The sequence below is a fragment of the Helianthus annuus genome, chromosome 16, assembly GCF_002127325.2.
Source record: "Helianthus annuus cultivar XRQ/B chromosome 16, HanXRQr2.0-SUNRISE, whole genome shotgun sequence".
Taxonomy (NCBI): domain Eukaryota; kingdom Viridiplantae; phylum Streptophyta; class Magnoliopsida; order Asterales; family Asteraceae; genus Helianthus; species Helianthus annuus.
In genome coordinates this window covers 42,117,137-42,189,225 of record NC_035448.2, presented here as the reverse complement: position 1 = coordinate 42,189,225, position 72,089 = coordinate 42,117,137, and the positions used below count along the sequence as shown (strand labels likewise).

General features: G+C 36.8%; 1 protein-coding gene and 1 non-coding gene across 2 annotated transcripts; one reads left to right on the top strand and one right to left on the bottom strand.

The window, feature by feature from the left end:
• Positions 1-15,157: 15,157 nt before the first annotated feature.
• LOC110916592 (truncated transcription factor CAULIFLOWER A) lies at positions 15,158-38,947 on the bottom strand. The gene is made up of 8 exons (XM_022161296.2): positions 38,604-38,947; positions 17,565-17,643; positions 17,413-17,477; positions 16,610-16,709; positions 16,432-16,473; positions 15,927-15,968; positions 15,748-15,836; positions 15,158-15,441 (listed from the first exon to the last, which is right to left on the bottom strand). The coding sequence occupies exons 1-8, from the start codon at positions 38,786-38,788 to the stop codon at positions 15,333-15,335; spliced, it is 711 nt and encodes a 236-aa protein (XP_022016988.1). The 5' UTR covers positions 38,789-38,947; the 3' UTR covers positions 15,158-15,332.
• A 24,262-nt stretch (positions 38,948-63,209) lies between these two features.
• Positions 63,210-63,316, top strand: LOC118488644. The gene has a single exon (XR_004885188.1). It is a non-coding gene; the product is annotated as a small nucleolar RNA R71 (small nucleolar RNA).
• Positions 63,317-72,089: the final 8,773 nt, after the last annotated feature.

Below are 72,089 nucleotides of genomic sequence, written 5' to 3'. Positions count from 1 at the left end.
TTCGGGCTTCTTTCAACTTCTTGAACACTGCCTTTGTAGTACATTTTTACATCTTGTTGACCACTCGGATTATTCATCCTCGCAATCTTTTGTTGTTCAAGATCTTGACTCTCTATCTTCTCAATGAACTGAGAAATTGTCAACCCATCATATACCCCAGTGTTCTTTAGAATCATCAAGTAAGTACCCCACTATTTTTGTGGTAAAGCATCAGCCAACTTGTCGACCCATTCTTCACGATCTTTGGTTAAGCTTAGCATCGACATGGATCGTACTAAGTGGCAATATCTTTCAATAAGCTTCTTTGTATCTTCCCCGGGAAAACTAGTGAATAGATCAAATTCTTTCTTAAGCAGTGCCTTTTTGCTCTTTATCATATTCTCACTACCCTCAAACTTGGTTCGAAGAGCATCCCAAATTGATTTTGAGGTTTTATCATGTTGAAGCAATACAAAGATGTCTTCTTTAATGGCTTGCTGAAGTAAACTGATCATCATCTTTTCAGCTTTTTACATATCTCGTTCTTGGTCACTGAATTCAGAAATTGTTTTCACAACTTGCAAATCAATATGTTGTAAGACATACTTCTTCAGAATGCACTCCCATGATCTTAGATGGTTAGCCTGAACCCAGTTTTCAAATCTGTCTTTCCATCCGTAATACTCTTCAATGCTCATTAGTTTCGGGGGCTTTTGTAAAGTTCCAGTCTCGTTTTCCAAATTCATGTTCTGAGCAATGGAAGCCGGAGTAGTCGGAGATGTGGCGAACGCGTTATAAAACTCTTCACTCATGATGAAATCAAGTTCAAACGAAATAACCCAAGTCAGATTCAAGCGAATACTAAACTACCTTTTCAAGCGAAATATCCAATCAACAATTTCAAGCGAAATATCAACCCACACTTTCAAGCGGAATACCGATTGAAGCGGAATCCCTGAAGCGAAATCAACTTGGAGCGGAATCACCAACAAACCTTCAAGCGGAATCTGATTGAAACAAATTTACTGATTTCGCTTGAAACTTTTCAAGCGGAATACTGGTTTTGAAGCGGAAACAGGCTAATTCAAGCGGAATCAGCCAAGTTGAATCTCAAACTCAAGCGGAATCACAAAGGTTCATTCAAGCGGAATCAAGTCTAAGGTCCATTTTTGTCATTTTTAATGTGAAATTCGTTCTGATTCTTTCAAGGCTTTGTTAAAATGCACTTTTACACAATCTGTGAGAAATTGAGCTGATTTTAACCGTTAAAACTTGTTTAATTCAAGAAAGAAGGTGTAGAAGTCAGAAAACACAATGAAATTCAGCTGTAATTTGCAGAACTCCTCCTCCTGAGCTCTTATACCACTTGTAGGATCCTGTAGCTGACTCGAACGAGTCGTTCAGAGGAGTTTTGATCAGTTTCAGAGGCGGAAACTAAGAAACTGACTTAGAAACAGCTTGTACTTCACTTTAAACACGTTTTAGATTTATATAACACTGATTACATCCAAGAATCAAACCGGCAGCACCTCGGTATGATTTTTCAGAATTGTTCTAACTGATCTCGCTCGAGAGACAAATGACCTATTTATAGTAACCTGATTCCGCTTGAAATGGTTTCAAGCGAAATAAGGACCATGTTGATTTCGCTTGAAATGTCACAATACACTTTCAAGTGGAATCATCTCCTCAAGCGAAATCACACCTAATTAACCTTAAATCTCCTATTTCTCGTACAACGTGCCCTGATCTAATCTATCTAGAACAAGACTTGATATAAGACGAAGTCGACTGATGTATGCACTAACACTTGTGCGCACGTCAAACATTTGGCTACATAGGTAGCTATAGACTTCTTCAAGCCTATCCACCAATAATTTGCCTTCAGATCTTGGTACATCTTGTCAGCTCCAGGATGAACGGAGTACTTAGAACTATGGGCTTCCTGGAGGATAACATTCCGAAGTCCTCCATAAACTGGAACCCATATTCGTCCATTTAATCCCAGGATTCCGTCCTTGCCATAGGATATCTGTTCAGCAGTTACTCCTAACTTCTCATCAGGATAGTTAGCTTCTAGTACAGCTTCCTTCTGCACAGCTAACAACCTTTCATTCAGACTATTCTTTAATTCATGCTCTTGGTATTGATTCTTATGGGCTTAATCCTTTTCTTTCCTACTTAAGGCATCGGCAACCACATTTGCCTTGCCTGGATGGTATCGTATCTCACAGTCATAATCATTCAAAGTTTCCATCCATCTTCGCTGCCTCATGTTCAAGTCCTTCTGATTGAACAAATGTTGAAGGCTCTTGTGATCCGAATAGATCACACCCTTGGTTCCATACAAGTAACGCCTCCACAGATTTAGTGCAAATACAACGGCACCCAACTCCAAGTCATGGGTGGTGTAATTCTTCTCGTGCACCTTTAACTATCGAGAAGCATAGGCAATGACTTTGCCTTTCTGCATAAGCACACATCCCATACCTGTGTGCGATGCATCACAATATACTACGAGTTCTTCGATTCCTTCAGGGAATGTTAGAACAGGAGTATTGCTCAACTTCTGCTTAAGAATATCAAAAGATTCTTGCTGCTTCGGCCCCCAATCAAACTTGCTATTCTTACGAGTTAATAAGGTCAGGGGTGCTGCAATTCTTGAGAAGTTTTCAATAAATCGCCTGTAGTATCCAGCCAGTCCTAGAAAGCTGCGAATCTACGTGGGCGTCTTTGGCTCTTGCCAATTCATAATAGCTTCAATTTTAGCGGGATCCACTTGGATACCACGCTCACTAACAACATGTCCAAGAAATTGGACTTCACGAAGCCAAAATTCACATTTCGAAAACTTGGCATAGAGCTTTTGTTGTTGAAGCAGTTTCAGAATGCAACGGAGATGCTTCTCATGGTCAGCTTGACTCTTCGAGTAAATGAGAATGTCGTCAATGAAGACGATGACAAATTTATCTAAGTAGGGCTTGCAGACGCGATTCATGAGATCCATGAATGTTGCAGGTGCATTAGTGAGCCCAAAAGGCATCACTAAGAACTCGTAATGACCATAACGAGTCCTAAATGCAGTCCTGTGTACATCTTCATCTTTAACCTTCAGTTGATGATAGCCTGACCTCAAGTCGATCTTAGAGAAGTAGCTCGCCCCTTGCAATTGATCGAACAGATTGTCGATCCTGGGCAATGGATACCTATTCTTGATAGTGACTTTGTTGAGCTCACGATAATCGATGCATAGACGCATCGATCCATCCTTCTTCTTTACAAACAGGATTGGCGCTCCCCAAGGAGACGAACTAGGTCTAATAAAACCTTTGGCTAACAAATCATCTAGTTGGGTCCTCAATTCTTTCATTTCCGTTGGTGCCAACCTGTAAGGCGCTTTTGCGACAGGTGCTGCTCCAGGGATGATGTCAATTCTGAATTCTACTTGCCTATCTTGTGGTAAACCAGGTAGTTCCTCGGGAAAAACTTATGGGTACTCAGAAATGACATGGATATCTTTAACCTTGGGCTTCTGCTCGTCAATAGTTACCTATGCCATATACATGACACAACCCTTCTTCAAGCATCTAGATGCTTTGAGCATAGACACTTGCTCAGGCAGTCCATACTGGGTATCTCCCTGAATGGTAAGTGGCTCACAAGATGGAGTCTTGACTACTACTTGCTTCTTGTTGCAAACGATCTGGGCTTGGTTATTAGATAGCCAGTCCATGCCTAAAACTATGTCAAAACCGGCTAACTTCAAGGGAAGCAAGGTTAATGGAAAAGAGTGGTTCCTAATGGATATAACACATCCATCTAACACGGTTGAGGCTGTTTCTAGGGTACCATCAGCTAATTCTACCTCATATTTCACGCTTAAGGTTTTAACAGGTAAATTCAGCAACTTACAAAACTTATTATCTACAAATGACTTATCAGCTCCTGAATCAAAAAGCACTCTTGCATAGACATCATTTACAAGGAAGGTACCTGTGATCACGTTATCGTCCTGAACAGCTTCTCGTGCATCCATTCGAAAGACCCTTGCGTTGGTCTTCTTGGCTTCCTCAGGCTTTTTGGCATATTTAGGGCAGTTGGACTTGATGTGCCCTTTTCCATTGCAGTTATAGCACGTCGCATCCTTGATCTTCTTGCATTCTAAGGTCTTGTGCTCACTTGACTTACAAATCCCACAAGCTCTCGGCTGTGACTGGGATTTCGACTCATATCTGCACTTTCCGAAATGGTGTTTCTTACAGATTTTACACTTGGGCTTATCACCTTCCTGTTGACCATCTTTCTTAGATCCAGAACCCTTTTTGCGGTCATTGTTTCCCTTATGCTTCTTTTCTGAACGTTGTGAGTTATCATCCTCACGCTCCTCTTCTCTGCATCAGTGTTTCTCAGCGATCTCTGCCTGACCGCGTCCAGAGTGAGAGACAGTGATATATCAGCTGCAGAACGAAAAGTAGCTGGTCGAGAGGCCTTCACACTCGACTTGATCTCTGGGGCTAAACCCCCAATAAAACGAGCTATCCTTTTGGGTTCCGGTGTCACAAGATAAGGAACCAATCTTGACATAGTATTGAAGCTTGTAAGGTAGGCTTGACAATCCAGGTTCTTCATAACCAAAGACAAGAAATCAGACTCAATCTTTTCAACCTCATGCTGAGGGCAGTAGTTTTCCTTGATGAGAGCAATAAACTGATCCCATGTCAGATTGTATAATGGGATCTTCCCGGTAGCTTGGATCAAAGACCTCCACCAAGCTAGTGCCTCCCCTTTGAATGATTGAGATACAAACTTTACAACATCCTTATCAGCACAACCGCTGATATCAACCACTGTGTCCATCTCATCCAACCATGTCATACAGTCGACAGCTCCTTTCTCCGCAGTGAAATCCCTGGGTTTACAGGAGAAAATATTTATAGGTGCAACCCTTAGCACGTGGTTCTTGATTTAACACCATTCTCTTGGATGGAACACTTCTCTGGTTTGATGAGTGATGAGAATCACTCTTGTGAGTGGTATGAGTTCTGGAGGGTGGTTTAGAGTGTGGTACTGACTGAGTCCTGACCTGGGTACCACTGGATTCTTTGAACTGTCTCTCCAGAGCTCGCGTAATAGCATTATCTATCAATGCTTGTAATTCCGCTCCTGCTATGTTGACTCTGGAAGTGTCATGATTATCTCTAGGGTGGATGTTAACTTCGTCTGACCCAGGCATGTAGCTTGATTGCTACATAAAATAATGATTTTTAATTCATTCAGAGGTCTATAACAGTTTTATCATTCTAGATGATTTATTAATCATGGTATTTAAGAACCATTTTGATTAATTTGCTAAGCATATATATTCAGGATCTTTCATTATAATAATCCCTAGTTATAATTAAAAATATATTAATGGCAAAAATGCCAAGTCACATGGACAGTTTTAAATTTTTATTCATGATCTTATAGGATCAAGGTATTGAGGTTTTAATCATAATTCACTACCTCTTCTTAACAGGGGGTCGAAGACCACAACTGTCTTTTGTCTTATATGACAATGAATATAGCCTGTAGGCATTACATCCCTGTTGGATGTTTAATATAATAAAAGAAATTGGAAGAATCCAATATAAGGATGACTTATGCGATTTTATCGTATCACATTTTGCCAGGAGTGTTAACATGTTTACAGACGTTAACAAGGATTTTGAATCTTTTAAATAGGTTTTACCATTTTGGCCATATCTAGAATGACATGTGGCTAGGTTTTACCTTTAAGATTCTTTTTAATATTTAACGCAGAAAATTCTAAATTGAGATGTCAATAAGGACCTGAATCTAATTTTGAGGAACTACCATCTTGGCCCTGTCTTAAAATGACACATGGGCTAGGTTTTGTCCTTTTTAGATTTTATCATTTTATTATAATGGTAGGTCTTATAAAAGGAATGTTATTTTTTTCATTTATTTTATATTTTATGTTTATGCATATAATAAAAATGAAAATTTAAATTTAATCATTCCACTACAAAATAAAAAAAAAGTACAAGTTTGCCCTAAACGGGACTTCTACTGAAATAACATGCCCACGTAGGGGCTAAACAAACCTAACATACCCACGCAGGGGTTTAACAGAAAAACATGCCCACGCAGGGGCAGAATATAGAAAGACATGCCCACGCAGGGGCTGGATACAGAAACAAATGTCCACGCAGGGACTTGATTACAACATAAATAAATAAACAAGGATCTTCAAAAATCTCTTCCCTTGGTCTTCCCCTTGATTAGGCTTGTTAAACCTTTGAAGAATCCACGGTTCTTCCTGCGCTCTTGTTGGACCTCCCGCTCAACCTGGCTCAACCTTTCAAGAACTTCCTGTTGACGCTCCGGCGATATCAATTGCGGCTGTGGCGGCTGCTGATGTAGAGGTTGAGGAGGTGGCGGGTGCTGGTACCCATAAGCTGGGTATCCAACTCCCCAGGGTGCCCCATAAGGCCCCTCAGGGTGGAGACCATTGTAATCCCATGCTGCCTGGTACGGGTCAACATCTGCATAGTTGTAGTTGGTGTGGGCCGGCTGCTCAAAGGGATTATACGCCGCTGAGCCGGCGCATGCAGGAATTGGGTTACCAAAACCCAATTGTGGTGCGACAGGCGCAGAGTCTACTTCCTAGACGGGGTTTGAAGGCCCTCCCATCTGCGGGTCTTCATGGAGTGGCGGGTAGTGGCTGCCACTTGAAGGTTGAGGGGTGCTGATACGCACTCCTCCTTGCACGGACATCCGTGCGTTTGATCTTCTTCGCCTCGATGGCTCCGGAGGCGGCTGCTCAACTGGTGGTGGTGGCGGTGGAGTGACTGCCACAAAGCGAGAATCCTCGGAGGGATCCTGCTGCTGCTGGTGAGGCGAGGAGTGGTACGAAGGGGTAAACACCCAATCGTACTGGGAGAGTCTCGCCTGGTAACTATCGGGACCACGGTAAGGTGATCCATGGAAGGAAGACCCATAAGAGATCTCGATTGGGTGGTTAGGGGTCCCGGTTGGAGGCTCGGCGGGATCCGTATCTTCGTCCATGTCCATCGCATGGTTGCCCGAAAAGTGATCTTCAGGTCCTAGCGGGTTAAAGCCCACTGGTTCTTCAACGAGGTTTGTCGGGTTGAACCGGCTCTGAAGGAAAGGTGTGGGGTCGTTGAAAGAATGGTGAGAGTTGGATCTCTGAAGAGGGATGAAAGAAGGCTGTGGGTTATGGGGCTCATTTTCAGATTGAGGCCCGAAAGAATGGTTATATGATGGTGATGAACTTAGCGAGACGGATCGCCTCGCTGGCTCAATATACGTCCTCCAATGCTCGTGAGGACTGGTACTCATTGTGATGGATGGGGTTCTTCGATGTGACGGCCCGGCCTCATGATCGTGGCCGGTGATTGGAGCTTTTCCTCACCCCCTTCGGAATCTTGGCGGCATGATGATCCTGTAAATAAAAATAAAGATAACAACAAGAATATATATAAAGAACAAAAATAAACAAATCAGGATTTGTCCTAAGTTCTTTGTCTAGACTCGAAAATCGAGGAATGTGCAATCGTGTCATTGAGATTAAACACAAAAGGCTAGTGTTTAATTCACTCAATGTTGGCTCTGATACCAACCTGTCACACCCCGATATTTCCACGTATTACCGGTGGGCCCGGTGGGGAGTATCGTGACGTAGTTGATATCGTCATAGTCAAACAACACAATTTAAATGCACAACGGAAGCAAAAGATGAATCACATTACAAACCGATTATAAAGTAATATCAAAGTATCACAAAACGGACTGTAAGGATCCACAGGCGGATCAAATAAAAAGGAAACATAGTTCATCAGACTCAAAATGCATCCACGCTTGCAAGACTCTTATTGATGCTAAGGAGAGGCCAGCCTATTTCGATTAGTACCTGCACTTAGCCTTTTTGGGAAAATACGTCAGTTTACACTGGTAAATACAATTTAACTGACTCATTTTGAAAACGTTTAAGAAAATTGATTTGAATGCACAAGGCACAAAAGATTTTATAACTTGGGATAATTATTTATATATAAACTTGTAAAAGAATTACATGTTCGTTATACGTTCAGTAGCCCGGGTTGAATACCGGGTTAAAGATTAATAGACACACCATATGATATAGTCCTGCGGCGAGTTATTCTCGAAACCGGCGGTTATACCTTTTTATTTATATATGCACTGGCGGGTGTATGCCTACACCCCGTGCTTAGGTCGTGGCCATTTCTATGAATGATGCCAAGGATATCCGGGACATAGTCATTAACCCCCCAAAGGCTTTAAGCAAACAAAACAATTTAAATGGGTCATCTCAATGAATTAACCTTATTATGATTAACAATTCAATGCCCGACCAAGAGGTATTTTATATACCGTACCCCAAGCCCGTATAAGGGAAAATAAGTTAAAAGTATTTACCTGAGCAAGTATAATTCACAAACAGCAAGTGCAAGTAGCTTTTACCGAGTCTCCTAATCTGGAACGAAGGTTTTTAATAACCTATTAGATTCCTAACGGGTCTTTAATTAAGCCTAAACTTAAACCGGTTAGTTTTAAAGGAAGATACGGTTCAAACGCACGATTAAGCGAAGACCGGAATAGAATGTGATTTAGACCCGACAAGTTTGAAGAGTTGTATAATATGGGTAAACTAAACACATTCTGGATTTTGAGACAAAAATGATAAGGTTTGACCCGTTTCGATCAATTTATGCAAACTAATTACATAAACCGAACCGAACGCGAAAAATGCATAACGGGTAATTATAAGAGTCATATACAGGTTTCCTAAGTTAATATGCCTTAAATATGTTGTGACATCAGTAGGATATCTTCTATTATGCCCAAAACGAATTTAAACTCAAATTACGCCTCGTAGGGGTATTTTGGTCATTTAAAAGGTTATAAAAGAGATTTAATATAAATCTGAGTTTCAGGTCTGATATAATCAGTAAAAATGCTTAATTTATTAAGTTATATCAGTAGCGTTTTACATATATGTGAAATTTACCATTTATAACCAAACTATGCACCGAAAAGGCATTTTGGTAATTTCACATAAGGTTTATAGGTCAAATCTGGAAATCTGAGTTTAAAACTTTTGCTTACTGTTAAAGTATAGTAATTTACTTAAAATATCAGTAGGTATCAAGTCTTATATATTAAAAATAGTTTTAATACATACTATGCGCTTAAAACGCGTAAAAAGGCGATTTTAAGCGATTTCCAGATTTTATAAGAAAAGCTGATATTTTTATTATTCCAGAAGGCTCAAAATATTTTATTTATCATATAGGATCAGTAGAAAAAGGTTTGGTATCAAAAGAATTTGTAAAACTCATTTTATAGCCCAAAAGGGCAAAACCGACAACTACCGAATTAAGCTTAGAACCCTATGTTATGCTCAGCCTAAAAATAAATAAAAATCTCCAAAAATCCCAAAATATTATTTTATATCAGTGGGTAAAAAGTTTGGTTTAAAAATTTGGGTTTAAATAGGCTATATGCTAATTACGCCGTTTAATTAATAAAAAGTTTTTCTAATTACGCTAATGAGCATAACTCCTAATCTAGACCTCAAACTGATGTCAAATTTTAGGAACAAGTTTATAAATCAGTATCTAAGGTTTCTACTCTTTTACATTTTCAAAAATCACATTTTAAGGTCATATGGGCATAATAGTCAACATATAAGCATTTAACGGAAACATGCATATGAATCGGATAACTAATGAACCAAGTTGTATAATCACAGAGGGTTATACTAACATGAAACCTGGTCCTAATAAAGCTCTAAGGCATTTCTAAACTATGCTCTAATGGGTCAGAACTGAAAGTCAAAACAAAAGTCTACTTTTGCGACTTTCGGTTCCGAACCGAGCTTGAACTGAAAATTGCCGGGTTGAACATGTTTAGACATGTTCTTACATTAATTACCAAGTTATATGAGTGATAAAATGGGTTGCATGGCTTCTACATTGTTAATTATATGTTTATTTGAAAATAAGCTTTCTGTTGACTTTTTATAATTAGCTTTGACCCGACAAGTGACCTACTTAGAATGGGAATCAGAGAGTAACCTTTTGAGGGTTTATTACCCACATAATTACCAACTCATAGGTACTTTCAATTCGAGATTTGACAGGACAAATTGTGAATAATCACGAAGTCAAACCTTAATTATGACGGTTTGACTTTAGGCTAATTAACTAAGCAAAACTGAATTAAGAAGGGTTAACGACACTTATAAGGGTCCTATGCACGACTAGGAATCCTAAGGAAACTTGATGAAGACCAGAGAAGCTCCAGAGAAAGCCTTGAATAAGTTTTGAATGAGCAAGTCCCATGTTTGCAACAATACCTTCTTATATAGTGAATTTGATTCACCAAGATCATGACAAATAAGTCTACAAGTGTTACAAGATGGTCCCATCTATCCATATTGCATGAAATACCAGTGGAGGAGTCCCTGGTATATAAAACAAGCCTCTTAAGTCGGTTTACAGACTGAACTGGCAGCTGCCAAACATTTTCTGTCGCTGGCATGCTCACGCGGGCCGCGTAGACTCTTAAGGAGTCTACGCGGACCGCTTGGCTCCTGCTGACCTGAAAACAACTTTCAATAATTGTTGTTTTGGTCCCTGGTCCTTCTAAACGTGGTTTTAACTATTCTTCTTGCATTTTCAACCCCTTAACTTGACTTTTAAGGGCTCCAAGGCATAACTAAACACCGTTAAGTCCTCGATTAACTTTATGATCACTTGTAAAGCCTTTAATTTCAACGTTGACGCTTTTAACCCCTTACATACGAATGTTATCATAACTTTCTCATACGATAATGAAACCTTGTGAAATTTTTATCACGTATTCTAGTGAGCATAATTAATTGTTACAAAGCTTCGGGTTTGCTAAAAGGTCACTCAGAGGTATACTTTAAACATGTTGACACATTTAACCCCTGTAGTTTGTAATCTCTCACTTTCTCCCACAATTTGCTTCGTATGATCCGTAATTCATTCGTTTAAGGGTATAAACATCGTGTACGGTTATTGAAAAGTATATCTATCCATTGTTGACACTTTGAACCCTTTTATTCACATACTTTCTCTGTTTGTCAACTTTAGTCCTTCATAAGTAATCTTTTACACTTTTAAAGCTCATGACACGTATCGATATGGTATTGGACGTAAATTTACGAGGTGTTGCAGTGCCTCATGGCATTTATGTACGTTAGCTAGCAATAACATGACAAAAGTGGGGTTGTCGCAAATAGTACTACTCAATCCTGTCCACCGGCCCCATCCAGGAGTTAAATAGTTATGAAAGTCATGGGGACTTAAAGTGTAATGATATATGCTAGCTCATGTATTCATATCAAGTTAAACAGCTTCATACACACATATAAGCAATAATGTAAAATGGTTGTCAAGTAGCACACTTTCTCCCATTTAAAAGTTTTAAAACAAAAATTAAAAAGGGTCGCGATACTCAAAGGATTTCTTTGCTAAATAGATCCACACAAAAGTTGCTAACGTTGAAAGGGTTGTCCTACGCGAAGGCTACAACGCATATATCACATATAACGACTAGATTTGACTGGTTTGATAAGAACCGTGTTTTATGTTGGTGATTACAATGGCTTAAGTGACAAATTATAAAATCCAAATTAAGTTCTATAACTAATGTTGCAAAAGGATACTTTGTGGTATTAACATTAATTATATGCTAATTAAGATTTTATTGATTAAAGATAATGATTAAACAACAAGATCAACATGTATGTTTTCGATCAATTTTGAAGGGTAAGTTCACGGACTTTTTAATCGACCACACAATCGTATAAAATTTTGAAAATTCTATGACAAGTCTACATGTTTCTAATCTTCAAAAATATTTTCTATATTTTTCTAGTTTGTAAAAAAATTATGAAAAATCGTGAAACACTAAAAGGTAGTAACAACAACTTTTCAGTGGCAATTTATGCCAAAAATTGTTAAAATTGAGTTTTGTTGAAAAAATGAAAGACCAATTGGAAAGTTTCAAGGACTCATAGGACTATGTTCTATATAAATTTTAGGTGGTTTGGACTTATATTGACTGAGTTATGACCTCTATAAGAAAGAAAGAACGCCTGAAGTTTCTGTTATGAACAATGTTTTAAAAACCGGTTTTTAAATCAAACTAGATTAGGCTCAAAAATGGTTCAACCGGTTGAACCAGGTTGTACCGAGCGGTTCAACCGGGTTGACTACCTAACTCTATAATTTCATAAATTACAACATCAACTCAAAAGTTAATCCAAAAATGCATGATTACATATTAAAAGATGATTTAAAAGTAAATCCATAATAAAAAATTATCCAAAAGATAATCGAGAATCATTCAATTTTCCAACAAGCTCTTTTAAATGAAAGTGTACGATATGTTTAAGCCATTTGAGTGTTGAACACATCAAGTTCACAATCGCATAAAAGATGAAATTCACTATTATCGCCATCCTCATCAACTAGAGGATAACTATTTTCGTTTCATACAATATTAAATAACAAATTTAAGTTACGAATAATCATAATATATAAAAATTACATAAGATAATTAACATATATAATAAAAATAAGTAACAACCCAAACTAAAATAACCCTGGGCCAGTACCGGTATTACGTTTCAAACCGGTATACCGGATTTTACCGCCGGTACAAACCTTATGTCGTTTCACTTATTTACCTGGCGTATCGGATTTACATCTGGAAACGGTAATACCGGTATAACCGGCCGGTATTTACCGGTTTTTAAAACATTGGTTATGAAGTCATATTTCACATTCGCTTTTATGAATTGCTTTTGATTTACTTAAGCTTATCCAAAAATTATGAAACTTAGTCTTCTGGAAAAAGTATTTCTTAAACTATAACTTAAACTCAAGAATCGATCTATTTGGTTTAGTTTTTATCAAGTTATGACCCGTTGAAAATCGATTTTAGTTGATGTTTGAATTCTGATGTTCACTGTTTGAGTTTTAAACAAGTTTATGTTATCTTTTTGGTTTAGCTTTTATCAAGTTAAGAACCCGTTGAAAATCGAGTTTTCTTGCTGTTTGGATTTTGATGTTCACTGTTTGAATTTTAAACAAGATTTATGTTATCTTTTTGGTTTTAAATACCATATAAATGAGCAACAAAGGTTAAATTATGTTATATATGATTATTTACAATAGAGTTATTATTTTTATGATTAGGTTTTGATTATATAACCTGGAAACAAAGAAAAAGGATTAACAGCTCATACAAGGCATGAATTGATTTTGACGATGATGGTGTTGCTAGATCTTCTCGATTTAATTTATTTATATATAATTTTTGAGATTAATAATAAATATTATTATTATTTTTTGTTAATTAATTAAATATAAACTTTAATTAATTAGGTTTTAAGGTTGTTAATTGTGCTAGTAGTGTTACATAAGTAACATTTCATTGTTTTTCAACTACAATTTCTATCTTTGGAAGCTCCAATTGTTTTTGAATTTGATTAGCAATTAATGGTATATATTTATGTGTTTGGAATATGATTGGATATAGTTTCAATATTCGGATAGTTACCGTTATTCACCAATGTTTATCAAGTCCCGAAGATTTCTATAAATAGTAAGACGCCTCTAGGGTTTTGGTTTATGTTGCCTACGAAATATAGAAAGTTTGTCAACTACTAGGGTACTTCAACACAATATATGCTCGATTAAAGTATCATGATGGTAACAAAGTCATAGTGATAGTTAATGTTAACCTAATTTGGTGACGGTTGTCTCACACACACATTGGATTGATCACATTCAAAATGGTATTTTTGGTTAGAGTATGTGTAGTGGGGCGTTATATACCTTCATAAAGCCCCTATAAAGCCCCACACACCACTACGAGGGGCTTTATGAGACAAAAAAAAAGTGGGTGGCGTCATATATATGGCGCCTGATGGGGGAGGGGATTTCAAAAATGGACCAATAAAAAAAAGCAAGTGTTTTTTTAATTAATTAATAAAATTAAAATTAATAATTAGGTAATGATAGGTATGGGCTTTATGACTACAGGCTCTAGTGATATAACGCCCCATAAAGCCCCTGTGTGACGTGGCACGACACGTGTCGCATAACGCCCCACAAGGGGCTTTATGACTACGGATGGCCTTAGACCATGTGTAATGGGCATTATAAGGGCATGAAAAGGTTTGATAATGCCCTCAACACCAACCCCTTGGGTATTATAAGGGCATTAAGAGGGTGGGGCGTTTCTATAATAATGCCTAAAGAGAAGAAAAATAATGGAAAGTAATAAATGAAATGGGCATTAACCATTACACCTTTTTAAAAGGGCATTATGATGATGATGTGGTGAAAAATGCCCCTTAATGAACATTAACCATTACCTATGGTCTTAGAAGTGTAAGAAGTCAATCTAGACTCCTCATCTCATCAAAGCAAATCCATGGTTAAGATTGAGACGGTGAAAATTTTGTAATTAATAGGAAAAAATGGACAAAAATATGAAAACCACAATTGTTGACGTTTTCTCATTTCACCTTTTTTTAAAAGCATATAACTTTTTTATTCTATACTATTTTTCAAAATATTATATCCTAAATAGAATATGTTATTACCTTTAATTAGAGATATATTTAGAAACCAGTTAAAAAGATATCACCTTTACTTTGAGATATATTTAGAAACCGGTTAAAAAAAGAAATATAGTGTTTCAGATACATACAACTGGACATCCCTTTATTATAGGGGTAGTTGCGTAATTATATTTATAAATGTACGCTATTACATACATATGTTGCATACTTTGTCCTCCACTTCACATGGAAAATCCATATTTTATATACACCGTCATGGCGGATATAGCTTGTAAATAGGGGTAGCCCCCACTACCCCTTTATCCTTCGGCGGTAGTATAAATTTTGGAAAAAAATGATGTTTTTTCGACTTCGTTACCCCCTTTCTTTTGAAACATTACCCCTATAAGGATTTTCTAGATTACGGGCCTCTTAAGTCATTATGTTATTGCATATATTTTGAACTCGGGATAACATGAAAAGTTTTTTGATGAACACCACTAATTAGTAATTTTAACAAGAAAATCAAACAAAAGTAGACCCAGGCTGTAAATTACATACACATTTATTACAACTTGTATAAACATACTATTGTTTTAACATCTACGTCTGTTATGTTCGGGAAACATATATATAAAGATTTAACCTCTTCATTCCTCATCAACCGTACCTGTCTTTATATATATATATAGAAATTTATCTACCGGCTCATGAGATTAAGCATCCAATAAGGAATGACGGTCAACGGTTGACTTTCTCTCTGTGTATCTTCCAATTCTCCATCACATCCTGCAGCTTGGTATGCCTCACTGCATACAAAACTCATCATATATTGTTTTTATCTCAAACGGGTCAAAATAAAAAATATTATATAATAAAAGGAAAACGGATCAAATGGGTTGAACGGGTCAAGAGTTATGTAAAGTATGTGCTTAATGTATTTACCCTCCTAAATAAAATTACTTTTTTCTTGTTACAGTGATAACCATATTTAACGCGTTAAGTGTTTATACAAATTAAGAATGACCCGTTTCAATTCCCATCTTGCCCCTTACGGATCGGACCTATTGAGAAAACAAATTTTATGCTAGCCAAGGGTGAGGTGAGAGGCTAACCCAAGGTTTAACTGAAATGAGACCATATTCTCTTGAGTTTGCTGGTCCACAAGAGGCGGTTCGGCTAATTCTTTTTCCTTTCCTTTAATCTGTGCGTTTAGTTTAAGATTTTAAATAACTAGACGAGTATATAGGTAACCTGTAAATTGGACGATTCAAGGGCAAGTTTTGTATCTTACCTTCTTCAAGAGCAAGCTATTTTGATCCTGCAAAGACTTGTCCTGTGGTAAAAATCATATAAATTATCACATAATGCATTTACTTTTGACCCAAGTGGCACACTGTGCTCAAATTTTGCGCGAAAGAAGCATAAGACATTTACTAAAAAGCCCTTAGTTCGCACGTAATCGGATTGAATATTTAAGGGTGTAGTTAAAGATACACCAACCCTCATGTCACATCATACGGGCCTTATGATAAGGAGAAGAATGGTCACATAGGCCAAATGGGTTCCTCGGTGGTCATATTAGTCATTTCTTTGTCAGTCAAGACATCATACGAGCCGTACGATTTGTCCCTCATACGACCCATATGGTCACTTTTCGCCATGTCATACGGCCAATATGGCCACATTCTCCATGTCATACGAGCTCATATGACATGTCAGTGGCATTTGTTTATTTTGTCCTCATATTTAAACATGTGTAACCTGGTCTAAATTATGTCACATGAAAATGGGCATACCTTCTTTTGGAGCTCCGAAATTGATTCAAGCATCATCTGGTTCTGCAGATAAAGAGGTTTTGCTTAACATATATCATCTTTTTAAACTCGAAACTAAAGACTTCTTTGGGGGTTGTTCGTTTAAGAAGTCACAAGCAATCTCAATTCCCAGACACCACCTTAAATGACACATGTGTACCTTTTTCAATCTAAGACGTCTAAGAGCCGCTTCAAGCTGCTGTTCCAAATTCAGAAGCTCCTTGATACTCAAGGAATCAAGGTCTTCTCCCATAAAATTCCTATGATGAGCAAACAACATAGTATCATTGCTTTATTGCATCTTTTAGTGAACACCATCCTCAAACAAAAAAACCATCAAGAGGTGGCAAGATTGAGTGGTCACAAACTTACACGGGCTCCTAGTCCGTTTTAGTACGATCCAAAACGGGCCAGTCAGTTGTAACACTTTACTAACCTTTTTAAACCTCATACGAAATAATTAATAATGCAGTGATTATGATTAAAAATCAATATCTTTACATTAATAATCTAAATTTTGTAATAATGTTGTATAATTTTTTTTGCTACTTTCAACCCCCCCTCGTTTGACTCATTCCCTGACCTATTTGCCACCTTCAAAACTGCAGTCACACATGACAAAATATGATTACATTTCACTATTTTGTGGGTATATATATATAGAGAGATAAAGTATAATGTACTTCACGCCTTAACGTACTTCACGAAATATATAACATGCGTAATTATTTTTTTGACCAAAATAACGTGCGTGATTTTGGATCCCATGCGTGATTATGTGGTCCCATGCGTGATTATATGTTCCATGCGTGATTATACCCCTGATCCAACGGTTACCATTGTCTCCTACGTGAAGTATGATAAGCCGTGAAGTATGTTAACCTTTCTCTCTCTCTCTCTCTACATATATATATATATATATATATATATATATATATATATATATATATATATATATTATACCTTTGGTTTTTCTGCAAGAGCTCAAATTTAGCCTTCAGTTTTGCAAGTTTCAGAGTCCAGCTTCCCTACAATTATTTAGATTTTGGGTTTTAAACAGTAGCATAAATTTGGTAAGAAAATAAAAAAAAGCTACAATAAAAAGTATTTCTTACTTCAGATTGATTATTGGTCCCATTAAGCTCCTTTTCTGTGTATGAGTGTTGTTCATACCTTTCAAGGATCCTTACCATTCTTTTTGTCATAATATATAAAGAAAGATGTTGTCAGAAATATATACATGTTATCTCAAGCTTCTTATGGGTGGCATTCACAGTCCAATCCATTCTTCAAATTATACAGGTTCATTTGGATCTAACTCAAATTATACAACGGGTCAATTTAAGTCTGCTCAAATTATACAATGGGTTACGTACTCTTCTAAAACTTGATAAGAGTGGTTGCTTGATGCAATAAAAGCATATGTATAATTTAATGCAAAGTGGGGTTTTATGCCAAGAAAACAAGTCAAGGGACTAAAGATGTCAAATAATGAAGTCTTGGATTTGAAGAAATCATTGTTTTTAGGGTTTTGTATGTCATTTTACATAATCTAGTGGAGATCTAGAGATAAATAAAAGTGAATAAGTCTGCATTTAATTAAGCTAGGATCTAAGAATGAACGTTAAAGATCCATAAGAGTAAATAACATGTGCCCATTTCCAAGTCTTGTTAAAACATTGTTTATGTTCTTAAAGCAACAGTTGAATAAAAATCAAAGAAAAACGCTAGAAATGTGCAAGTGTTAAGCGCTTTAAACACGTTAACCTGAATGAGACCCCTTTAATTAAATGGGTTAAACATGTCAATTCAAATACGACTTGTTTATTAGACGGGTTAGATAAATGTACCGGTGTCTGGTTGCCCCCTCTAGTATAATGTATAATTTCTTTTAAAACGTCGAATTATGAGTAAATCTAAACAACTATAGTAAATTATTAATGTCAAAAAAATTCAAGGTCAGGATAGTCATCTATATATATTTTGTTCAACAAGGGATTAAAATTTTATATATATTAAATAAAAAACTAAAAGTAATTTTTGTATTTGTAATTAACTAAAAATATCATGTTTAATGAAATAGTTTGATTTTACAATATAAATAGAAGACCAATTATATGTAATTAACTAAAAATAACATGTGTGATCGCAGGTAGCGTTGGTGACCCGGTCTGTCATCAATTTCAGGGAAAACAACGCCTGAAGGCCCATGTGCTAAAACCCCTAGTTCACGCAGGACATTTTATCACGAACGAGGCTCAGACCGGCAACCTCTCCTTAAAAAATCACATACCTATCGCTAAAGCACTTCCCCTTTGCTTAATGATGTAGTTACTATTTAGATTTATAATCCTATATAATAACCCTTGATATTTTGATTCTTTTTATGATGAAAAGTATATATTGAATTCTCTAATTTCTATCTATAATTCTTATGGTTACCCTCTAATTTATGTCCCAACTTTGGTGCCACATAGCCATTTTCCAAATCTCCATGCCTAATCAACATTTCATGTATTTCCTTTATTTATATGTTTTTATTTATTAATTAGTGTAGTATCCACATTTTATGTCTTTATTTATATGTTTTTATTTATTAATTAGTGTAGTAAGTGAGTTAGTGGTATAGTTTTATTTAGATTGCTAAGGTTATATATTAGCCTTTGGTATTTTGGTTTATCGAAAAATATGAATTGAGTTATCTAATTGAGTTAATTGTCAAAATCGTCCCTGAGGTTTGGGCAGATTTGCCATTTTCGTCCAAAATGACACTTTTGTACCAAATTGCCCCCAACGTTTGTAACTTTTTGCCGTTTTCATCCAACCCACTAACTTAGTTTATTTTTTTCTGTTAAGTGGAGGATATTTGGATGAAACTGACAAATATAAAGCTACAGGGACGATTTTGGCAATTTACTCAAACTCTGTTAAATCTCTTTTATTTAATTAATTTTGTTACATATATAATAAAAAAGAATATACATGCAATTTTTATATGAAAAAAATAATACCTTTGAACCTATTTTTTTATAAATTTTCATCCAACCACTAACTAAGTTCATTTTCTATTAAGGCGAAGGATGTTTATAAACTAAGACAGAAATTAATTTCTAATTTTTTATATAGATCAGTTTTATAAAAATAAAATCTACATAAACCTCTAAATTTTATAAAACTAAAATGTTGGTGACCTTATTGAAAAAGTTCAAATAAAAAAATCTTATCATATGTACCAAGTTTGTAATTCATCTTCTACTCTTTTAAATTCGCTCATAAGGAAAAACAGAAGCCAGTACCCCCCCCCCCCTCCTATCAAACAACGTATCGTTACCAAACCTTAAAATTACCCACCAAATTGTAATTATAATGCTATGAACCAAAAGTTTCTTTACTCAAGCCACTCAGAATAAGTATTAATTAGTTACTCTCATAATCTTAACTAAATAAATATTTTATTACTACCAACATATTTCCTAGGTGCTCAACACATTTAAAAAAATTGTAACGTTTTACAATTTTTTTCTATTTCTATAACTGATAATACTAAAAGTTGTAATCGGTTGTTATGTGTTGCACACAATGTCGTTTTCTCTTTATAAAACTGATTTATATAAAGAAGCTATAAATTAATTTTTGTCTTGATTTATAAAATTTAAAACATCCTTCACCTTAACAGAAAAAATAATCTGAGTTAGTGATTTGAATGAAAATTTATAAAAATTCTGTGACAAAACTATTAATTTTTTTTCTAAAATCTCCATGTATATTTTTTTATTATATATGTAACAAAAATAATTAAATAAAATAAATTAAAAAGGGTTTTAGTAAATTGCCAAAATCGTCCCTGTGGTTTTATATTTGCCAATTTCATCCAAATATCCTCAAATTAACAGAAAAAATAAGCTAAGTTAATGGTTTGGATGAAAATGGCAAAAAGTTACAAACGTTTGGGGCAATTTGGTACAAAAGTGTTATTTTGGACGAAAATGGCAAATGTGCCCAAACCTGAGTGACGATTTTAGCAATTAACTCTATCTAATTTCTCTCTATAATTTTTCTAGATTTTCTCTAATTTTTGTTCAACTTTGGTATATATCAGTTGGTATCAAAGCCGCCGTCGTGATCCTCAAGTGATCCATGGTTGTTAACACCTAATCTGATACCGAGTTCCGTCAATGGTTGAATAAATCCTTTATGAGACTCGAGTTCCAGTTTCAAACCATTTTCAACGAGCTCCGATCAATCCGAACCGTGTGAGAAGCCCTCCAAACCCTTATCCCATCACCACCTATGCAGTTAGTGCGGAAAAATATCGGATACCGGTCAAGGACCGATATTCGAGATATCGGTTATCGCTATGAAATATCAGTAATTTTAATATCATGCATATATTTATATATATATACAATATAATTTTAAAACACTAAAACCTAGATAATATTAATAGTAAAATCAAAAGTGTCAATATTTTAATTAGAAAAATGATCTAATCATAAGCCATGAAATCTTCCTACATCAACCAAGGCATCTAATTGTGGGATGGGAGTCGGATTTAGGGTTGATGATCAAACATTGGAGTTGGATGAACTGATTCTGTGCGATTGAGTTTGGGAATACAATATACGAATTCATCAACTAGAGTTGGACTTTGGGTACTTGGGCCAACAATTTTAAAGGGAATGGGCTTTGGGCAGTAAAACTATTAAAATGGGCTAAATCTATAATATCGGCGAGATAAAGCAAAAAACTGGCAATATATCCGTCAATATCGTCGATAATATCGGTATCGCTATTTCTACCGATAGGGGATAGATCATTGGCGCAGGTTAGAAGGGGCCGCGGGGGGCCGCCCGACCCCCCGAACTTTTTGCTCAGTAATGTAATATATGTGGTTCTCGTATAGAAATTTTTGGGTATATACGTTTTCGACCCCCTGGTTCTATAGAATTTTTTAGGTATATACGTTTTTGAGCCCCCGTCGGAAATATCAAGCTTCGCCACTGGGATAGATAACCGATATATCACGATATTAACTGCAAGTTCACCACCCACTTCCGCTCCCGAACCATTACCCGCGAAACCAACCCCAAAAATCTCATTAGCCCCAAAATGGGCCCCGTCAACCAAACCGTCTACACTCAAACCACCATTGAAACCCGGACCAACCCCATCGCTCACGCTAGTACTAGCTAGCACTAACACCAAAAGGAGTTGATGTTGTGACCACTGCTACAATCACAGTCAGTAAACTAAAGGAGGCCAGGATCCGGTTGAAGAAGTTCCTCGACTGCAAAGGCAACGATAACAACCATCAAAAAAGGTGTAGTCGGGAAACCTAAGTGGCGTCCGCCGTGGCACTCCGTTAATACTTCTCCTATTATGGCGGGAGAAACCGAGTGGCGGCCACTATAGTTTATCGCCAAGACATATTCAATTTTCATCTTTGAGGACAAGAATGTCTTACCCGGGAGGGATTGTTGTGTGCCATAATCTAATTTGTGCCACATAGCAATTTTTCCACATGTGTTTTTCTTAATTCATTAGTGTAGTAAGTGGGTTCGTGGTCTAGTTTCTATTTAGATTTAGCCTTTGGTAATTATATACTATTATTTTGTAACACTTCTATGCAAGTTAGTGTTGTATTCTAGGCTTTATTAGTATTTTATGCATTAAGAGTATTATACTTTGTGCTTTATTGCTTGTACAAATGGCTTTATTTATATACTATAATTTAAAAGATATGTAAGTTTATGGTGTTTGTACTTCATGCTCCATGAGTGTTATTTGTTTCTTTAGCTTGTATTTTATGTTAAGGGTTTTGTAAAGTTTTGTGTTGGGTACACGTGGCTTATGAGGTGTCCCTCTCTTCTACAGTTGTCCTCTATTTTAGGATTCATCTCCTCTTAGGTGGTTTCAATATTAAATGTTTTGAGAAACGACGGTAGGGTTTCTAGAGAGAAACAAAGCAAAAGGGTGTCGTCTTGATGTTGTGGTCGGCTTTCCGGCCACCCATAGCGACGGTGGACCTATGCGATCTTCTCTATATCTCTTTTTAGCCAACAGCCATTTGCGGGACCTATTAAGGTCTGGTTTTGTACAGAGAGAACATGGTTTTTAGAGAGAGAAACATCTCCGTATTTGCTGGCATCTCTAATTTCATAATTTAGCAGTGGAACTTTAGGTTATTTCGGTGGTTTGGATATGTTAATTCATTTGGGGCGAGACTTGGAAATTGACAAGAGATTTAAAGCAAGAGAAAGTCAATATGTTCACATGAATAAAATGGGTCATCAAATTAAATCCTAGATGTTTAAAAGATGTGAACCATAATGATTTTGTAAGGTTCGACGCCGCCGCAACGCGACGCGAGTCAAAACCAAGCTGAAGGAGCTTGGAGGAAAAGCTTTTGGTTAATGACAAATATGAATTGATTTTTTATTATTTCTCTCCATAGTTCTTCTAGTTTCTCTCTAATTTATGTCCCTATCACTTCTCTCTAATTGTTACCTATCACTTATAACACACGTGATTAATCATAAAACTTGATTCTAGAGAAGGAACATCCTTAAGAAAAATTAATAGACGTTAAGAGTTAAGAGTGTGTGCATTGTAAAAGCATCTACAAATAACAATTCTTGAGTTGGAAGAAATATCATAGTGTATACAAATATTGTATTACTAACAAGTATGAAGTTCGTGAACGATATTACGGTCAAACATAGTTTATCTATTTTTTAGTTTCAATTTCACGCCTTATACTATTTACAATATACTCAACATAACATAGATGAAAATCAGGGAGTTAAAAAACTAAGGAGTCAATTGATTTGTTATTTTTTTGGAATTTAATAAAAATGGAAAATGAATTCTATTTCAAAAAGTAAACAAGAAGGAAAACATGGAAAATAATTCTATTTATTCGTCTATCTCTCAACCATTCCAAGTGTAATCTATATATACACATGCTAATTGTAGCTAGCGTTAACTTATAATTAGGAGTATTATCATACATGATGTATGCCCATTATCATCATTTATAACAATTTCTTATTTGTTTGGTTGTATAATTATTTGAACTAGAATCTAAAAGATAACATGTTTTATTGGAAAAAGAAGTTAAAATCGAAATAAATTCGTTTAACTCTTTTAATAATTATCTCAAATTGGAAAAAGAAGTTAAAATCGAAATAAATTTCCTTTAGCCCTTTTAATAATTACCTCAACTAGAGAAGGAATTTAACCAAAAGAATTGAAATCTCTCACTCTCACTCACCATCACTATTGTCACCACTATCATCCATCTTACCACATTGTGCATTGTCACAGCCAAAACACATTCCAAATTCTTTAATAAACTTGGCAAACTAAACATGACATATTTTTTCAACAAAAATATATTATAATTTTCAGTTCCTTTGGTACTAAATTTGTTTCCTTTAATTTTAATTTGCTTTGACGAATTACAATCCTTAGAAAAAGAATTATGAGCCAAACATACCCTAAGATACCTATCCCTAAACCACTCTAATTATGATCATTAAAACCCCATTTTGCCTTTAACTAATCCTAGATAAAAACTAATTGGTTATCGAGAAGCAAACAAAACAAAATCTTTGATGCCCTAGACTTGTGGCCCCATGCTGTTTGGAGCAAAATGACATGTGTTCGGGTTGAAGTACAGTGACATCAATTGAAACTCAGGAAATCATTAAATCCATTGCAGACATGTCTAGCCCCCCATTCTATCATATAAATGCTGGCAACAAAAATCGGAAAGAACACATTTTTTTCTCAAAACTAACTTATTCGTATAATTATTAATTACAAATACATATATCTTAGAGGACTTTAACCTTTCAATTTTAGAATAAACAGGACGCAATCTATTATCACACCATATCCTTTAAGGAGTAAAAGAACACATTCTAATAATGGAACCAAGAAAGTTATATTAATGATTATATTAGGCCTTCAGGTGTACCCTAAGGCCACTTGATATACTCTAACATCCATAGGTGTTAATCCTAGTTGACATCCATTAACACTTGTTATACCGCTCCTGAAGGGTGTTAAGAGGCATTAAAGCTGCATATGTTAAAAGTTAACTAGGAGAGAGAAGGAGAGAATCAAGCATTGCAGTATTTACACACACACAACATGCTATATATATGTGTGTATTTTAATTAATTTAAGGGAGGTTAATGGGGGTTAAACCATTTCCTTGTTGTGAGGTGAAGTGAAAGAGGGTCAAGTAGGTGATGTGACACCTATGTGTAGTTAAGGGGCGTGAAAGTATACCCCATAGCCTAACATGAGTGGCGTTAAGGGTGACATGGCATGTTAACCGGCGTTGCACACCACTCCTTCCTTGTGTTAAGAGGCGTTAGGCTTTGGCGTATACTTTAACTCTTTTTTAACTCCACCTAGGTGCCACATCACTTAGTTTTCCTCATTTCACTTCACCTCATATTACGGAAATGGTTTAATCCTATTAATTCCACCTAACTACACGTAGGCGCCATGTCACCCACTTGACGGTCTTTCACTTCACCTCACACTAAGGAAACGGTATAATCACCATTAACACCCCTTAAATTAATTAAAATACATATATATAGCATTTTCCAATGCTTGATTCCCTCTCTCTCTCCTAGTTAACTTCTTAACACGTGAAGTTTTTAATGCCTCTTAACACCCTCCAGGAACAATATGACAAGTGTTAATGGATGCCAACTAGGATTAACACCTAGACGGCCTTAGTGATTTGGGTGTAAAAAAACAAAACAAATTAAGACAAACTCTTAACATTTGTTTAAGATGTTAACAAACAAACAATCACTTTAACGTCCCTTAACACAGGGAGAGTGTGGTGTGCAATGAAGGTTTACATGCCACGTTAACAAAATGTTAAAAGACTGAATTTTTGTAACTAAAAACAATTAAAAAATAGGGTTAGGTAGAGTTAACGGGATTAAAATATTTCAATAGGGTGAGATTGAATGAAATGGGGAAAAGTGGATCATGTGCCACTTAGGAGGAGTTGAGAAGGGGTTAAAGTACACTCCAATGCCTTAAGTAAATATTAAACTTGGATCATGATTATATTAATGATCATTTAATAAGTTTTTATTAATTCTATTTTTTTAAGTATTTTAAATGGGTAAAGATCAAATACAAATAAGTCTTAACATACTAAACGTGAGAGGTGTAGAAAGTTTTTTTTTTTTTTTTGAAAGTTTTTCCCATCTAATTAAGCATGATTTTTAATTGTCAAAAATATTAAAAAAAATAGAAAAAAGTATATTTTTTGTGTAATTATTCTAGTAGAGTAATTATATGTAATTACTTTGCTAAAGTAATTATATATTTTTTTAAAATTATTTCTTTTAAAGTTTTAGACTAAAATAGATTTTTGACTAGTTGGAAAAAAATTAAAAAAAAAAAAAAACTTTCACTTTTCATGTCTTAAGATTATTTGTAGAAAAACCTTTTCATATAAAGTAGCAAATACTTTTTGAAAATTCTTACAAGTTTAGATTATCTGAAATTATATTTTAAGCCAACTCATGATTTATATTATCGTTATTATTTACATATTAATTAACTTTGACCACATTAAATTTCAGCTTTTTACAAAACACGAATCATCCTCGTATCTCCGGTGACTACCGTTCATCATCATCCAAACCACCACCACGTACCAAGCGATCACTGCCAAAGGATTACTACTCCGGCTATAATCAGTTCACGATGCACATTTTGTTGTCATGTCATGAGGGTCGGTCATTCATGATCTACTAGATGATCATTACTCATTCCAACAAAAGAACCAGGAGAAGAGAAGTCTAATCTCATATGGAAGTTGAGGGGATATAAAAGACTTGAAAGAAAATAAGAGTTACTGCCAATTAAACTTGTATGAATACTCTTTTTAGGAATAAATGGACACATGTCTCAAAAAGGAGATTTATTGGCCCTCCACAAATCTCCTTTTTGTAGATGGGGTTTGGCCTGCTCGTGAAATCTAGTGTGACAGGAGAATAAAGAGTTGGCCCTTGGTGGATTAACAGATTTTTAACACCTCAATGGCACTTCAAACACCATATGCGCCCACCATAATAAGATTTCTCTTGAAGATCACCTGCCTAACGTAACACTGTGCTTATATAATCTCATTAATTAGTAGTGTCCTATGAGTTTTTGATGATGGTTTCTACTGGTTACAGAAAAAAAAATGTTTTGTTAAAAGAGTAAATTACAAACTTCGTCCTTTATGTATGTCATATATTACAAAGTATGTCCTTTATCTTTAATAAGCTCAGAAAACATACTCGATGTTTGCAAACCCTTACATGTTATGTCATTTAGTCCTAACACAGCTAGTTTTTAAGGTTAAATTTGACTAAGTCAACCCCACATAAGGGTATTTTGGTCAGTTTATCCAAAATGTTAAAATAAATCATTATAAAAAACAATAAATAAAACAATTTTAAAATTCTATATTATATATATACACAGACAAAACACATATATATATAAACAAACCCCATCCTCCTCCTTCTTCTCTCTCTGACTACCCTACCACAACCACCACCCACCTACCACCCCACCAACTGGTCTTCTTCTCCGGTGTAACACCACCGCCCAACTCTGGCGACCAAGAACTCCCACACTCACCCCTCCTCTCTCTCTTTCTCTCTCTCGGATCGAAACCCTAGCCGCCGTCTTCCGGTTTAGATCTCCCCCGTCCTCCGATTAAGATCGTCGCCTTCTAGTTCAGTGCACCCCCAACACTGCACCACTCTTTCTCTACCCCTCTCTGTCTTTGACACACGCAACCAAACCGCTACCACTGCCCCATCTTCAAACTAAATTCCGGCGATTCACCGTCTGTAATTTTTGGGTATTCGCAGACCAAATAAAGGGGCAGGTGGTGTGTAGCTGTGGTGGCAGGTGAGAGAGAGAGGGAGACGACGGCAGCGGCGAGCACGGCGGCGGTGGTGCGACGGTAAACAAAGGCCCCTGTTCTTGTTCATCTCATATTCTTTTGGATCCCCTCATGTTTCTTATTTTCTTTCTTTCCGGTGACAGTTGTGGGGGTAGATGTGGGTGTTTGGTTTGATTGATGATAACAGGTGGTGTGTGGATGTGGTGGCAGGTGGAAATTGATTGGTGATAACATGTTTCTCATTTGCATTGATTTTGGAAATTGATTGTGCAGGAGTGGGAGGTGGCAAGTGGCGGGAGGTGGTGGTGACAAGTCGCCGGAGGTGGTGGTGACTAGTCGCCGGAGGTGGTGGTGAGGGTAGGTCTGTATTTTAGAGAGAGTATATATATAATATATTTAATTAATTTTGTTTTAATTTATTAGAATTATTAAAATACTTTTTTAGTAAATGACTAAAATACCCTTATGTGGGGTACACTAGGTCAGATTTAACTATAAAAAATAACTGAGTTAAGGCTAAAGGACATAACACGTAAGGGTTTGCAAACATTAAGTATGTTTTCTGAGCTTATTAAAGATAAAGGACATACTTTGTAATAAATGACATACATAAAGGACGAACTTTGTAATTTACTCTTGTTAAAAAGAAGATTAAAAACTTAAAATTCTAGGATTAAGTATAAGGAAAAACACAATAAGGGATGTAGACCAAGGATGGGAAATTTTATACCGAATACCGGTGTCGTACTGATACCATACCATTATCGACATAACATATATGGTTCAGTATGCGGTTTAGAACTTAGCTCAATTTCGGTATCAGTACTATGTTGAATGGTACTGGTTCGTGACGTTTAACGGTATTGTACCAGTACCAACCGAACACATACGATAGGGTATTCGGTTTTGGTTTTAGCTAAATTTTGGTATCGGTACTATGCGGTACGATATCAATTCGGTATGGTACCAATACCGACCTCATCCCTAAATTGTAGAGAAAGAGGACGGAGAGAGGAAAGTCGGATGAGATGCCAATAAAGTCCGGAGAAGGTGGTACTGGTGTTAGGGTTGTAAACAAATCGAACGTTCAATGAACACTTCGTGAATCGTTCGGCGGGAAGTTCGTTTATGTTTGTTCGTTTAATAAATGAACAAACACGAACAAGAAATTCCGAAACAAACGAACATGAACATAGGTTGCGTTCGTTCGTTTAGGTATGTGAACGTTCGGTAATGTGTTCATTTACGTTCGCTCGTTTATATTTATTTGTGTTCATTTGTTTAAAGCTTTTTTATATTTCTATTTTATTGGTTTTAGTATTAAAAAATATGAAACCATAGTTATACTATGCGTCTCTACCAACATCCCTCATTTTACCATTTCAATTTCAGTTGGTGTTAAAGCTTAACAAATTTCTTAATTTTTGTGTTAATTATGTTTATGATACTCATGTCAACTATCTTCGGATAGTTATATTAGGTACTTATTTATTTTTGGTGGGTATCTTTCTAATGAGAAAAGCAAATTTGGTTTAAAATGCATATATAAAGTTAGTTTGTGTTTATTTATGTTCATGAACATTTGTTTGTGTTCGTTTACATTCAGTAAGTGGTAAGTGTTCATGAGCAATTTGTGAACATGTTCATTTTTTATGAATGAACACGAATAAGAAATCTCGTTCGGTAAACATTCATGAACATGTTATTCCTTAATAAACAAACATGAAAAAGGCCTTGTATGTGTTTATTCGGTTTGTTTATAGCTCTAACTGGCATGATAGTGATACGTCTAAGATTCAGAAAGAGATTATGTAAGACAGGTGTTGAACTCCGAGAAAAAAATGCTAAAAATTGCCTTTAAATGATCATGATGACGTAAAACTAAAATTTTTAATGATTATATCTACAAGAAAACCGTTTATGTATAACATTAAGTAAAATAAAGTATATTACCGGTATGAATTTAACCTTATTGTTAAATTTAAGCACAAAGTAATCTTAACAAAATCTACTCTAGTACCCTATTGTTAAATTTCCTTCATGACCTTAAATAAAGAAATGTTTTATAAAGCGTAAAATAGTAACTTAATCCTAATTAGATATTGTTAATAACTTTTTTACCCATTTATAACATAGTATATTAACCAATAATTATGAAAATATTTTATTTGTCATATGTGAACCATTAACTTAAATTATAATTTTATAATAACTAATTATTAATTAAATTTGCATAACAATTATTAATAAGCATAAAAAATTTAATTTATGAGATACCAATAAATTCATTTTTATTTACTTTAAATAAAACTTATATATAGAGTGCACACATTAATAAAAACAATATTATTTGTATACACTACTATATGTAATTTAGTACTTGTCATATGACAATCATATAAATGTATTATATATTTTTCAGTATAATACACAGGCTATTATGGTATCTCAGTGTTACTAATTAACATAGGTCGATTTTTGTGAAAAGCTCAAGTTAGTTGTGTGAACTGTCATATGATAATAAAAACACGTTAGTTATATGGTTTTTTACACATATAATTATATCGTTTCTATTGTACAATCTCATGTGATACATGAGTTAATAACCTAGTAGTAGTATATACAATAAAACGCCATATAGTATAAATCCACACGCATAATGTACACGGAATGGTTTCAGGATGACCAGTTTTGGGTAATACCGATGGTGGTTTGGAGTGGTGACGGTGTCCTCGCACTCCCGGTCTCCTCGATCCCGGTCTCTCTTCTTCCCCTTCACAATTTTCTCTTGATTGGTACAACCATCCTCGTTCATCCCAATCTCCCCTCTGACATTTGCCTATGTGACCCTCCATCTTATCTCCCATCCTTCTATTGTTTCGTCCACTCTTGTTAAAAGTTCTTTTATTTTCTAGTTTTTTAAGAGAAAAGATGAAAGACATGTGTATTATATTTAATGTGATGATATCTTGTCACATTTAGTTTTTCTACTAACAACAAAAGGGTATTAGATTATATTTTATTGGATATTAATGGATGAGTTTATAAATTCTTAGGATGGTGAGATTTATAGTGGAGGCAAATTGGAAAATAATAATCCCACAATTGTGAAATTGGCCAATAATAATCCCAAGTCAGGAATTAGCCAATAATAATCCTACCTCGTCCATTTTTTGGAAAATAATAATCCACAATCACTAAACGACAAAAGTGCCACGTCAGCATTTGGAGTATTATTTTCCAAAATGGATGAGGTGGGATTGTTATTGGCTAATTCCTGACTTGGGATTATTATTGGCCAATTTCACAATGGTGGGATTATTATTTTCCAATTTGCCTATTTTCTTTAGAAATAGAGGAGCATGTTATTTTCTTTTAGAATTGACTTTCATTGAAAATTTCCAATATTGTATATTTATATTGGAATTCTTCCATTGTCCCCATTAAAATAAATAGAGGGTTTTCATTAGCTTTTGTAGTACATCTTGATTTTGAAATCCGCCTCTCAGGCAGGGTTCTTTTGCTCAGCGCTAAGGTAGATACAAAAAGCTTCCAAATAGCGTAGATTTTAGGGTTTTTTTTTTTTTTTTTTGCCTGAAGCACCTTATGTACTTGAAGCGTTTTTGTGTAGGAAAGCGTTATACCCTTGGTTTTCTGGCTTATACATGCAGGGAAAATCATATGAAAACCTTATTTATAACTATATTTTGGGTAGAGGGAGTTAAAAACCTATGTGATATATAAAAAAAATACTTAATCACCGTGCGCCTCGGGTACTAAAAGTCCACCGCTTTTGTGTTTTGCGCCTCGGTTTTAGACCTCGTCGCTTTGGTGCGCCTCGCGCTTTATAAAACCAAGTGTACATCCGATTCCCCAGGGAACATACATAGGGAGTGAAGAGTTATTTTAAATACCAAAATTACGATTCACTCCCTATATATTCCCTATAATTTTTATGAGGCGTTGTGAGTGAAAGAAAGAGAAAAAAGTAATAAATAAAAAAAGTGTTAACTTTCGTTTTGCTCTCTGTGGTTTGGTCATTTTAACGGTTTTGCTCCAATAGTTTAAAAATAGCCATTTTCCTCCCTGATCTTTCGAGTTTGTCGCCAGTTTGCTCCCTGGCTCTAAATCAGTTAAAACGTTTAATTAAAAGTAGGAGTATTTCGGTAGTTTACTCCCTGGCTCTAACTGAATTAAAACGTTTAGTTAAAAGTCGCGGTAGTCATGGTTGGCAGGTGGTAATTGCAGGTGGTGGATGGTGGTGGATGGTTATGGATGGTGGTGGTGGCCGGTAGAAAGAGTGGTTCGAAAGATGGGGATCAGAAAAGAATTACTTATATACATGTAAATAAACAAGTTATAGGTTTATTTAGGTGAAAAGACTCACATGCCCTTGCTTTTATCTATAAAATTATCAAAATACCCTTCTAGTTAATGGAATTTTTGGATGGAGTTAGAGGCGGGGAGCAAAATGACGATAAGTTAGAAAAATCAGGTAGGAAAATGACTATTTTTAAAATATTGGAGCAAAACCGTTAAAATGACCAAATCACAAGGAGCAAAATGGAAGTTAACTCTAAAAAAAATAGTTAATTGAATATGAATACATATGAGGAATCAAATGTATGTGTGTGTGCGTGTGTGTGTGTGTGGGGGGGGGGGTATTAAAGGTGAACAAATTGTAAGGGTAAATGTGGTCTTTTAGCTAAATTATGGGAATGCGAATCAGGATTCCAATGTTAATGGCTTAATGCTCTTGGTAATATACTGACAAAACATCGGCATAGGCAAGCACTTGAGTCGTCCAATTGGCGATAGGAGACACCAAACACACCGATTCTGTTTGATTGGTGATCGTTTAATGTTTAATGGGGTCCAACGAATAACAATGACGTGTTGAAAAGTCACGAAAACAAGTATGAGACAAGATTGTGAAAATTTGTCACCCATAATAGGGTGGCCGGGTGGGCACGTGAAAGTGATGACTGATGGAACACCGCCGCAAGCCCTTAATCATGCATGATGGAGCTTGAAGACGTGAAGTGTAACGCGTACGTGATAGGAGAATGTGTGTGTGGGTTTGACTTTGGTGTTTAGGTTTTAAGTTGTGATTTGGTGTGATTAGTGTGAGCGATGAGTAATGACCATTGCAAGTGTGATATAGTAAAATGTGATGGAATGTGATGGACTGATGTATCAAATGGTGATTGGGTGTTGTGTATGATGGAGTCTGATAAGTGATGACCACCCCTTTCCCCTTAAAGACCACCCCTTCCACCCTTAGAGATATAATCAGTGCCCTAGAATGAAAACCATACTACAATTGCAAGAAGTATATGGAATTTGAGAAATTGGTGATACAAATCGATCTAATAGCTAGTGGACTTTAGACCAACTAAACAAAAGCAAGTTGGCGAAACAATGATCCACCTTGTAAAAAATAACATAACTTTCGCTACATTTGGAGTTACAAGTCAATAACTAATGGATGGAGATATCTCTATGGGACGAATCATATGACAAACACCATTGGCGGTCTGCTCAAATTTTTTCTTTAGTTTTAGGTGTAGTTTGTTTTTTAAGAGGTAAAACGTCTGCGGTTTTCGGACCACATCTGCAGACATCTGTAGAAGAAGAGGTGGACCAAATCTTTGCAGTCTGTAAGACGAATGCTGTTTGTTTTTTTAACGTATGTAGACTTCTAAAATGAAATAGTAGTGGTGGACGGTGGTGGTGGATGGTGGACGGTGGTGATGGATGGTGGTAGTAGACGGTGGTGGGTGGTGGACGGTGGTGGTGGGTGATGGTGTTTAGCCCTCTGCAGACCTTAGAAGTTCTTAAAAATGGCTGGGCCAAGTCTGAACCAAGAAGAGCTCGCACATATGATTTTTAATGAAACGTTTTCGGAAAACAAACAGTCTGCAAATGGCAACGTTTGCGCGGCGCAGACAGAAGAGCCTACACATATTTTTTTTTGCATTATTCTTTTCAAATGTAATAATAAATGAGTCATCAATTTTGAATTTTGAGGTTTTGAAATACTTGTTAAATTTAACATTCCTTTGCAAAAGGAAGCTTGTTGCATTATAAAACTATGCAGTTAATGCGGAAAAATTTCGGTTATCGGTCAAGGACCGATATATGAGATATCGTTTATCGCGGTGAGATATCGGTAATTTCTAATATCATGCATAAATATATATATTTATATTTATATTCATATCTAGAGCCTATATATATACTAGAAGTCTAATATCATGCATAAATATATATATATATATATATATATATATATATATATATATATATATATATATATATAGGGTAGGGCTAGATAGAAAACCCTATCTATATAAAAAACCCTAGAAAACCCAACCTCCCGACATTTTTTTTTTGAAAAAAATAACACATGTAATATACATGTTTTTAAGAGTTTTGGGCCAAAAAAACCAAAAAAGCGCCGAAGGGATAATTTAAAAAAAAAAAAAAAATTCAGCAACTTTCAGCATTTTTGTCTAACACATGTTAGGCACTTAATTTTGTTTATTTTTTTAAAAAAAATCCCTTCGGCGCTTTTTTGTTTTTTTGGCCCAAAACACTCTAAAACATGTATATTACATGTGTAATTTTTTTCAAAAAAAAAATGTCGAGAGGTTGGGTAAAAATGGGGGGATATTTGGGTTTCCAGAGTTTTCTAAGAATTTTAGGGTTTTTTTGTCTAGCATTATATATATATATATATATATATATATATATATATATATATATATATATATATATATATATATTTATATATATACAAGAGGTGGTAGAAAGTCTAGGTGTGGGAATGAAAGTCTCAAAAGGTGGTAAATACTTTGTCCCACATTGGTGTGGGAACAAAATGAGTGGGTGTTTATAAGGTAAAGCATTTACTACTCCATTGTAGCTTTATGACATGTTTTACCACAAGTCCTACCCGCGCGCGCAGGGGGGTGCAAAAAAATGGGTTTCTGAGCTGGAATTTGGTTGAACTCGTGCGTGCCCGCGCATCCTGTGGATACGAATGCAGCTCCGAAACCCCAGGTCCCACGTGAGGCAGTTTTTACACCAAAGTACATGCCTCTAGAATTAAGCAAAAGGATCAACCTCTAGAATCAATATATTTGTGGTTTGATGATTCTTATGCTTAATAAATAAACTTTGACAAGGCCACATGATGAAGATCTATGTTACACCAAAGTACATGATTGAGTAAACTATGTTATGCCTCTAGAACTTTGATGATAATAAATGAAGAATTTATCACTAAATGTTTGTCAATATGTATTACAATTATTTATTAAAAGCAACTATATTTATACGTGAAAATCATAATTGAAAATATTTATATCCCTGAAAGAAGAACATCAGATATTAGTAATGGCAAAAGCCGAAAGAAAAATAAGAATCACAAAAGGCGCAAAGATATAAAAATTAATAATGAGGGAAAGGGGATAGCCCAAGTTAAGATAAATTAAAGAAAACCGTTTCCGTTGGATGTTTAGTATCTAAAAGATTTTCTTGTTGTTGGTAGAAATGATTATTCGAAGCTTTGGAATTTACAATACATGCATCACATAGGAATAAAAGTGTTGAGTTGTGGAGTCTGATGTTTTTTCGAAAGGACCTAATCGTTAACATGATCATGAATTCCGAGATTGCAACACCTCGGTTGGGGACCAACTCCGAACTGGTCGAGCATGGATCAAGAGGAGCCGATTACAAGGTCCTCTAGGGGCAATGCCCCTATGTAAATTTATGCCTACCTACTACTACCATTACTAATTTACTATTACTGTTATTTACTTAAGAGATTAAACACAGAATGATTAGGTGCTATCTAAGAGTACCGAACTCGTCTCTGAGAGTGTAATTGATGTTGTGGTTGTTTTATCAAAGGAGAGTATCTTGCTTGTTCAATCCTTAGATTTGTAGATAATGGTTTAAATTCTTTGATTTATGTTTATGTAATACGTATTGTAACATTTTATAATAATTATGTGATTTGTATAAACAATCTTGTATGCTTCTCATAAAATAAGGTGAGCATCTTTATTTAATTTAGTGTTCTGTCTTACCTCATACTTAGTACTAGTTATTTTAATTTAATGCCTTACGAGTTGTAAGAATTTAAGCATTTATAGAGAATGTAAAATTTGTATTCTATTATAATTTTTAATCCTTTTTTTCATATTTCTATTTGCTCTTTGTTTTCTTCTCTTGCCAGCAAGCTAGAACTAACGAAAACATGTCGGAAGAGAACATTACTTTTAATGAGTTGTCAACATGAGAAAAATATTTGTCTTCGACATTTTAGTCAATAAACCTAGGCCATGACTTTCCGTAAAGTATACAGTATGAAGAAAGTTAGCAAAACCAGTTTATTCTATCATTCCAATCACTACAAATTTGATCTTCCGTTTCGAATAATCGATGACTATTCGTGTCAAAGATGTTGAACAAATAGTTAGTTCGGGCAGTCTCATATACCTAACTGATCGAGTTATATACACTCACTCCTGTTCTCATAATATCTATTCATATAATAATTCATGAGCATGCAGTTTTAAGATGCTTTGAAGTGTTCAAAGACCCTAAACAATGCACTCTATTAACAATTAACAACTAGTAATATGCCAAATACAAATAACAGTTTATATCTAACACTTTAACTGGAGAGACATTATATACATTACTAAAAATGGGGTTGGCTAAATACATCCCCTTTTTTACTAGTTATACCCCTTTTCTAAAAATATAATTTAAAAGTTGTTAAATTTCACCCCTCTAAACAATTCAAATATTGTTTTTGAAAACTATAGTGTTTCTATAATTTGAAGACACTTTCTCTTACTAGTATTTTATTATGTTTCTATAAAACGTCATTAAAATTAATAAAAAAAATATTTTTTATACAATAAAAAAGTTTCAGAACTTTTTTTGAAAAAAAAAAAGTCGCCTTTATATTTTTTATTTATTTCGTATTTTAGTTCTCTCATCTTTCTATTTCTATTTTTATTAGTATTATTATTATATTAAAATGTTTTTTAATATAATTAACAACTTTTATTTATTAAAAGTAATAAGACGTAAAAAGAAAATAAAACGTTAGTTAAGTTGGCTGGCTTTAAAGCTTTATTTAATTTTTTGTGTATCATTGTTTATACAAACCGAATTCGCATACCCACTTCAAGCCGCTACGAACAAAAAAAATCCATTTCAAAACTAAAATGACTCGCTTTAGTTTAAAACGTAAGAAAACGATTATTTTTCAAATAATCAAAAAAAGTTTCTTTTTAAATAAAATAACGTTTTAAAAACAAATACTAGTAATAATAATAATTAAAGATAAAAAAAATGAAAGAAAAACAAAAGGGTTTGAATTATATGAATGTAAAAGTTGAAGGAGGCGGTGCATTCGGTAGAAAAAAGGGTACATTTAGCAACACCCACTGAAAATATAGACATATATATTAATATATTGATACGAAAATATCATATAATTTAAAAGAAGAAATCAGCGACAGAACTAATCTAATCTAAATATATTAAAATAAAGAGTAAACTGTCATTTTGGTCCCTGAGGTTTGGTCACTTTTGCCATTTTAGTCCAAAACTCAAACTTTTTGCATCTGGGTCCCTGTGGTTTCAGTTTTATTGCCCTTTTGTTCCAAAAATGAAATCAGGTCATATTTGTCTTACAAAATCCTGCACTTTTGTCATTTTCTCAGGGGCAAAACAGGTCATATTTGTCTTATAAAATATGGTATTTATTTATAAAAAGAAATGATCATTTTGCCCCTGCGGAAAAGGACAAAATAGCATAATTTTACAAGACAAATATGACCTGATTTCATTTTTGGACCAAAATGGCAATAAAACTGAAACCACAGGGACCCAGATGCAAAAAGTTTGAGTTTTGGACTAAAGTGGCAAAAGTGGCCAAACCATAGGGACTAAAATGGCAGTTTACTCTAAAATAAAAACATGGTCTTCTTTTGAATTTTACATTAATATTTAGAGTAAATTTTGTAAAATCAAAGTAATATATATTTTTAGTATGAATATATAAACATATATAGCATGCCTGGTACTGTATGAGCATCAGCAAGCAAGCACTATAAGTTAAAACAGCAGTCATGCACGCAGTTCTCCAAGCAAACCATATGATATATATAGCTTTCTCAAATTTGAATTAAATTTATATACTATGACTATGACATATGGTTGTAAAACAAGGTTTTCAAGGCCGAGTACTCCCTAAGTAGTCGCTACAAGGTAGGATATCGAGACGACTTTCTCTAACTCCATCTAATTACTCGGAATCGATCAAACGCGGTCAAACTCAACCAAAATCGGATCTAGTAGGTCAATTCGGGCCGAATTTGAGTTAAAAAATAATAAAACACAATTTATGTGAATATCATATTAAATAATGAATATCATTTTCACGTATTTTGTTACAAATATTAGTAAATTTATGTTGTTAGACATATACTTAATTTACGAAAACTAATTTCTTTATAATTTAACATGTCCGAGTAATCCCCGAGTACTCTCCGCCTATGTCGAGTACTCTCAACTCCCCGGTCGACCGACTAAGGAGCGCCTAGCGACTTTTGCAACCATGTTGTGACAGAAAAAAGCTGGTTAATTCATTGTTTTTGAAGAATTAAACAACAATTCTCAGCTTCATGATCATCAATAAGGTTATGATCACATGTGATAAGTTCCAAAACCAAAAATATTTCATTTCCTTTTATAGTCAAACATATAATCATCAGAAATATGTTTAACAAAAGGAAGAAATTAAATCAATGTGTTTAAATTTAAAAAATCGAGTAGATGCAAAATTTGAATCCAGATATCATCAAACCGAAACCGAAAAATATAATCGATAATTCGTTTACTCGCACTGTGTACGGATTCATAAATCATAACCTAACTATAATCCATAAACCCTAAATCCTCACTCGAACAACCTATGTTTAGAGTTTCATCAGCATAAAATAACTGTAAATCCATATAAACAGTTATCAATCGAGTTATGAACAAACATGAAGTCATGAAGATAACAGTGATTTAGGTCTACTACTGTCTACATATCGTAAGATGTAGTAATTACCAGCAGAAAATAGGAAGAAATTAGGGCAAAATTAGGGAGAATAAGAGAGAGAAATCGTACGAAGCATTAGTAGCGTATTCAGAAAGCTTTCCTTTGGTGGAGAAGACGATGAGAGCGACGTCAACGTCACACAGTACGGAGATCTCGTGAGCTTTCTTCAACAATCCAGACCTCCGTTTCGAGAAGGTTACCTGTCGATTGATTTTGTTTTCGATTCTCTTCAACGTCACCTTACCTCTCCCCATGGTGTAACCGCCGGTAACAACCACCAGTTGTTTATGATGCTTCTGTTGCTGCTGGTGGTGGAAGAATATATTATTGTATCCCCTAATTTGGGAATAATATTATTATTACTTGCTATAATGTTACACGTAAATGTACCCCCTTTCTATTTTTAACGATTCTACTCCACACATTAATTTGGGTGTGTATGTACGAATATATTGCAAATTTGACTTTAATTCTATCTTCTAGTGGTAATTATGTTTAGCGGTCTTAAAAGACCTAGTAGTAGCAAGGAAATGAGTCGGGTGTAGGTTGTGTTTTCGTAATCTTATTTAACGTAGAGTTTCATACCCGTTAAGTACCATTTACTCGTTGCTTAATGGGTTCACAATCATGCTAGCAAGAGATGGAGACACTCTTTTCGATCGATTTTAGAGCCTTCACATCCCTTTCATCATTGCTACTTTATAATTACGTTAAAAACAACTATATTTTTTATGTTGTTTTCAATTAAATAATATTTATTGTACCTTTATTAAAAAAAATATAGAAAGTAAACAATGTCCCTTCTTCCCTGTGTGAAACACTTGTAAATACCGGTACCGTACCGGTATTTTCGGTACCAGTACCTACTTTTTCCGTTTTTTGATACCAAACGGGTACCATGCTCATCCCTATGTGAGTGTGTGAGTTTGCTGTAATATGTTTCATTTCTAAATCAAAAAAATGAAACATATATTTCTTCGATGATATGAATTTTCTTTTGAAATAATAAACTTTTAACTTGTAAAAATTCATATGTGATACAGAACTATCTTATTTTATGTTTCGGTAATTGTTTAACATGCTAGTATACATATTATTATTAGAAATATTGTATATATTTATAACTCAGTATAGAGCAACAAGTATAGGTTTTTAAGGAAAAAGAAAAGATAACCCAGGAAGGGTATATGTACAAAAAAGGAGAAAGGAGTTGAGATGACTTAAACCGGTATGGTGGTATTGCAGACTAGATTGGGTGGTATTGTAAAACCATAGTGGTATTATCGAAAACGTTGTCTAGCTGTGATTGGTGGAAGGACAATATGGGACGCTGAGATTGTCTGTTCCTTGGCTGGCCACATCGTACACGTGCGTGTCAGCGTCGGCTTGCTTAGGGCTCCACACTTGTTTGTCGTTTACCCTTCTCATTTGTTGCAAAAAAAAAAAAAATCTAATTCACACCGATTTTAGACTCTTGGAAAAGATATGTTACCAGCTTTAAACATGAAACTAGAGAGGCCGAAAACAGAACAATAAGATAAAAGAGATGTAGGGAGAAAGAGACTGGTAATTTATTGATAGATCTATCATACAAGAGATACAATAGAAAGTATATATAGGAGAAGAAGCTAATCTATTTTTAGTATTGATAACCATAATTGTTGTGACAACAAAATATAGACCGAGGATAGTAGTAAGGGTGGTTAGGCAGAAGGGTTAAAGGGTTTAACCTTGCCTAACGCAGGTCGTGGGGTCCCCTCACGTTTGCAAGACGTGGAAGGAGGTTCACTAGTTTATGTTTCTTGTTTGAAGATCCAATTCTGAAGTGTTATTCAGAAAAGGATTGAGGAACATAAAGAATAAGCGTAATGTAAATGTGAGTGAGGGACACTTCGTGTCAAGTGAGTGTACGATGTGAAGGACCAGAGTTCGAGAGAACAAGTCTGATCTGAGATGTCTTTTGTTAATGAATGAAGTGTCATTATATAGGAGAAGACATGTCCCAAAGAGGTATTCATTTGACTAGTGAACCAGCTTGCAGTGATGGGCTTACCCTTTCGGGGGTTGAAGCCTTTTGACCCCCGGATAATAGCATGTATTCTATGGACCTGCATTGCTTTTACGGCTGTGGTTGGTGAGACTGTTTGGGGATGTGACATGTTCACTGTTCCCGTGTTACTTTACTCCATCTCCTCAGCTTTTTCAAGCGTTGAACCTTTTAACCTTTTAGGTGTTTACATACTTGGCCATTTTATTTGGTCTCGGGCTACCCCCGTCATCAGCCCCCCAAGTCAGAGGTTTTTGGGAGTAGATCAAAGACTTCTGACTTTTTTAAGCATCTGTTTTATTCCCTGAAGGTTTCAAGGGTTCAAGGCTTGAATGATTGGAAGGTTGTCGGCAGTTAATGTTTGAATTTTGAAAATCTGACAACTGATTTGATTGATGTGCAGCAGTTCCTAGGGTGGCGGTTTTGCAGGGTGCACTGTTTACATTATTGCCCCTATATTAACTTGTTTATATTTTCTTATTTGCCTTTTCAATATTCCATCCAAGTTTTCTCTGCAAGTCTTCCCCTTTTCTTTCAAGGTTAGTGCTGGTTTCCTTTGCTTTATTTTTTCATAGTTTCTTTGCAAAAATGGGTGCCCTTAAGGATTTAGCAAAATCCTTTTCCCGATTAACCCAAGAGGAAGTAGAGTTATTTTGTAAGGAATACGGTATTGGGATTGAGTTTACACCTACTGCCCCTGCGTGTGATGCTTCGATTGATAAATGTCCAACTGGTTTCGTCGCCCTTTATTGTCGTCACTTTGAGTTTTCAAACCTTCGTTATCCATTTTCTCTGTTTGTTTTGAATTTGTTGGAATATTACCGGGTCTCTTTTGGTCAGATTCATCCGAAGGGCATAGCTAGGGTTTTACATTTTGAGGTTTTGTGTCGTGTCCTCGGATATGATCCTTCATTATTGCTTTTTCGTCGTTTTTTTCCGTTTGGCCAAAAATGGCGATTGGTTTACTTTTGAAGCATCTAAGGTTGATTCTGGCCTTATTTCATCTATGGTTACCACACTTGGAACTTGGAAGTATCGTTTTTTCTGGGTTTCCGACGCTATTGTTCCGTTTAAAATGGTGTGGCGACACCCGGATGTTGTTCTCAATGAACCGGAACCCCTTGCATCTGATTTGAATGATGCTTTCCTGAAATCTATTCGTGAATGCCCTTCAAGGGTTCGTCCCTTTCCTGAGCATTTGCTAGTTTTATTAGGGGTTAGTAAGTTGTGGGAAAAAGCTGACCGGGATCCGGTTCTGATGGGAGATGGCGCGGGTATGCATTTTTGTTTTCTCCTATCTTGTATTTTTCTTAATTTTCGTTTCATGTTCTGTCTGCTTATTGCTTGCAGTTATGTCTGCCTTGGATTTCATCAAAAGTGATGACACTTCGGATGTGGTTTTTGGGGATGTTCCTGTTATCCCTGATGAAAATGTTGTTGTTAAAGGTGCTGAACAAAGGTTTGAAGGTGCTGGGTATGTTAGTGTTTCGAATGTTAAAGGTTTTTCTAAACCTCTTGCCCCCAAGATTTCAACCCGACGATCTACTCGCCGTTTGAAAGCCACTCCTCAATCCACTTCTACTGAACCGGTGGAGTTGAGTGATGACGTCGAAGAGTCTGGGGATCATGGTGTTGAAGCGGGTTCTGAAAGGGAGAAGAAGTTAGTTGTTCATGGCAAAAAGGGTTCAGCCAAGAAGGTTGCTGCTACACCTGTTCAAGGTTCTTCGAGTATGGAGGTTGAAGGGTTGGATCCGGATGCGGTTTATGTGCCATGTTGGTCGGTAAAGGTTGATGATAGCTTTAAAGATGCTGCTGTTTGTGAAGAAGCCTTGAGTCACATTGCTCCCCCTTTGGTTCACAAGACTATCTCCGAAATGGATGATGATGTGATGTTGTCCCGTATGATTCTCAGTACTTGCAACCTTGCTGCCATGCTTCCTCAGGGCGTTGCTCGTTTTCGCCAGAGGATGCAAGAGTATGAAGAGTTTTCCAAGAAGAAAGATAAGATGAAGTCTTCGATGGCATCGATGAAAAAGGAAATAAGCAGCTTTGCTGAGAAGGAGGAAGCTTGGTCGAAGAAGGTTGAAGGCTTGTCCAGGCAGCATGAGATTGAGATGATCGACTTTAAGAAGAGCTTTGAGGCTGATCGGTTGAAGCTAAAGGTAGACATGGAGGCTTTATCTGTTGCCCAGAAGGCCTTTGATGAAGAGAAGGAGAGCCTGAAGGCTTCGGTTTCTCGTGCAACTAGTGATAACCAGTGGTTGATTGAGCAGGGCTTTCAATAGGTTGTCACTTACCTGCTTCATTCTGCCGAGTTTAATTCCGCTCTTGGTGATGTTTATATAAAGTTGCTAAATTTGGGAAAACACCAAGGTCTCATTGCTGGTTACAAGTTGCATGAAGTTGGGCATGCTCTGGAAAAGTCCCCCTCATTTCGTCCCGACGCTTCTGATGTTTTCAAAGGCTCAGTTGAACAGATGGAGAGGCTGACCTATCCTTATGTTCATCAGGTTTCCTCTTGCTTTGGTAAGCCTTTGTCTGTTTTACAGGATTTGAAGCCGGAGGGTCTGAATGAAAAGGTTTGCATTGAGGTCTTGGACTCACTTTCGAAGAAAAGATCTTATTCCGGAGATAACGATGATACCCTCTCGAGTTTGCCGGATGTTTCGAAGGATGCTGGTTTGGAGACCTCAGCTGTTGGTGGCGATGGTGGTGCAAAGGTTAAGAAACCCAAGAAAGCTAAGAAGGCCAAAGCTGAAGGTTCTGGTGTCTCCAAACCTTCTGCCATCTAATGATTATTCGTAGCTTTCTTAGCAAGACAATTTATCGTTTTGTAATGTTATTTTGAACAGTATTAGGTTTCCAGGAACCCTTAAGGTTCCTGTTGGTGGTGTGCTAGGCCTGTATGGTCATTTGAACAATAGTTTGACTTGCAAGTTACTAGAACTTGCTTTAACTTTTATTTGAAAGTCTTTCATGATTTTCTTTGCTATGGCATGATGGTTATTATATTACTTGTGTTGTGTTTTTATGTGTATGCCTGCTTTGCTTAGTTTGTTTTGCAGGTTTCAACCCTTCAAGCCTTTTGGCTAATCGTAGTTGGGTTAGAGCCTTCAACGTTTCAAGCTTGTCATGTGGGTGGCTTGAAGCCTTGATAGCTTTTGATTTGGTTTGTATGCTTTGCCGATGGATTTTTACTTGTATTTTTCCTTGGATAATTTTTCCTTTTAACATTGTCTTTGTTGAATTTGCGATGTCTTTATGTTTTTACACCTTAAAGGGATCAGTGCTGCAGACACTTAGCTTTGGTATTTTTAACAAAAAGACATAGCACCTATCCTCTTCATTATTTTTCTGTGGTTTGTTTTACTTCGTAAGCCTGTTTGTTGGTTATATTTCTAAGGCTTAAGGAACGGTTGGTGCAGGCTGTTCAGACCTGTCTATGAGACAATTTTGTTTTGACTTAATGAGTCTCATGGAGTTGTATTGATTTAGGAACTCACCCCTTATATAGGTTCATTCAACCCTTGAACCTATTGAGCGATGTGGCCTGGGAGCTCATCCCTTTACATGGCCCTTGCCATGGAGTTTTTTGCTAGGTTCTCAACCTGATATTAGGATAGAAAGACAAGTTTGATAAAACAACTTCATTCATTCAAGCAGTACTTGCTTTTTTACAAAAGGTTTTCATAGTGTTGTTCGAGGTACATTTTGATACAAACCAAACTTTTCTGTCTAAACATGGAATCTTCTCAGGGTTTTGCCGTTCCAATGCCTTGGAAGCCTTTTGCCTTCTGAATCTGCTAGCTTGTAGGATCCACCCTTGTGCGCTTCGAGGATGGTGTATGGACCCTCCCATTTTGGGCCCAGCTTTCCTTGATTTTCCTTTTTGCTAGCTTCATTGTTCCTGAGGACTAGGTTCCCTGGCTTGAATCGTTCATTCTTAACCTTCTTGTTGTTATAGGCTTCCATTTTCTGCTTGTATTTGGCTTCTTGGATTGCGGCTTGATCTCGGGCTTCTTCTAGGAGTTATAAATTCAACATGGTCTCTTGTTGGTTTGTTTCGGGATCCATGTTGACGATTCGTTGGGTTACAACTCCTATTTCAGCGGGGATTACAGCCTCGGATCCAAATACCAAGCTATAAGGTGTTTTCTTGTGGCTTGTTTTTTCGGTTGTTCTAATTGCCCATAGGACACTAGGCAATTCTTCGAGCCAATTTCTTTCATATCTTCCTAATCTTGTCATGATGTTTTCCACTATGCTTCGGTTAGCCCTTTCAACCTGGCCATTTGATTGCGGATAAGCCACTGAGCTGAAGATCTGGTTGATTCTGTACTCTTTACACCAAAGGCTGAAAGGCTTTTCGGCAAATTGCTTTCCATTGTCGGTGACAATCACTCCCGGCAGCCCATAGCGGCAGATGATGTTTTCCCAAACGAAGTCGATGACTTGTTTCCCTGTGATCTTTGCAAGGGGTTTAACCTCGGGCCATTTGGTGAAATAGTCTATTGCTACTAGCAAGAATTTTACTCCTCCTTTGCTTGGAGGGAATGGCCCCACAATGTCCATTCCCCACTTATGGAATGGCCATGCCGAGGTTATTGGGACAAGATCATGTTTGGGACTTTTTGGGATTGGAGCATGAATCTGACAAGCATCACATTTCTTCAATTGCTCGGTGGTGTCACGATGCATCGAGGGCCAGAAATATCCAAGGTTCATGAGTTTTGCAACCACCGAACTAGCTCCAAAATGGGCTCCACATACACCTTCGTGAATTTCTTTGATCAAATACTTACTTTGCTCGGGACCAACACATCTTAGCAAGGGGGCAAGGTAACCCCTTTTGTAGAGGGTTTCTCCTTGCAACACATATTGTCTTGCTTTGATTTTAACCCTTTCAGCTTCTACTTGATCATCTGGTGGTTCACCATTTTGAAGGAATTTTTTAATGGGAGTCATCCAGTTTGGATCTTCCTCGGTGACTACATCTTGGACCTCCAATTCATCAATCGATGGAGCCTTCAACACTTCAACCAACACCTTTTTGGTGAGGTGGGCAAAGGTGAGGGATGCTAGCTTACTGAAGGCATCAGCCTTTTTGTTTTGGGACCTTGGAATTTGTTTGATGCTGCATGCTTGGAAGGTGTTCATCAATTCTTTGGATTTTTCTTTATATCTTCTCATATTGGGTTCTATAGCAACGTAGCTATCGTTGACTTGGCTTGAGACTAGTAATGAATCTGTGAACACTTCAAGCTTTTGGACTTTCATTTCTTTGGCCAGTCTTAAGCCGGCGATCAGTGCCTCGTATTCAGCCTCGTTATTGGTGGTCTGAAAATGAAAACGGAGAGCATATGTGAATTCTAACCCTTCAGGGTTGATTAGAACTAATCCAGCCCCTGACCCTTCAACGCTTGAAGCCCCATCGGTGAATAGCTTCCAGGCCTCAAGGTTGGAGGGTTCAGTGGTTGTGGTGTTTATTTCGTCAATTGTTTGGTTTGGGACTTCCACAAGGAAGTCGGCCAGAACTTGGGCTTTAATGGCTTTTCGTGGGACATAGGTGATGTTGTGCTCACCTAGTTCCACTGCCCATTTTGCTAGCCTTCCTGAGTTCTCAGGTTTTTCGAGCACATTTTTAACAGGTTGGTCAGTGACCACTTGTATAGGGTGTGCTTGGAAATACCTCCTAAGCCTTCTAGCTGTTTGAACTAGGGCTAGGGCAAGTTTTTCAAGGGGAGGATATTTAATTTCAGCTAATTTTAAAGTTTTGCTGAAGAAGTAAACGGGTACCTGAGCCGTGTTTCGTTCGATTGTAAGGACTGCACTTATGGCTTCTTCAGCAACTGATAGATAGACTGATATCAATTCTCCCGTTTCTGGGGCTGCAATGTCTGGCAAGGAGGCCAGGTGTTGTTTCATCTGGTTGAATGCTTCCTCGGCCTCATCGGTCCATTTGAAATCCTTCTTATCAGAACAATTTTTAAGTGTTTTGTAGAAGGGTAGGGACCTTTCAGCCAGCTTGGAGGTGAAACGCTTCAGGGCAGCAAGTTTCCCGTTTAAGCTTTCAACCTCTTTTTTGGTTTTTGGTGGCTTGGCTTCGAGGACAACTTTTACTTTATTTGGGTTGGCTTTAATGCTTTGTTTTCCGACAATGTGACCCAGGAATTTTCCTTCTTCGAATCTAAATGAGCACTTTTCAGGGTTAAGCTTCATGTTAACCTTTCTGAGATTCTTGAAAGTTTCTTGGATCTCGTCAAGCATTTGATACTCCGTCTTGCTTTTGATTACCAAGTCATCGACATAGGCTTCCATGTTTTTGCCAATTTGGCTTGCAAAAGCTTTGTCCACCAGACGTTGGTAGGTTGCTCCGGCGTTCTTTAGCCCAAAAGGCATCTTTTTGTAACAGAAGATTCCTTTATCGGTGTGGAACGCCGTCTTTTCTTCGTCTTCCTCTTTCATGAGTATTTGGTGATACCCTTTGTAAGCATCAAGAAAGCATTTGAAAGGGTAACCGGTGAGTGAGTCAACCTTAAGGTCAATTTCTGGTAGCGGGTAGCAGTCCTTAGGACAAGCTTTGTTGAGATCTTTGAAGTCTATGCACATTCTCCAGGAGTTATCTGGTTTCTTGACCATTACCGGGTTTGCAACCCATGATTGGTAGTTGACTTCTCGGAGAATACCAGCTGATACGAGCTTCTCAACTTCCTGACAAGCACCCAGGCTTCTTTCTGGTGCTAAGCTTCTTTTCTTTTGGACAACAGGTTTGACATCAGGAGGTATCCTCAACTCATGTTCAGCAATGCTTCGGGGGATTCCTGTCATATCTTCCGGGCACCAAGCGAATACATCGCTGTAATGTGTCAACAACTTTTCCAAATAGGAAAGAGTTTCTTGTGAAAGGTTTGGGTTGACCCTTATTCTTTGCTTAGGGTATTTAGGATTTATGATAACCCTTTGCTTGTCTTCTTCACTTCTGGCACTTTCACCTTCGATCATGTAGGCCTCTTGGGAGGGTTGAAGGGTTGCTATCCCCCTTTCGGTTGGGAATTTTGCCGTGCCATGCTCAATGGATACTGCCATAAAGAAGGCACATTGCCCTGGCCTTCCTATGATTACATCATAGTTTGAAGGTATGTTGAGGACTACGAAGGTAAGTGGCTGAATTCTTTTCTTCTGATCTTCACTGAAGCAAACATCTAGTGTCAGTTGTCCTAAAGGCTTGATGGGTATATCGGCGATACCTTTTATGGAGGTTCCAGAGGGTTGAAGCCTTGAGCGTTCTTCATTGCTTAAGAGGTTGAAAAATTTCTCGAACATGATTTCAGTGGCTGCCCCAGTGTCTATGTATGCCCTATGTGTTGTCAACGTTCCAATGGTAGCTTCCACGACGAGAGGGCTTGAAAGAGGGCCTTTTTCTGTTGGGGGAAAGCAAACACATTGAAGCTCCCAAGCTTCCAACCGCTACCTCTTATGAGGAACCTTTTCATCAGAGTTTACCATATTGACTTCCTTTCCCTTGCCTTCAGCCATCTTGTCTCGAACCCCTTTTACCAAATGGGCGAGTTCATCTGACTTAACAGCCTCTTCAATTCTTTTCATTAGTTGGAAGCAATCGTTGGTGTGGTGACCCTTTTCTTCATGAAACTCACAGAACTGTGTGGAGTTCTCATTTTTTCTACTTTTGGGGAGAGGCCTGGGAGGTCTAAAGTTCTGTTTGACTTCTTCTGTTGCCAGGATTTCTTGAGGGGTCTTAGTGAGGGGTGTGAAACTCATGCCTTTTTCCCTGGTTGGAGGGTTCCGGCCTTCAGACCTTCGATGGTCTGAACCCTTTTGACGTCTGTCATAGGAGTTGTAATTCCCTCTTTTTCTGACCGGGCTACTACTTCGCCAGCTAGACCCTCTCTTCCTCTGTTCCTTGATGTCAACTGCTTCCTCTCCCCGAATGTGGGCTTCTGCTCTTTCGAGGGCCTCCTCCAAGGTCTTAGGCAGGGACTTGTTGAAATCTCTTGTGAGGGACTTTGAGGTGATAGCATTCATGAAACCGGCTACCCTCATTTTTTCGTCTGCCCCTACGTAGGTTAGACCTTCCTTCTTGTATCGTTCAATAAACTCACGAAGACTTTCATTGTCTCGCTATTTTATTTGAAAAATGACGGTTGCATCTTTGCATATCGTCTCTGCTGGGAGAAGTTGGCCAAAAAACCCTTGCTAAGGTCGTCGAAGGTTCGAATGCTTCGAGCAGGTAAATCGTTGAACCAGATCCTGGCAGATCCGATAAGGGTTTGCATGAACATTAAACAACATTCAGCGTTTGACCATTTTTCTATCCTTGCTGCACCGGTAAAGATCTGAAGATGGTCCTCTGGGTCTTCAGACCCATCGTACGTTTTGATGTGGGACGACATCTTGATCTTTGTTTGAAACTCGTAATCGGCTATTTGCTGTGAGAAGCATGAAAGGTTACCCGGCTTGTAGGGTTTAGCCAAGTCTTTTTCGACCCTTGTACCCATATTATTATTGCCATTGTTGTTCCCTTGAGTGGCTAGCACTTGATTGATGAAGTGTTGCCATGGGAAACTGGCCATCATCTGGGTCATCATGTGGGACATAGGGTTGAAACCTTAGAGGCTTCCGGATGTGATCGGACAGCTAATTCCAAGGGGGGTGCTCATCACCGCACTCCGTGCCAATGGAAGCACTGACAGGGCTTGTTCCCACGAAGTGGAGGTTGAAGCTGGAAAACTTGATACTGGGGAATGTAGGAGCTGATCCAGAGTCAGCTCATGGCCCAGAGGAGCACTACTTGTAACTGGTTGGGATGAAAAAAGGGGATATGCTGTAGGATTTGTCATGGTGGACAAATACGGAACGGGATTTGAAGGATTACTAGGGCCAGCCTCATTCCTGGTTGTAAAAGGTGGAATGGGAGGTCCGGGAGACAGCGTTGGTTCAGGTTCATCGTAGTCCAGACGAATCCTTACTCCCTTGTCTTTTTCTTTGTTCACATACTGGTTGAGGAGGGTCCTCAACTCAAGAAAATTATTAGCAACTCCCTCGGGGGTGAGTTCAATACGTGTGGGAGTATCCGTGACACCGACGTGAGGGGAGGGAACTCCAGATCTAGAGGGAGTTGGAGTGTTAAAGGTAAGAAACTCAGGCGTGCTCCCCGGAGTTGAAAAAGAAGTTGGGATTGCCACATGGGCCTGACTACTACCCGGAGTTGAAGTGTTTGGTACCTGGTTCACTTCACCTGGGGATCCACTTTCAGACATGATGACTTTGAGAGAGAAGAGCTACACTACTAGGTCTTTTTGAGGAGAAATAGCGGCGTAGCCCCACGGTGGGTGTTGGTGCATGTTTGTGACAACAGCTTAGATTTGGTCTTTGGATACTTGTAATTAGTTAAACGATAAACGGTTAGCGGGTTTAGCTTTGTATTAGTGAGATTATAGAGTTTGGGCTAAACTAAACCCATTTGGGTCAAGGGGAAACGAATTGGGCTTTGCCCATGTAGGAAACCCTAGCCCAAATAGTAAACCTTGTGTTATATAAACAAGGTTAGGCTTTAGGGTTAAGGTTGATCAGTTAATCAGTTAATCAGCCAAAACAGTTTGTGAGAGAGAGAATTCGTGAGAGCTAGGGCTTGGACAAATTTGTGGTCTTGATTGATTGTAATTCGTCAAGATTGATAATCAATAAAGACCGGTTTGAAAGTGATATACTGTTTTCTGTTTCTACACGTTTTCTGCTAATTCTGATCAAGAGGATTCCGCACTCTTGATTGGAAAGACGATTCTGTGAAGATCCATAACATCAAGGGGACCTACAATTGGTATCAGAGCATTAGGCTCTTGATTGCTCGGTTCAGAATTGTTGCTGCAGAAACAGGGAGTAAAATTTTCAAAATTTTTGAAACCTGATAATTAGGGTTCTTAAAATTTTCAAAAATTTTTGTGTGTTTGATCTTGATTTTCGTATTTTGTTGGCTGTTTTGATCTTCTGGTTTGTGTGTTTGTTGATTTGCAGGTTTTCAGGATAGTTTCTGATTGACTGTTTGAAGAATTTTGGCTGAATTTCTTGAAGATTCGAAAACTGTTCTTCGTGTTCTTCATAAATTTCATGAAAATTTTCATCAAAAGTTGACTGATTTGCTTGTTTGATTTTGCAGAATTGTGTTGGAGAATAATCAGAATTTCGAAAAGATTAACCTTCCAAAATTTGCAGATCTGCGAAATTAACTGATTGGCGAAATTAGCTGCTTGTTGAACAAGATAGTTAAATTTGCTGAGAAACCAGAGAATTTAACTGACCAGCGAAATACTCTGGCGAATTCAACTATTGCGTTGATCTGTCCCAGCGAAATTCACTGATAAGCGAATTTAAAATCCAAAGGCGACTTTGGTAATCGTAATAATTCTCCACAGCGAAATTATCACGGTTTCAGCGAAATTAAGCGGCGATTTTGACCAGCGAAAGTAAACCAGCAAAATTAGCCATTTCAGCGAAATAACCAGCAAAGTTAAACTGATCAGCGAATTTAGCTCAAAACCAGCGAATTTAACATCATAACTAGCGAATTTATCAGCATATTTAAGGGGTGGAATTTCAGTTGGCAAGCGTCGGAAATTTTTCGGTGTTTTGCAAATAGAAATTGATCCGTAACTCGTCTGACAGAACCGTTTGGACCGTTGAACTCGTGTGATTTTTAGGAAAAAAAAATAAAAATAAAAAATTTGGAAAATCCCGAATTCGGTTTTTGACATTATATATCATTGGATTCGTCTTTTCGAGACGATTCTAACGGTATAATTTGGTAACCACTGTTTTCGGACAACTTTTGTACGGTTTTATCAGTACGGTTACGGTAAAACGTGTTTAAAGATGATTAAAGTGGACAATGTCGAGAAGTGGCCAAAGCTTACAAATGTTAACGAATATGCTGTCTGGAAGGAGGAGTTTGAATTGGTTGTGAAGAGCGAAGATACCAGAATGTGGTATTGTATTATAGATGGATACATGGCTCCTACACGTCGTGTTGAAGGAAGGACAAAAGTGATTTCTTATGACAAGATGGATGAATCTGAGAAACTGATGGTTGATGCTGAGAAGAAAGCTTTAGCAGTGATAAAGATGTCCCTGCCTGAGGGAATTAAACATACCATCAATCACTATGGGAATTCTTATGATCTGTGGGAAGCTTTACGAAAACGCTATCAGAATTCATCAAGACAGAGTGTAGGAGATCGTGCATTTGATGAAGAAGCAGTTGCTGTGAAAGAAGAGAAGAAGAAAGCTCTTGAACAGAAGGTTGAGAAGAAGGCTGCAGAAGTTTCAAAGTGCATGAATGGTGTGAATGAACTTACAACAGAGGTGAAGGTAACACCAGAACCTGTAGGTCATACGTGTCATAATTGCACTGAACTACAGGGTGAAGTTGACAGACTATCGGAGCAAAACAACATTCTGTTAGCTGATTTGGAAAACCGAAAAGAGTTAAATGTTCTTTTGATTAAAAGAGAGTCAAACTGTTTAGAAAAACTAAAATCAAATGAACAGGAAATTAGCAGTTTAACAAGCAAAGTCAATGAACTGTTACAGGTCATTGATTTGGCTCGTGAAACTGTGAAAGAAAAGACTAACGAGCTTTCAGAAAAGTGCACAGAATTGGCTGATGCACAAGCCAAAATTGTAGAACTTCAGGGGAAGTTACATAATTTTGGGAATTCTTCGTTAGTCAGAACTCAAATTCAAAAAGGTTTAAAAAGGAGTAATGATAAAACAGGGGTGGGGTTTACTAAAGCTTCACCTTCTGAAAATGAAGACTACTCATTTTTGCCAACTGAAGATGAGCTAACTGATTTTGTAACCACTGCACATGTAGTGGATCCGATAGCTGTGGACTTGCCAAGTAGTCCAGTTTCTTTGAAAGAATCTGTTGGGTCTAACAGTACACCTCATAAAGTGGATGAGGATACTAAAGACAAAAAGGCCAACACATTTAAAAAGGGATCAAACAAAAAGAAAAATTACAAGAAAAGATCCTGTTTTAAATGTCACAACAAAGGGCACGTGGCGAGTTGTTGTCCTTTGAAGAAAGGTAAGCAAAAAGTTGATGTGGTGAAAGAAGGGAATCAGGTTGGGTCAAGCAATAATGTAAAATCAAGTTGTCAGACAAAGAAACCTGAATTTCAATCTACACCTTCAACTTCGAAAAGATTTGATAGACCAAGAAGTATTTCTCCACAATTTAGTCATTATAATGGTAAAATAAATCGATTTCAAAGTCAAGATAAAAATTTCGGATATCAAAATCGATACCAGACTTCTTGTAATCAAAATTTTCAAAGAAGAAATGAACATAGGAGTTTTTGTAACTCAAATGTTCAACAACATCCAAAATTTTTCAAGAATTCATGGTATGATAATGGTAGAAGTAGGTTTCAAAATCAAAATTTCCAAAGGTCAAATTGTCCAAATGTACATAGGAACCCTCATGACCAAAGACCTAGTGGAAGTCAAAATCAAATTCCAACAGGTCTAAGATCCAAGACTCCAGTTAGGAGTAATGGATATTGGATGGATGTTCCGGTGGTTGGTGAATTTGGACGACCCAAGACCATTAAGGCTTGGGTCCCCCAATCTAACTAATCTTTTAAGTTGGTGTGTGCAGGAGCTGCTAAGGAGGATTATCAACTTATGTTGATAGTAGCTGCTCTAGGCACATGAAGGGGGATGTGAGATTGTTGTTATATGTTTATTAAATGATTTAAATTGAATTACATCGAGTCGACACAGAGGACAACCTGGCAGATCTTTATACTAAAGCATTTGACAGGGCTCGCTTTGAACATTTAGTCAAACTCAACGGTATGAGGAATCCTGAATAACTGGTTTTTCATAAGAATTTTTGTAAATAGTTTACTGCTTTTCTTAAAAAATCAAAAACACAAAAAAAAATTGAAAAATCAAAAACATAAAAAAATAGAAAATCAAAAATGAGATATCACTGTGTGAAAAAGAAGAAATGATAGTACATTAGCAAGTTAGACTGTCACACTGAAATTGAACCTAAATTGCTTAAGTGTGATAGCAGCTTCATCATATGATGTACCAGTAGGCAAAAGCATGAAATAATCAACTTACCAATGTGATATAAACTTAAATGAACTGAATATGAGTGGGGAACACATCAGTGATGTATGGTTTAATGACCTTAATTCTTGCGTTGATAGATTGCCAAAATCTGAAGTTTTGGGTCTTTATACTGTTGTTTCAACTAGGGATATCTTGGCTGTCTGTCTGTTAGAACTAAAATTGTACATGACCCCAGGAAAGATAGTCACTTGGAATTAGCTCATTTCTATTTGAATGTCTGTATATTTCCCGATACACACAATTTTGATCTGATTCTGAAATCTTCTCTGAAAAAAGTCGTGTACCTCCTCTGCTGCATCCAGATATATGCTGACCTGGAGGTGCTAGGCAACGACAGCTTCTGCTGCATCCAGATACATGCTGACCTAGCTGTACGTTGTCGAGCTATAGATCTAATACACCCGAAAGAGGCCCTCTAGTGCCCAAAAGAAACCCAAGAAACCTATATCAAACTGAGAAAATCTCATTTGATCTGTATATTATACCATCTCTGCTAAAGATCTATTCTGTTCTCTTCTCAACCTATTCCCAGTTAAGATTTCAGAAATCTGGATTGGACTTGTGAAATATGTGGTAGGGAAGATACTTGCATGATAGAGTGTGCTGTTTATATTTCCAGGATTTGATTTGTATTTATTTGGGTGTTCATAGTTAAGCAATTAAAACATGATAAAACAATTTATATGCAGAACTAGACACAGTCAGGATATCTTAAAGGTTGAATTCAGTATACTCACCTACTACGATGAATCTTTGTGCATACCTTGATCGTGGGGGTATATCCTGAAGTGGGACACGCTCGTATTTCAGAAAATAAAATTACCTTAACGTATCATATGGTAATGGTACTTGAAATGTTCATGCATTTTGTTTAAGTGGACAAACATACTGGTAATCGTCTTGAACTGGTTTTTCACGAGAAATTAAATAAAGAATTATCTAATAGTGTGAAACAGTTTGATTGTGCTGATATGATCTTCTTACCAGTGATTCTCACAAAAATAGAGTGTTTATTGCTTTTGTATTTACTTGCTTTCAGAAAAATATAAAAATCCAAAAATAGTGTCTTTTTCTGTTTAAAATTCTTAACGTACGGAAAACTGTTATTCTTGGAGGAATTGTTACTGATAGGGAGAGATGGTGTTAGTAAGTGAGCTCAAAATTTTCAATCAGGTAGGTTCCTGTGTGTTGAACAAAAAGTTTTGCGTGTTGGTGATGAAATTGAAAAAGCTTAATCTGTTATACAGTTTAACAAATCTCTTGAAAAATAATAATTTATTTAACTTATGTTGAAAAATTTTTATGGTTACTCGAGATGTTTGTTTTATAGTATACAGATTGAAGCAGTTTGTTGCTGAGAAGTTGCTGTGAAGTGTGAAGATGAGAGTTTGATTGGATGCATGGTAGAACCTCCTTTTTATATTGCAGACAAAGATTGAAGAGTTTGAAGATTGCTGTGCAAATGCTAAACTGGAGTTTACTCAAGTGCTAACGTGTTGAAGATTTGGTGATTGGATGCATCAGCTTAGGGGGAGTCTGTTGCTGACAGAAGCTATTGAAGCTGAAGCTATCCAAAGACCAAAGACAGTGCAAGATTACTTGAAGATTGCAAGAAGACCGAAGACAAAGTTTTGACCGAAGACAAAGTTTTTATGAAGCTATTGTCAAGGGGGAGTTTGTTGGTGCATGTTTGTGACAACAGCTTAGATTTGGTCTTTGGATACTTGTAATTAGTTAAACGATAAACGGTTAGCGGGTTTAGCTTTGTATTAGTGAGATTATAGAGTTTGGGCTAAACTAAACCCATTTGGGTCAAGGGGAAACGAATTGGGCTTTGCCCATGTAGGAAACCCTAGCCCAAATAGTAAACCTTGTGTTATATAAACAAGGTTAGGCTTTAGGGTTAAGGTTGATCAGTTAATCAGCCAAAACAGTTTGTGAGAGAGAGAATTCGTGAGAGCTAGGGCTTGGACGAATTTGTGGTCTTGATTGATTGTAATTCGTCAAGATTGATAATCAATAAAGACCGGTTTGAAAGTGATATACTGTTTTCTGTTTCTACACGTTTTCTGCTAATTCTGATCAAGAGGATTCCGCACTCTTGATTAGAAAGACGATTCTGTGAAGATCCATAACATCAAGGGGACCTACAGTGGGCGCCAACTTGTTGTGACAACAAAATATAGACCGAGGATAGTAGCAAGGGTGGTTAGGCAGAAGGGTTAAAGGGTTTAACCTTGCCTAACGCAGGTCGTGGGGTCCCCCCACGTTTGCAAGACATGGAAGGAGGTTCACTAGTTTATGTTTCTTGTTTGAAGATCCAATTCTGAAGTGTTATTCAGAAAAAGGATTGAGGAACAGAAAGAATAAGCGTAATGTGAATGTGAGTGAGGGACACTTCGTGTGAAGTGAGTGTACGATGTGAAGGACCAGAGTTCGAGAGAACAAGTCTGATCTGAGATGTCTTTTGTTAATGAATGAAGTGTCATTATATAGGAGTAGACATGTCCCAAAGAGGTATTCATTTGACTAGTGAACCAGTTTGCAGTGAGGGGCTTACCCTTTCGGGGGTTGAAGCCTTTTGACCCCCGGATAATAGCATGTATTCTGTGGACCTGCATTGCTTTTACGGCTGTGGTTGGTGAGACTGTTTGGGGATGTGACATGTTCACTGTTCCTGTGTTACTTTACTCTATCTCCTCAGCTTTTTCAAGCGTTGAACCTTTTAACCTTTTAGGTGTTTACATACTTGGCCATTTTATTTGGTCTCGGGCTACCCCCGTCATCAATAATATTAATAATATATTTATAACACTCCCCCTTGGTTATCAACTTGATAAACTAGGAGATGCTGTCTCGTTAAAAACCTTGTCAGGAAATCCAGTGGGACAAAACCTTAGCTAAGGGAAAAAGAGTGCAGCGTGTATCGTCTCCCCCTGATACTTCTGGATCATGTACGTTGCCTCATTAAAAACCTTACTAAGAAAACCCAATTTTATAAAACTTAGTGAAGGAAAAAAGAGTGCAACTTGTATAATACTCCCCCTCATTTGAACGTGTATTCTTCAAGTGACTAGTGCTCATTTTTCTTGAACGTTGCTCAAAGTTTTTGTAGTCACTGATTTGCCGGTTGATCCCTTAATGTGCAATTCTTTATGTTCGCAATGTTGTATATCTTCATATGAGCCTTCTAGTGCCTCTTCTTTTAAATAAATACCATAAGATCCATAGGTGTGATTTGTTATATTCCCTGCATTTACAAAACTAACCAAGCTTGTTTTGATAGGTTAGTAAAATGTAAATTCATATCTTGAGTTAATTACTGTTTTCGTCCCCGTGGTTTGTCAAAAATCACTATTTCAGTCCATTAGTTTAAAAATTGCGATTTCAGTCCCTGTGGTTGTACTTTCATAACCATTTCAGTCGCTGTACTTAACAGAATAACGGATTGAAATGGTTACGAAAGTGAAACCACAGGGACTGAAATGGTTACGAAAGTGAAACCACAGGAACTGAAATTGCAATTTTTAAACTAATGGACAGAAAGAGTGATTTTTGACAAACCACAGGGACGAAATTAGTAATTAACTCTTCATATCTTACATACCTTAGATGTATTGAAACAGAGGTTTTCCCATTTCAATATTTCGTCGTTAAACACATGCTATATCAAATTGATAAATTCAATAAAGATATATAAAATCATGAATAGATAGCAAGAAATAATAATGCACAATTGCACTTAAAGATGGTACTTCTAGACCAAAAATTTCAATTTCTTTCATATGAAGCTATAACAACCATTTTATATATCAAGTAATTGAACAACCTTTAACGTAGTTAAAGGATAAGCTTTGTCCATGGTAAAACGCGTCAACCTCCTTATAGATATAATTTGATTGATTACACATATACTCGAACTACATGTCGAGTAATAATTACAATGTGTCAATTTCATTCAAAAATTCTCCCTCTAAAAGCTCGACAGTTTCTCTCGATGGTGCCTAGACATCATCACTGTAAACTGCGATTATAGTGAACTTTTAGGAGAGGACTTTTGATAAAGATGGATGATATTATCAAAGTCATATTGCTCTTTATCATAATATCTCATGAGTTGTACAACACTCAATCCAACTATTTTATCCATACTATCTTTTTAAGTTTATAAAGATACATTCATGAGGTTTTGAAATCAATGCTTCAGGCATTTACAATCATTCACATAATTCTTTCCACTTTGAAAAACAATGTATGTGCATGCACTCTTAGGAGTTCTATTACATAAACCTCCTCATTGATTTCTATATCATATGAAAGGATGTCTTGAACACTTGCTTCATTTGTATAATACATATTGTACCATGCTTATATACTGTACATTGAGATACCATAATTGATGTGCGTGTAGTGTAATATATTTTTGGTATATATTTTAAGCCCTTTTTGCACTTTTTAGCCAAGTTTTAAATTTATAAAACACGATATTTACTAACACTAAACACACATATGGGCAAGTGCACCCATCGTGGACGTAGTATAGTGTTGGTAAGATACCGAGGTCGTCCAAGGACACAAGAGCTTTTAGTACCGGTTTATCCTCAACGTCAAATCAAATCAAAATGTTAGAAAAGATTTTTATACTAAGAAAATAAAAACTAACTAAATGCTGAAAATAAAATAAAAATAAAAACAGATAGACAAGATGAATCACTTGGATCCGACTCGTGTATTAGTATAACCTTTGATTATTTTCGCACTTTTGCACTTGTTTAAGAGATTATCTTAGTTATTGTAGTAGGCCTCTCTTTTGAAGGCGAAGTTACCCTCAACCCAGTAGTTTGAGTTAGCAAGGATACAATCCTAAAGGGTCGGATTATTGAAAGATAATGAATTAAGTTATTAATGCAAATTATGGTAGGCCCCTCTTTTGGAGGTGACGTTACCCTCGACTAAGTAGTCTGAGTCAGAAGGGATACAGTCCTAAATAGCCGGGTTATAGTATTAATAGTAGTTAACTTATGAGGGGGTCAAAGAGTTTGGATCCCCGCCATCCAATACCTATGGGCATTGAAGGAGATCCTACTAAATTTGACCCAGGTCCCTTGCAGGACCTCTAAACGCTGAACAAGGGCAAGACCCTTACCAAACCGTTCCCTTAACCCCCGACCAGGTAGCCAACATACCTCCATATAGACCGTGGAGATATGAATGGTGAAAATCTTTTATTTTATATAGACAGTAAAATAATGCCAAGACACCACAGACAAACGATAAGGAAAGATCACCTTCAACATAAGCAACTAGTTACTAAAGTCATTAATACAAAACCAAATAAAAAGTGCAAAAGATTAAAAATAAAAAGTATTATACTAAACACTTGTCTTCACCAAGTGATGTAAGAGACTTAGGCAAACATGGCCTTGATTGTCAAGAACTCTTACGATCAATCTTGGATCCCGAGACGACTCACACACTCTATGATGGACAATGGATTATGGTGGTGGATGATGGTGTTGTGATGGTGGTGGGTGGTGGATGAAGTGTGAGAGAGGTGGTGTGCCAAGGGATGAGTTGCAATGAAACCAAGCACTCCTATTTATAGGCTGAACAGAAGGCTGGGCACGGCCCCGTGTCCGCTGGACACGGCCCCGTACCTGTCTGACACTCTCTCTCTTCATTAATTGTAATTCGCAATTACAATTAATGCGCCTGCTGTACTTTTGCCACGCCCCCGTGTTCACTGGGCACGGCCCCGTGGTGGGCAATAGAAGCTTCTATAGGTTTGTCTTTTCTGCTGCTTCTTGGGCACGGCCCCGTACTGGCTGAGCACGGGGCATGTTCAGTCTTCTGCCTTCTCTATTTTGCTTGGGAAGATGCTGTTGAGGGGTCGGGCAATCCACTTATGTTCCTTTTCTTGTATTTATGTTAGATTTAGCTGTCTTTTTGCTTCTTTTGTGAATTTGAGCTCATTTAATCCTGAAAATACAAAAGGAAGACAAAAACACTCTTTTTCCAACATTAGTACTTAAAAAGGGTTAGTTTTATGCCTCATTTGATGTAATTTGTATGTTGCATTTTACACACATCAAATACCCCCACACTTGAATTTTTGCTTATCCTCAAGCAAAACTCTTTAATACGTGGCTTACACTCCCAAATGGAATGGGTAGAAGAGAAGTTTTTGGCTTGTCATAGAGTGTCGGGAATCCAAGATCTTTTTGGTTTTATTTTTATTTATTTACAATCCTATTCGTTATGATTTATTTAGAACGTTTCATAGGAGAAATTACTTATTTGGGTATAGCATGCCTTTTTAAAATTCCATTTATATACAAGTTCACATACCTCACGGGAGAAATCACTCACACTCGACCGAAGGTGTATTTTTAGTGAATCACTCGAGAGCGGCGTGGAACTTATCCCTACCATAGGCTTGCCAAGCAATCAATCCTCCTCCTTTTTAACTTGTTACCTTTGTAAATATCAAGAGGACTTTTTGGGTAAAGGCTTGGGCTAAAGGTGGGTAGTTGGGTTAGTGGTTAGTAGAAAAAGGCGAAAAGCGTAAAAAAGCGTCGGTTTTCGTAAAACATTTTGTTTTAGTGACTTTTTATTCTGAATGAAGTATTTCTTCAAACAAGCTTTTGTTTTAAGAGCTTTGTTTGTTTATTTCTAACTTCATCATTTTTTTTTCAGTCACACGAAAACCGAGCTTGTTACTAAAATAAAGGATAAAAATAAAAAGGGTTTTGGTGGGTAAAAGGGTTTTAGGGTAAAGAAATGAAAGGTTTAGGCTCAAAGGGGTTAACTAGGGGGAGTTTTTGGGTAGGTGAAAAGAAAAATAAAAATAATGGTTTTGAAAGAAAAAGGGTTAGTCCTAATGCCTCCATCATTTACTTACTTGGGTTTAAGTTGGTAAGGACCGGGAATGAATCGTCGTGGCAAGTTCTAGAGTCGTAAGAACCAAGCGGCGATTCACACAAGAAACGAAAAATGAGCATTTAGTCTAAAGATGTGTATTTGTATGCTCAATAAAGGCTCAAAAATAACTTTTTATGGGAATGGGTTTTTCTATGCGATCAAGTATATATAATCGAATTTTAACTAAGCTTGTCATGCCGTTTCATAATTTTCTTATGTTAGTTCTTTTTATCACGACGCTATCGGTTGTAAACTTGCAAAAATATAACCTTATTAATCTTAGAATTCCCAACTTAAACTTTAGACAAGTAAACATTTTTTTTTTGAAAAAAATTTGGGGTGATTAGCGGTTCCAATAGAGTTTTGTGTAAGGCTTGTTATTTGGAGTTGCAAAATTTCAAGGTTTTAGCATCCCCCCACACTTAAATTACACATTGTCCTCAATGTGTCCCAAAAATAAATTTTTAGGTTGATTAAATGTGTAACATGGTGTTTAAAAGCAAAAATTTATGTTACTGGCAGCCTGGACACGGCCCCGTGGGGACCGGGCACGGCCCCGTGTTCGGGTGCCAGTAACGATAATTAAGAAAAAGAAACAGAAGCCTGGACACGGGGGCGTGTCTGGTGAACACGGCCTGTGTCCAGTTACCTGAACTGGGCATTTTCTTGCAGGAGGTTCAGCAGCCAACACGGCCCGTGTTGAACCTACTGTAACGGAGAAATCGTCGACGTGTAGCCTTGTTCTTGTGCATGGGGCCATGTTTCTCATTTCCCTTATCATCCTTTACCACCATGAGTGTGTTTTATTTCTGCAAATTAAAACTAAAAGATTAAACTAAGCTAAGGATAGTTCCGCGGAATGCCTCCGTGGTGCGCCACGTTTATAAGGGTCCTTGGCTTGACCCAAAGTGAGGTTATATATTTTCTGAGTGCGATGTTTTGCATCCCATGTTGCACCGTCGGAGAGCAGCATCCAAACTCGAAACAATAACCTTCATGTAGTTGACCGGGTAATCGTCCTCTATTCTCTTCCCAACCCCGAACTTTACTTCATCATCTCCGTACCTTAAGGTGAGCGTTCCGTTACTCATGTCTACCACTGCTTGTGCGGTGGCTAGAAATGGTCTCCCTAGTATGAGGGGGACTTCGGTGTCTTCTTCCATATCAAGTATAACAAAGTCGGCCGGGTAGACAAATTTGTTTACCTTTACTAGGACATTTTCGATGACACCTTGTGGGAATTTGACGGATCGATCAACAAGTTGTATGCTCATTTTTGTGGGACTCATTGTTCCTAGGCCGAGTCTTTTGAACATTGATGAGGGCATGAGGTTAATGCTAGCCCCAAGGTCGGCTAGCGCATTACGAACGGGGGAGTCCCTAATCGAGCAAGGAATTGTGAAGCTTCCGGGATCGATTTTCTTTTGGGGGAGTTTGTTGAGTACGAGGGCAGAGCATTCTTCGCCTAAGTTAACTAATTGCAACGTTTCAATTTTCCTTTTATGAGTGAGGAAGTCCCTCATGAACTTAGAATATTTAGGCACTTGGGTTAGGACATCAATAAAAGGAATGTTGACATGCAATTGTTTTAGTAGACTTTCGAATTTTGCGAATTGCTCATTGGTCTTTTGACGAATTAACCTACCGGGGTACGGAACTCGAGGAGCTTTGGTAGGCTCTGATGATGGAGGGGAGTCCTTTTCTTGCAGAGGCGGTGGTATAGTCTCCTCTGTCGGCGGTGGCGCTTCCGCAGGCCCCACGGTGCGGTTTCGTAACGTGATGAGATGAACTTGCGCTTTTGGGTTTGTTTCGGTATTGCTTAGTAATGCACCTGGTGGTCTCTCGGAAAAAATTTGGGCTAGTTGACTTAATTGTTTTTCTATGTTTTGAATACTAGCTTGTTGATTTCTAAAATTTGATTCTAATTGTAGAAACCTTTCCGAGTTTTTCTTTTCAGTGTCGGAGATGAGGCGAGATACAGTATCTTCAAGCCTTTCTCGTCCACCTTGTTGTTGAGTGAAATTTTGTGACTCATTTCTTGGTTGTTGAAAGTTTGTTCGTTGGTTTTGTTGGTTACTACTATTGCCGGGTTCTCTCCAACCAAGGTTAGGATGATTCCTCCATCCTTGGTTGTAAGTGCCCGTTGGAGGACCCGACGGCCTAGGTCTATTGTCAATGTAGCTTACCGACTCTTGTTGATCGTCCGTTTCTTTCATACAACTCCAATTTTCATGTGGCCCACCACACCCTTTACAAGCCATAACCGAGACCGTTTTTGTCATTTCCAATTTTTTTATTTTGAAGAAAGGGCCTCGATTTGGGCTTGTAAAGAAGTGTTTTCATCAACCTTATGGGCGCCCGGGGCAACAGATTTATTGCCTCGGGGAGTGTGCCACTGGAAATTGGTTTGAGCAATTTCCTCAATTTAGTTATATATTTCATGCGGGCGGCGATTACCTAAAAGTCCCCCGGAGCTAGAGTCAAGTGTCTGCCTTGTGTGTGGCAACAACCCATTATAGAAAGTGGATACTTGTTGCCATATCGCAAGGCCGTGATGTGGACACTTTCGCAATAGCTCCTTAAACCTTTCCCAAGTTTCATATAAGGATTCCCCGTCCTCTTGTGAATATGTATTAATTTCAGTCATTAATTTAGCCGTTTTAGCGGGAGGGAAATACTTATATAGAAATTTTTGGGCTAGTTCATCCCAGGTGTTTACCGATCCAGCTGGGAGGGCGTTAAGTCAAGCTTTTGCTCGGTCTTTTAGTGAGAAAGGAAACATTCGAAGGCGGATGACGTCATTTGATGCTCTATTGATCCGAAAGGTATCACATATTTCTAAGAAATTAGTAATATGTAGATAGGGATCCTCGTTCGCAAGCCCATGGAAGGTTGCGGAGTTTTGGAGCATTTGTATCAAATGCGGCCGAAGTTCGAAGTTATTGGCTTCAACATTCGGTGCATTGATAGTGACGCCGAGGTTACCTATGGTGGGTCGTAGATAATCCATGAGGGTACGTTGATCCGCCATTGGAAGTGGATTTCCCGAAACCTTCTCTTGGTTTTTGGCTTTTAGTCTTTTTCTGAGAAAGCGTTCGGGTTCTTCTAGAGGTTCTTTTATGTCCTTATTAGAACTGGAGCTCATACACTATGTAGGGGTGGCGTCTGGTTCCAAGTCCTGCAATAAAAACAAAAAAGAATGCTGGTCAGAAGGTTCACCACGGCCCCGTGCTCAGTGAACACGGCCCGTGGTCGGAGTTACAGTGATTGTTTTCCAGATCCCAGTTACTGGAGAGTTGGACACGGCCCCGTGTTGCACCGGCACGGCCCCGTGGTCAGCCTTCTGTAACTTGGAAAACTAAAAACTGCCAGTAACAACGCTGGGCACGGCCCGTGTCCGACCAGGCACGACCCGTGCTGAGCTCTGTAGAAGCTGAAAAACTAAGAAAATCCTAAAAAAATAGAAAGAAAAATAAAAATATGATTAGGCCGTTGATTCCTAACTTTCTTAAAATCCTTGTGTCCCCGGCAGCGGCGCCAAAAACTTGATGTGCGTGTAGTGTAATACATTTGGTATATATTTTAAGCCATTTTTACACTTTTTAGCCAAGTTTTAAATTTATAAAACACGATATTTACTAACACTAAACACACATATGGGCAAGTGCACCCATCGTGGATGTAGTATAGTGTTGGTAAGATACCGAGGTCGTCCAAGGACACAAGAGCTTTTAGTACCGGTTTATCCTCAATGTCTAATCAAATCAAAATTTTAGAAAAGATTTTTATACTAAGAAAATAAAAACTAACTAAATGCTGAAAATAAAATAAAAATAAAAACAGATAGACAAGATGAATCACTTGGATCCGACTCGTGTGTTAGTATAACCTTTGATTATTTTCTCACTTTTGCACTTGTTTAAGAGATTATCTTAATTATTGTAGTAGGCCCCTCTTTTGAAGGTGACGTTACCCTCAACCCAGTAGTTTGAGTCAGCAAGGATACAGTCCTAAAGGGTCGGATTATTGAAAGATAATGAATTAAGTTATTAATGCAAATTATGGTAGGCCCCTCTTTTGGAGGTGACGTTATCCTCGACTAAGTAGTCTGAGTCAGCAGGGATACAGTCCTAAATAGCCGGGTTATAGTATTAATAGTAGTTAACTTATGAGGGGGTCAAAGAGTTTGGATCCCCGCCATCCAATACCTATGGGCATTGAAGGAGATCCTACTAAATTTGACCCAGGTCCCTTGCAGGACCTCTAAACGCTGAACAAGGGCAAGACCCTTACCAAACCGTTCCCTTAACCCCCGATCAGGTAGCCAACATACCTCCATATAGACCGTGGAGATATGAATGGTGAAAATCTTTTATTTTATATAGACAGTAAAATAATGCCAAGACACCACAGACAAACGATAAGAAAAGATCACCTTCAACATAAGCAACTAGTTATTAAAGTCATTAATACAAAACCAAATAAAAAGTGCAAAAGATTAAAAATAAAAAGTATTATACTAAACACTTGTCTTCACCAAGTGATGTAAGAGACTTAGGCAAATATGGCCTTGATTGTCAAGAACTCTTACGATCAATCTTGGATCCCGAGACGACTCACACACTCTATGATGGACAATGGATGATGGTGGTGGATGATGGTGTTGTGATGGTGGTGGGTGGTGGATGAAGTGTGAGAGAGGTGGTGTGCCAAGGGATGAGTTGCAATGAAACCAAGCACTCCTATTTATAGGCCGAACAGAAGGCTGGGCACGGCCCCATGTCCGCTGGACACGGCCCCGTGCCTGTCTGACACTCTCTCTCTTCATTAATTGTAATTCGCAATTACAATTAATGCGCCTGCTGTACTTTTGCCACGCCCCCGTGTTCACTGGGCACGGCCCCGTGGTAGGCAATAGAAGCTTCTATAGGTTTGTCTTTTCTGCTGCTTCTTGGGCACGGCCCCGTGCTGGCTGAGCACGGGGCGTGTTCAGTCTTCTGCCTTCTCTATTTTGCTTGGGAGGATGCTGTTGAGGGGTCGGGCAATCCACTTTTGTTCCTTTTCTTGTATTTATGTTAGATTTAGCTGTCTTTTTGCTTCTTTTGTGAATTTGAGCTCATTTAATCCTGAAAATACAAAAGGAAGACAAAAACACTCTTTTTCCAACATTAGTACTTAAAAAGGGTTTGTTTTATGCCTCATTTGATGTAATTTATATGTTGCATTTTACACACATCAATAATCACCAAGTACAAGTATTATATGTATGTTTATTGGTGCACAAGAATTGCATCCATAAGATATTTCCACTTAACCTTATAAGCACTTAAATGCTTTAGGATACTCATCAGTAGTTCCAATTATATTCAATGTATTCAAATATGAATCTGTATACAACGATCATATCATTCTCGAGAACTTATTTTACATGATTTTAATAAATTAAATCCTTGAGGGACTTTCATGTAAGCTTTTAGTATCCAGTAATTCATAACTTTCATAAGATGCATATCAATTCTCTCTCTATATTACCAGACGAATAAAATATTGAAAAGTCTTTGCATCCACCACTAGAGAATGTGTCTCATGATAATCAATCATGGGTTTTTGCGAAAATCCTTGTTCACCATATTTGCCTTATCTCATTTAATCTGATTTTCACATAATTCGCATAAAAAACCCAATTGTATCCAATATACTTTACAACTTCAGTTGTATGGACTGTTGGTCCAGAAAATCTCCATGTCATTGTAGAATTCAACTCTGCCTTATTTACGTCTTTACATTTTGGCCAATCATTTCTATGTTTACGTTCATAGGCAGATCTCAAATCTTTATCCTCGTCATTTCATCATTTCAAGCGCTATATTATATACAAAAGTATAACGGCGTCGATTTTGTTTCGATTCCATACATATCTTAGACATGATAAAACTTATCGAGATCTATTTATTTTCAGGTACCTGAGGTTCTTCTTGAACCATCATGTCTACTGTCTCTTCAGGAGATCTTATTACTGTAACCTCGACTTGACCATTTTAATTACTTGCTCCAATTTTCGAGAAATTTTATTATTGGAATCAACTAGTCTACCACGCTTTAGGTGTGCCATTACAAAATATGTGGTTGTCCTCTTGGGACACGAATATAACTGGAGCATAAGCAGTTGATTATGTGACTTACTTAGTTACTTTATTTTGGTCAGTGAACTTGTGTGGTAATTTGTTCTTTAATATTGGTAAATGAATTATCCTTTGAACTTCCGGTTCACCATTTATAGTCTGAGGATCAAGATGACATGATAATTCATTCCATTTTTCACTTTTCAACTGCTTGTTATCTCCCCCTAATGTTGGGAACATTCGTTCACTAAAGTGAAAATCAATGAGCCGTAAGTAAATCTCTCACCAATGTCTTTAAGTAATTAATCATAGACAATTATTTTTTACCCAACATATATTATCAACCCTTTTAGAGGTCCCAACATTGTGCTAGTGGTGGATCAATATTATATATACCGCATAACCAAAATCTTAGAAGGGACGTATTTGGTTCCTGACCAAAAACCAACTATAACGGGGGAAGTATGATGACATATTGGCTTGATGCTAATTAATGTTGTATATGTAAAATCACATGTACCCAAATACAAATATGAACTGTTGCTCTTATGATCATTGGCTTTGCAATCAATTATGAACATTTAGTGATCGTCTCAACGAAGTAATTCTTGTATAAACATAAGCCATATGCAGTTCAATATTTATTCCAAAAATCATTAATAACTTGGGAATTGAATTCCTCGTTATTACCAAAATGAATATACCAATCTGGATTAATATGCTTGCTATCACATTAGCTGAGTCACAATCACACAAACTTCAGGTTGTGGATTTGATAACCATTTAGACGACGCATCGATTTAAAAACACTAAATGGTACATGCTAGGATATATGTATCCTTTCTTTATTCTAGAATGTTTAGGGATTCAAACCCTATCTTGGTGGTAAATAATTAATTTCTTCTTGAGAGCAAAGACATCTTTAATTGTCAGTAAGAATCTTCCAATTCTTCATTGTGTTTCACATCATCATTGACTCGGCGTGGTCTAACGGTTCATGCCAATTAAATATCATGATCCATAAACTTCTAGTTTATGATCGTAGATGTATTACTTGTACGTATGTCATACAAGAGTAAGACACGAGAGATATATCATTTGAAACTATCATCTTATATCACTGTCATTATTTCCACATATTATTTGAAACTATCATCTTATATCACTGTCATATAGTACATGTTATATGTTGCCACATATAAAAGCTCTATAAAATAATTTTTTTTTCATGACAGTAAACAAATATATATATATATATATATTATTTGTGTATGACCAGTCATAAGAATATTATATTATATGTACAAATATTTATCATCCTGCTTTTACATAAACAAATATCCCATCAAGTTCTCGTTTTCTTACAAACATATGATCACTACTCTTACAATGATCAATTTATAATCACATTCACTTCAAGGAATGAGATGGATCTGAAAACTTTCATAAATTCTCATTCTTTACTCAATCACACGGGTAAGAAATCAATTTAAACTATTCATACTATTTTAATGATATTAGTACATCAAGAAATACAAATAATTAATCACTTTAATTTGAAACGTAAAGAAATATCTTCTTTAAATCTGCATGATGTTTAATAACATATCATTAAATATATATTATTATAATGATGATTTAACGAATCATAAGCTAACACAACATTCTGGGTTTCAAGTAAATGAACAAATTGTTCCAATAATCATTAACAAGAAAATGCTAATAAAATATATGATTCATATATACCTCCCATCATTTTCCTTTTGTTTTTAGTTTTAATATGAAATCAAAGTATACATAATCATATATATATATGATACAAAAAACTAATTTAATTGATTAATATATCATCTAAAAGTCCCTAGAAGAAGTATTCAGTGATTACAATGTTCACAACTAATATATAAACCTTCACTATGACATATTATTAGAAATATCAATTAAGAATATAAGTGTTTTTGTTTTTCATATACGATATATTCACAATTGACATGCATACAACAATATGTATTTATCTTCACGATAACTCATAATTTATGATAATATGCATGTTGGTTGAATATTAGTCAAATTAATATACACCGAAACTATAGCCTTTTGAATACTATATGAAGAATATTGTCAATCGATCTTATATTATGTAGGTTGATAAACAATTAATATTGTCAATCACTCTTACATTATTTAACATAACCCTTCTCTGATGCAATGATCCTAATATACTTAATGATAAAAAGAATAAGTTTTTCATTGACACATAAAATAAAAAAAATGGAACGTTTATGATTATCGTATATATTGCCTGTCTCACCGATTACTATTAGTTTTTGTATATGAATTTGTATAAACATATCTGTCAATAATTTTCATAATAACATGTATGACATAAATATTTATGATTGATCTGAATATCATGAATCAAGATAAAACTTACTTGTAAGATGATTTGATTAATCATTCTTTGATGAAGCGAAAACAAATGCACACCTCGATTGATGATGCGATCCAACTCCAAAAGCGACTCGTGCTGATAACGTGTTATAAAACTAGCCTAATAGCAAACAATAAGATAAAGAGATGTAGGGAGAAAGAGACTGGTATTTCATTGATAGATCTATCATACAAGAGATACAATGGAAAGTATATATAGGAGAAGAAAAACTTGGAGAACAAGCTAATCTAATTTTGGTGTTGATAACTATAATATTAATAATATATTTATAATAAAAATATGTTTTTTAACGACTTTTTTGTATTAGCCTACCGCATTCTTTAAATTATAGAGTCTCGTTGTCCCACTTCGGCCAGACTATGTTGTCTTAACTGGGCCCATGCTGGCTTCAGAGTTTCGCTTTGGCGTTCCCCTGGGAAACAATACCGTCGGCTGCCACTTGACAGTCGTTGTGCCACCACAGGAGCAGAACTCTCTGACGTAACACACGGTGGGATGAAAACCCGGGTGGGCTCAGGATAGAGCCTGACACCTCTACAAGGAGGCTAGGCTCTATCTATCATTGTCTTATCCACTAAAGTGATACAGTCGTTGTGCCACCTGAAGAACAGAAAATATTGTTAATACTGTATTACACCTAATTACATAAAATTATACAAACACGGATTATATTGAAACGTAGATGAAAAAGAACATGTTGCGACGTTATAATTGAGATTTTATAAGACAATGTATATTTGTATATAAGAAGCTACAAGAAAATGTTATTGACAATGGTTTAATTACCCAATAGTTTTCTCGTGTATTAAAAAAAATAAAGTTGTGATATGCCTAAAATGATACTGATACGTGTTTTGCATTGATAAAAAACCATAAAATTAATAGCAGTATCGGTTCCGATAGTATCGGTACCGGTAATAATGTTGTTCGGTCTGAATCGTTCGGTATAGTACCGGCAAAAACTTATGGTACAAAAAAATATTTTTAATACAACTTCGTTTTTAACAGAAATTATATCGGAATGTTGAAAAAAAATTGAACACAACTGTGCATTCAGTTTTTCTTAAGTTGACGAACGAGAGTTATTGAATAAAACCAATTTATGCAAAGATTAAATGGGGATAAAATCCACAAAATCACTCTTATGGTTTTTGAATCTTTAATTACATAATTTCTAGCTCTAATGAAATTAACTAGTTATAATATATTCATTATGTAAATGCCCATCTTTATAAAAAAAAACAGAGTTAAGCGTTGTGATGTGAGGGTTCTACGTGTGTATAGAGTTTGTAATCCGAATAATAGTCTTAGTTTTTTTTCAAGGATTATAAGTTGTAAATTTAAGTTACATCTAATAATCAACCAGTCAACCAATGAGGTACTGGTGGAGTGGTTGGAGAAAAACTTGGTGTTCCTTGTGATCCATGTTCGACTCCCACTCTCACCATTATTTTCTGCGGCATCCAGGTGAAGGGTGAATACGGGTGGCGCCGGTTCATCTTGGATGAGAGGCGAGGTTTTACAGGTTATTTCACTGCTGTGCCTTCGGGCGGGTGGAGGTCGGGTTTCCGCGCATCTGGGAGAGCCAAGGGTGTCACACCTCAACCGATTGCGGAAACATCGGGGCGTGGCACTAAGCGAATCAGATTGCTCAAGAGAACACAACACTATTCGTTTCGATAATGATTAATCAAAATTCCATGTTTCACAACCACATAAAGTATCAAAAATACCAAACGAATTAAACATTGTTCAAAATTGTCTAAATTTTCTAAGATGAGTTTCCAAGCATCATCCTAGCTTGTTTCTTCAGCATCCAAACTTATCAACCTGCAACATGTATTAAAATACTATCAACAAAAATGTTGGCGAGCATACAAGTTTGAATACATAGCATAATAGTTTAAAAACTCATATCCAACATGAAAACCTATGAAATAAGTTTCACCATGCTAGTTTACGCAGTCCAAGTGATAGCCCAAGTTCCCAATGCGTTAAATGCCTTTCCCAAAGACTAACGGGAGGTTATATGTCTTATCTTAACAATACCCCAAAGACTAACGGGGAGGTGCATTACCCCTATAGCGCTACCATTGTTAAGGCGGAACTACACACAAGGATTAAACGTTCACATAGCATAAAAGTCTCAAGTATCAAGTTTCAAGTTTCATGTTTAATGAGGATAGAGTATGTTTCAAATAAGTTTCAAGTTTCAAATGTCAAGTGTCTTGATAATAGATTACATGTTGCATCCCAAAAGTGTTTAAAACAAAAAGGGATCGAGTATACTCACAACGGGTGCTTATAACCAAACACTGCTAAATTGTATCGAAGGGAGAGCTGGATCAGCCTGCATGTGGGGAACAGAGCATAAGTCCTATAAGAGCTGACCCGATTGGGAACAGAGTGTCGAACGATGCAAAAATCGAGTAAAAGTATCTGACTGAATACCTGAGCAGATGGTCATCCGGTCGGATGACCATTCGAACGGATGGCCATTCGAACAGTGGGTGTTTGCGAACTGCTAAAGTTTCAAACGTTGTGATCACAGTGTCTGTGACAACTCGAGTTTCTGACTTTCATTTTCGCATTAAATGCGCGTTGACTTTGACTGTTTAGTTGTTTGGATTGTGGACTTGAAATTGTACGAGTTGTGTTTTTAATGAAACGTATTGTCGTTTTGCCTATATGTGATTACTTGCTGTGGTAGAAAATAATATTAGAATTATTATTTAAAACACTTAGTCTAGATCACGAAACATGACATACAGTTCGAAGGATCTCGAAACATATCCTTCGATTCGAAGGATCAACTTTCGGTTCGAAGGATCTCGAAACATATCCTTCGACCA

Bases quoted from the DNA above. Each gene is read 5' to 3' on its own strand.
- LOC110916592 (XM_022161296.2), bottom strand. From the start codon at position 38,788: ATGGGGAGAGGTAAGGTGACGTTGAAGAGAATCGAAAACAAAATCAAT. The intron at 16,474-16,609 runs GTACACATGTGT...CTTTATCTGCAG, and splicing joins GACGTCTTAGATTGAAAAAG to AACCAGATGATGCTTGAATC. The intron at 15,969-16,431 runs GTATGCCCATTT...TTTTTACCACAG, and splicing joins TTTCGGAGCTCCAAAAGAAG to GACAAGTCTTTGCAGGATCA.